This window comes from Bos mutus, chromosome 11 (genome assembly GCF_027580195.1).
Source record: "Bos mutus isolate GX-2022 chromosome 11, NWIPB_WYAK_1.1, whole genome shotgun sequence".
Classification (NCBI taxonomy): Eukaryota; Metazoa; Chordata; class Mammalia; order Artiodactyla; family Bovidae; genus Bos; species Bos mutus.
Window position 1 is genome coordinate 30,781,183 of NC_091627.1, and position 72,089 is coordinate 30,853,271.

At 46.1% G+C, this 72,089-nt stretch overlaps 1 long non-coding RNA gene across 1 annotated transcript; it reads right to left on the reverse strand.

Moving 5' to 3' along the window:
- Positions 1-3,730: 3,730 nt before the first annotated feature.
- LOC138989969 (uncharacterized) lies at positions 3,731-34,679 on the reverse strand. The gene is made up of 3 exons (XR_011466159.1): positions 34,597-34,679; positions 7,796-7,988; positions 3,731-3,846 (listed from the first exon to the last, which is right to left on the reverse strand). It is a non-coding gene; the product is annotated as an uncharacterized lncRNA (long non-coding RNA).
- Positions 34,680-72,089: the final 37,410 nt, after the last annotated feature.

A 72,089-nucleotide genomic window follows, 5' to 3' on the forward strand; every position in this document is an offset into this window, starting at 1 on the left:
AGACCATTCCCATAGAAAAGAAAAGCAAAAAAGCAAAATGGCTGTCTGGGGAGGCCTTACAAATAGCTGAGAAAAGAAGAGAAGCAAAAAGCAAGGGAGAAAAGGAAAGATATAAACATCTGAATGCAGAGTTCCAAAGAATACAAGAAGAGATAAGAAAGCCTTCTTCAGTGATCAATGCAAAGAAATAGAGGAAAACAACAGAATGGGAAAGACTAGAGATCTCTTCAAGAAAATTAGAGATACCAAAGGAATATTTCATGCAAAGATGAGCTCGATTAAGGACAGAAATGGTATGGACCTAACAGAAGCAGAAGATACTAAGAAGAGGTGGCAAGAATACACCGAAGAACTATACAGAAAAGATCTTCACAACCCAGATAATCATAAATGTGTGATCACTGACCTAGAGCCAGACACCCTGGAATGTGAAGTCAAGTGGGCCTTAGGAAGCATCACTACGAACAAAGCTAGTGGAGGTGATGGAATTCCAGTTGAGCTATTCCAAATCCTGAAAGATGATGCTGTGAAAGTGCTGCACTCAATATGCCAGCAACTTTGGAAAACTCAGCAGTGGCCACAGGACTGGAAAAGGTCAGTTTTCATTCCAATCCCAAAGAAAGGTAATGCCAAAGAATGCTCAAGCTACCCCACAATTGCACTCATCTCACACGCTAGTAAATTAATGCTCAAAATTCTCCCAGCCAGGCTTCAGCAATACGTGAACCGTGAACTTCCTGATGTTCAAGCTGGTTTTAGAAAAGACAGAGGAACCAGACATCAAATTGCCAACATCCGATGGATCATTAAAAAAGCAAGAGAGTTCCAGAAAAATATCTATTTCTGCTTTATTGACTATGCCAAAGCCTTTGACTGTGTGGATCACAATAAACTGTGGAAAATTCTTCAAGAGATGGGAATACCAGACCACCTGATCTGCCTCTTGAGAAATTTGTATGCAGGTCAGGAAGCAATAGTTAGAACTGGACATGGAACAACAGACTGGTTCCAAATAGGAAAAGGAGTTCGTCAAGGCTGTATATTGTCACCCTGTTTATTTAACTTATATGCAGAGTACATCATGAGAAACGCTGGACTGGAAGAAACACAAGCGGGAATCAAGATTGCCAGGAGAAATACCAATAACCTCAGATATGCAGATGACACCACCCTTATGGCAGAAAGTGAAGAGAAACTAAAAAGCCTCTTGATGAAAGTGAAAGTGGAGAGTGAAAAAGTTGGCTTAAAGCTCAACATTCAGATAACAAAGATCATGGCATCCGGTCCCACCACTTCATGGGAAATAGATGGGGACACACTGGAAACAGTGTCAGACTTTATTTTTTTGGGCTCCAAAATCACTACATATGGTGACTGTAGCCATGAAATTAAAAGAAACTTACTCCTTGGAAGGAAAGTTATGACCACATTACTTTGCCAACAAAGGTTTGTCTAGTCAAGGCTATGGTTTTTCCTGTGGTCATGTATGGATGTGAGAGTTGGACGGTGAAGAAGGCTGAGTGCCAAAGAATTGATGCTTTTGAACTGTGGTGTTGGAGAAGACTCTTGAGAGTCCCTTGGACTGCAAGGAGATCCAAACCATTCAATTCTGAAGGAGATCAGCCTTGGGTTTTCTTTGGAAGGAATGATGCTAAAGCTGAAACTGAAACTCCAGTACTTTGGCCACCTCCTGCGAAGAGGTGACTCATTGGAAAAGACTCTGATGCTGGAGGGATTGGGGGCAGGAGGAGAAGGGGACGACAGAGGATGAGATGGCTGGATGGCATCACTGACTCGATGAACGTGCCTCTCAGTGAACTCCGGGAGTTGGTGATGGACAGGGAGGCCTGGCGTGCTGTGATTCATGGGGTCGCAAAGAGTCGGACACGACTGAGCAACTGATCTGATCTGATCTGATGCTGGAAAAGAATCTAAAAAAAATGGATATACATACAACAGATTCACTTTGCTGTACATCTGAAACTAATACAACATTGTAAATCAACTATACCCCAACAAAAATTTTTTTAGAAAATAAACAATATATTATTGAAATAATTTTTCATGTTTCTGTTTACTTTCTTTTACCAAGTGTTATATTTCTATTGGGTAGTGCTCTTCTAGACAGTGTAATACGGTAAAAGAAAAGAAAAAATCTTTAGTCACAAGAAATAAGAAGGTGCAATTATTACTGTTTGAGGATTAGATGACTGTGTAGATGAGAAGTTATTAGACATTTTTAAAAATAATTATTTAGAAATTAATGACTACTTTCTATGCCAGCATCAGACAGAGAATAAAATGGGAAAATAAATCTCAAATGTCCGCAAAATATATAATATACTCAAGAATAAATTGCACATAAAATGTAAGACATTTTTATAAACAAATAGTTTAAAGTGGTTTTAGCTTCTCCTTTGACAACCGTTTAGGGAAGAAGCAAAGATGTTCTCAGAGAACACTGGTCTGCACTGGTGCCCAGCTTGTCCCATAACTGAACAATTTACAGGACTCACCAGACTGCTAGTCTGCAGTGGCTGTTGAGGACCCAATGTCCACATCCATCAAGTATGGTAGAGCTCACAGCATACAGGTTCAGCAATGACCTTGCTTCTGGCTCCATCTTAGGTTTCCTATCCTGATGTTTCTTTGCTTAATCATCCAAGCACTGAATTCAGTTCAGAAGTTTAGTCACTCAGTCGTGTCCGACTGCAGCACGCCAGGCCTCCCTGTCCATCACCAACTCCCAGAGTTCACTCAAACTCATCTCCATTGAGTCAGTGATTCCATCCAACCATCTCATCCTCTGGCATCCCCTTCTCCTACTTTCAATCTTTCCCAACATCAGGATCTTTTCCAGTGAGTCAGTTCTTCGCATCAGGTGGCCAAAGGATTGGAGTTTCAGCTTCAACATCAGTCCTTTCAATGAACACCCAGGACTGATCTCATTTAGGATGGACTGGTTGGATCTCCTTGCAGTCCAAGGGACTCCCAAGACTCTTCTCCAACACCACAGTTCAAAAGCATCAATTCTTAGACATTCAGCTTTCTTTACAGTCCCACTCTCACATCCATACATGACCAATGGAAAAACCATAGCCTTGATGAGACGGACCTTTGTTGGCAAAGTAATGTGTCTGCTTTTTAATATGCTGCCTAGGTTGATCATAACTTTCCCTCCAGGAAGTAAGCATCTTTCAATTCCATGGCTGTGGTCACCATCTGCAGTGATTTTGGAGCCCAAAAAAATAAAGTCAGCCACTGTTTCCTCATCTATTTGCCATGGAGTGATGGGACCAGATGCCATGATCTTAGTTTTCTGAATGTTGAGCTTTAAGCCAACTTTTATACTCTCCTCTTTCACTCTCATCAAGAGGCTCTTTAGTTCTTCTTCACTTTCTGCCATAAGGGTGGTGTCATCTGCATATCTGAGGTTATTGATATTTCTCCTGGCAATCTTGATTTCAGCTTGTGCTTCATCCAGCCCAGCGTTTCTCCTGGTGTACTCTGCATACAAGTTAAATAAGCAGGGTGACAATATACAGCCTTGACGTACGGCTTTTCCTATTGGAACCAGTCTGTTGTTCCACGTCCATTTCTAACTGTTGCTTTCTGACCTGCATACAGATTTCTCAAGAGGCAGGTCAGGTGGCATTATAAAATACAATATATGCATCAACTATAATTACACACTGACTTCATGATTTTTTTTTTTCTTCTATTTCTTTACCTTTTTAATGTAGGGCTGGTTCTTCCCCTTCTCTCAGATGACATTTCTCAGTCATCTTGTATCACTCTTGCAGGGACACGCACAGCGTCTGTTTCTGCACCTCTGCCTTTTAGTATCTGAAAAGATAGACCCTTTTCATTAGAAGCATTTGACAATGCAACTGGTAGGACTCTTCATCTTGACAAATATTGCTGAGACAGAGGGACATGTTAACCTATACTTGTCAAGGATGGTGGCATCGACACTGAGACTTTGTAAGGAAGTGAGAATGTTCCCTATCAAATAAACCTTTTGGTAACTTTGGATGTTAACTTTAGTGTCATTTAATATAGGAGGAAATTTATATACAGTTTCTCTGAATTCTTAATAGCTTATAGATTTAATAGACTGGGAAGGCAAGGAAGGGAATCACATATACCTGGCAGAGAATATAGGACTGTGTGGAGCAAACCTGAGAAAAACCCTGAGAGCCTCCAGGACTCAGTACCTTTTCAATTTGTCTGGTTTATTATCCTGGCCTGGAGCTTGGGACTTTTTGCCTTCCAGATGAAAGAATCATTTTGGCCCTGGAGATGGGACAATGCCTCCACCACCCACCCACACCCCTGGAAGCCCAAGGGACAATTTACAAAGGCCCAGAGATTACAGATCCTTGCAGTGTCTCTCCGCCCCAGACATAAAGTTGGAACTCTGATCTGAGGGCCATCCCAAGGGAACTTTTGGGAAGATGTGAGGATCTAAGGTGACGAGGGTGGTGTGCCTTTTCTTAAGGCAAAAAAGCAGTGGCGAAGTAGAAACTTATTTGGAGGATGAAGAGTTGAGTTTGGGACATTTTTATTTTGAAGGGTAACTACCAAGTAAAGATATATGAGCAGGCACTAGGGTCTGGAATTCCAGAAGGACATCAGCTAGAGACACAGATGTTACAACTACCAACCTAAGTCCAGGGGTATTTGTTGTTACTCTCCAGGAAATCACCTAGTTTCTCATTTTCAAGAGCATGCAGAGGTCATGTCTTAGATGACAGACAGGAGATTTCAGAGGAACAGCACTGAATTGCTCTCACAATGCATGTGGCCAGGAAATTCTGAGTGTGCGGTATCCATTTTTAACAACTGCATAACAGATTATCACAAACTTGGCAACTTTAAACAGTACACATTTATTATCTGACTGTTGTTGCAGGTCAAGAGTCTGGGTGTGGTCTAGCTGAGTCATCTGCTCAGGATCTCACAAGGCTGCATTTGCAGTTTTAACCAGGCAGTATTCTCATCCAAAAGCTTGACTGGGGAAGAACCTGACTCCATGCTCACTCAGATTACTAGAATTTATTTCCTGGGGCTGTAGGACTGAGAGCCCCAATTTTTGATGGCTAATGGTTGGAGGCTGCCCTGAGCTCTTAGAAGTCACCCACCATACAGAAAAGCCCATGTGGACTTTCCCAACATGACCATTTACTCGATCAAAACAGTGAATGAATTCACTAGTAAGACGAAGTCTGGTATAATGCAATGTCATCATAGGAATGACATTCATCATTTTTGCCGTATTCAATGGGTTAGAAGCTAGTCTGGTCCCCCCACACTCAGAGGGAAGGTTTTATACAGGACATGAATAGGAGACAGGGACCATGGAGAGTCATTTACCTCAGAATCTGTCTGCCACATGCTGTGTACTTGGGAGAAGCATGGACACAGAGTTGAAAAGCCATCTATCTCCAAGCAGCTAACATACAGCAGAGTGGGGCACATCCACCACATATTCTGCCATGGTAAGCCACAAAAAAAGGTGCAAAAGACCACAAACTTTGGCAGTACAGTGAGGAAAGTAAGTTTACCAGCTGCACATATTAACCACTTATAAAACACATTCATTGGCATAATTCTGTTATGAGGGTCCCTATCCTGTATTTCAGAAGGGTTAAGAGTGAGAGAGGGAGAAGAAAAACAGTGAGGCTGACAATAACCCTCCAAATGCATTACCTGGGATATTCTTGGGACATCTAATCACCAAATGGGCATAGTGATTGGTCAGAGAATATTTTGGTTAATTTATTTCTCCACTTTCCCACCAGGAAGAATGGAGTTGATAAGACTCTACAAAGACGAAATATTTGAAAACTTCCTCAAGTCAGTAATAAAAACCCTTAAGAGGGAGGGGATACATATGTACTTATAACTGATTCACGCTGTTGTACAGCAGAAACTAACACAACACTGCAAAACAATTATACTCTAATTTTTAAAAATTAAAAAAATGATCAAAACCCACATGAAATATCAGATATATGCTAGGCGCCAGAAATCAGATCACAGATAACCAATTTATCCACAACCTGCTGAACGCATGAAGCTCTGGCCTGGGTTGTTCCTCCTGTGCCCTGAGTGACCTCCCACCCCAGCACCTTCTCTGGAAGAGCTGGCAGAGACTTTCCAAAGCTGTCAACGTGAGGGGGTATGCGGTTTTATCTCCATCTTGTCTCCACCAGAAGCATGCCCGTGACACTGCCATCTGCTCAGCAATACGGCATCCCAGGCACCAGGGACCCTGGTTCGGGACATGAAACTGCGTACGGGGCCATTTCCTCTGAACACCTGAGAACGCATCTCCCTTCTGAAACAATATGGACAGACATGCCTGATTTATCAGGGATCCAGAGAGCGTGGCTGCAAATCTCTGTTCTCAGTAATTCTGAGACTTCAAGTGTATTTGGTAGCAACTGAACCTAGTCTGCCTGAGCAACTATTTCTGTGACACCAAACTCCATGGGGTAGTTAATGGCGAGAAGGGACTCTTGCTTCATTGTAAACGAGCATAGGACAGGCCAATTTCTGCTTGCGCCCTCCCAAAAAAAAAAAAAAAAAAAAAAAAAAAAGTGGGAAATACAGCTCACCCAAAAGGGCATACAGGCATCTTCTCACCTGCCCTGCCCCCACCGTTACCCCACCACAGACAAAGAGGACAGAAGCTACAGGAGAAAACATTCAACCAGCCAGGGCAGGGGAGGCGATACATGGAGGAGAGATGGATGAAAATTTCATTTCCAACTTTGACGATGGACCCTTTGGGTGCTCCTTGTCCCTTGGTTTTGTTTGTTTGTGGGGTTGGTTTCTGAATCCACAGGTGTTTGTGGAAGCATGATGCTATTTTTGCAAAAAAAGACAGTATGGGATTTCTGAAAAGACGGCCTAGGTCTAAATGCTAGCTTTTCCACTTACTCTCTGCCCACCTTTCAATAGAACAGTCTAATCCCCTTAAATCTGTTTCCTCATCTTCTTAGAAGGGAACATTTAAAAGGCACTTAATCTCCCTGAGTTATTGCCACGGGAGCGTGTTGGGATCCGGCATCACACAGAAGCATCCTACACTCTGGAAGTGCAGAACTGAAGCCAGCCCAGACCCATCACACCCATATTAAAACTCTACATGCCTGGAAACTAAAGCCCATGGTTCGAAAGGGACTTGACCAAGGTCTCTCTGCCAGAAACATGCCATATGGGGTACTGCCTCCTGCTCAGCCTGCCAGACAGGGGAGATGGAGCTGAAAACTCAACTTCTCTGCCTTCCCTTGGGCGGGCCTGAAGACGGTGGGGCTTAGAGCCAGCGCAGGACTGGCTGGGTGGTGAACCCCCCACCCCAGTCGATGAGAGCTCCAATCTGGCCTGCAGCCACCCTAGGTCTGTCTGTGACTTTAGCTATGCCCCTGCTGCTGGGCATCCACTGTCCGGGTGGTGCATCATCTCAGTCTCTGACTCTGTTCTGAAGGAGAGAGATGGCGACAGAGCTGGCTGAGCGGCAGTTTGAGCAGCTCGCACACAGAATGACAGGTCTGCATCTCTGTTCTGGGACAGGCCCATCTCTCCCAGCCCCGTCTCTCCATGCATCAGGAGGCTCCATGGACATATTTGTTTACTCCATTTGCCGATATGCAGTTTGCATAATATTGAATCTGGAAAGGACACTGCATCCACTGACAGGAGTTTTCCCAGCTGGAAAGAAAAAAAAGAAAGAAAGAAACCAGCTTTACATTTTTTACATTTTGGAGTAAAAATAAAGACACTATACCATGTGCCAGGCTTCCTGATGGTTGGTTCTCAGGGTGGGGAAGGCCACGTCTGTGGTCAGGCCACGCTCCCAGATCCAAACTATTGTTGGATGGTTTTCTTGTAAACACTGTTGGCAGCTCCAGGGACGGCTCTTTTGGTAAAAAGGATGTGCTGGAACGAAACGTGGGCCTCCAGCCAAGACACATTTCTTCCTATAAAACAGAAAACATGCACGTGTCAGGATACAAGAAGCCAAGCCTCTTCAAGAGTGGAGGCCTCCTCCTCCTCTGCATCCCAGGAGGATGGGGAGGACCAGGCTGAGCTAGGCTTTGACCTGAGATGCCTGATAGGGAGCAAAGGGCCGAGGATGTACTCCAGCCCCCTACCCCGCAGCTGGGCTTTCTGTCAGATGCCTTCTGCCAGTTTGCTTATATTCTCAAATTGGTAAATGCCTAGCTCAGATGTGAGGTATAATGAGGCCCATCCAGGGCTTCCCTGGTGGCTCAGAAGGTAAACAATCTGCCCGCAACACAGACCCAGTTTGATTCCCAGGTGGGGAAGATCCCCTTGAGAAGGGAATGGCAACCCACTCCAGTATTCTTGCTGGGAGAATTACATGGACAGAGGAGCCTGGTGGATCAGTCCAGGGTATCACAAAGAGCTGACTGAGCTACTAACACTTGCACTTTTTCCTAATTTGTAAAAGCAAAGATGGAAAGCACAAAGTCAAGGTAAATAGACGGAGGCCCAGGAGGGGTGTTCTTCGCAGGCCCCGGGCAACCATCCTCCGGGACATTTTCTTCTTCCTGAGACAACACTCAGACCCTTCTCATCACAGATTCTTCCAGCCTCCATGGCAGGCTCTAGGGAGCTGCCCAGAAGCACTGCTTGTCCAAATATCACTCCACACATGGCATGACCCATGGGACCCTCCTACTCAGATGGGGTCCTCCGGGCAGCATCAACCTCACCAGGAGGTTAGTTAGAAATGCAGGATCTTGGGGCTTCCCTAGTGGTCAGTGGCAAAGAATCTGCCTGCCAGTGCAGGAGACGTGGGTTCAATCCTTGATCCAGGAGGATCCCATAGCCATGGAACAACTAAACTCATGTGCCACAACTACCGAGCCTGTGCTCCAGAGCCTGGGAGCCACAACTACTGAGCCCACGTGCTGCAACTACTGAAGCCCAAGTACCTAGAGCCTGCTCTCTGCAACAAGAGAAGCCACTGCCATGAGAAGGCCACGCACTGCAAGAGCCCTTGCTCGCCACAGCTAGAGAAAAGCCCACCGACAGCGACGATCCAGCATAGCCAATAAGTAAATAAATAGTTTTTTTTTTAATAAAAAGAAAGAAAGGGAGAGTCTTGAGGCCCAGGTGTTTCATAGGCACATGGAAAGTTTTACAGGCACTGCCTGACAACTTCCTGGAGCATCCTCATAATTGGACACGTGTGTCTTCACGGTCCTACCAGTGGAGAAGGATAGATGGACAGTGAATTACAAAGTGACAAAGGCCCTCTGTCTCATAGCAGTCCCCAGTCATAGCCCAGGTTTGAGTATAAGGCACTTGGACTACAGATCCCACAGCCCCCAGGACTCAAGTTTTGCAGCCACCCAACCTCTATAGTGAGGGAGCATCTTCTCATATTCTTCCTTCACCTTTTTGGAAGAGCAAAATGGTAGAGCTCGATTCCAGGATGATTTAAGACATCGGAGTGAAGTGAAACTCACTCAGTCATATCTGACTCTGCAACCCCACGGATTGTAGACAGGTCAGGCTCCTCTATCCAAGGAATTCTCCAGGCCAGAATACTAGAGTGGGTAGCAGTTCCCTTCTTCAGGGGGTCTTCCCAACGTAGGAATTGAACCCTAGTCTCCTGCATTGCAGGCAGATTCTTTACCATCTGAATCACCAAGGAAGCCCAAGACATCAACTGAGAGTAAATATATAAATCAGATCTGGGTTTTTCATTGTGATTTTTTTCACCCTTTAGCCAGAGTTTGGCTTTACCTGCTATAGGCACAAAGGAGCCAGGTCCCACGCAGCCTGGGTGAAGTTGGAAATCCAGGGTATCTGTGTCCCTTGGGTGGACATCGGCTACACAGGCCACACAGTGGGAGCAAGTGAGGACATTGGCTACATGGGCCACACTGTGGCCCAAGCGAGGAGCCCAGACCCGTCTCAGCACTTGGCTCTTTCAATGCTGTTTGTCTGGTCAGTAATCTGGAGCCCTTATGAGCTCATTCCTGGACAAATCACAAAGCTCTGCAGATGACTCGTCACTAAAGACCCATCAGGAAGAAAGTTGCCATGCACACCAGCCAGGCTCACAAACCTGGATCCTTCTGCAACATCTAATGTGATGGTGGCATAACTACCCAGCCTCCACGATCTCTGAATGTAACTGCAGACCTGCAGTTCTTCTTAGGGAGAATCAGGGACTACCCTTTCCTCCTGGCTTTGTCCCCCAGGACCTGGTCCATAAATATTACAAGTGTCTCACCTTATGTGATGGACTTCCCAGGTAAAGAATCTGCCTGCAATGCAGGAATCATGGTTGGGAAGCCCCTGGGTTGGGAAGATCCTGTAGAGAAGGAAATGGCAACCCACTCCAGAATTCTTACCTGGAAAATCCCATGGACAAAAGAGCTGTGTGGGCTACAGTCCATGGGGTAGCAAAAGCCGGACACAAATTAGCAACTAAACCACCAACCACCTTGTGTAATGTGTGTGGCACCTGGAAATGTTTGTTCTGCCAACATAGCTGGTGCTTAGTGCTTACACCATGTAAGAATGATGGGGACAGAATTAGAGTTCCTATTGACGTGCTACAGATGTGTGCTGCAGAGAGTTTTTGTTTGGCATTGTACACATACATTATCAATTGTAGTTCTGGCCCACCACATACAGTTGTCATTGGTCATGCCTGCAAACTAAAGCCCAGAGTGAGAAGGAGACTTGGCCAAGTTGACTGTCCAAGTTCTGTTTTGTTTACAAGGGCTGCAGCAGTCAAAGGGTTATATAGCCGTTTAAATTTTTTTTCAGGTTAAAATACTACAGCAGATTATACTGTATGAAATCGTGTGGCCTTGGTTACCATTTTCACTGTGTGCTAAGGCGGATCCAAAGTGACTTTCTGAGGAGAATCTTGGTCTTACACACAGGTACAAGCTTTCTATTCAGGCAGGAGTTCTTGTAAGGTGACACGATTTTGACAAGAGTGTGTTCATCTTACTCCCACCTTGGGTGACTATTAAAACATAAGGTTTTACACCTACCCACTTCCCTGCAACAGAGAATATTTGCACTCTTAGTAGTTGTCAGGGAACGTAACCTTGAACTTGGTGTCACTCAAACATTTCAACTCCTCTTGGTGGAGAGGAATTGTGTTTAGAGAGCATTTCCCAAGGAGAACTGTATTAGTTCAAATAATGCTAGCTACTCTAACAGACAAATCCAGACATCCTAGTGCCTTGACACAAGAGGAGTTGGTCCTTGTGCAGATCACAGTCCAGGGAAGGTGTTCTGGTTGGGTGTCTTCCACCAGACCCTCAGTAGCCTGGGCTTCTTCCTTCCTGGGGCTCCATCTTCCTCTGGACCCTTGTAGCCTTCATTTTTCAGCCAGCAGATGAGGAGTATGGAAAGAATGCATTTACTTCCCAACTATTTCAGCTCAGAAGTGATGAATATCACTTCTGCTCAAGCTCAGGGTCAAGACCACGCCTGGCTGCAAAGAAGTCTGGGAAAAGTATTCATGCACCCAGCAGGGAAGGAAACAGTCACTGGTGATCTTTCCCTGCTGTGGAAATGTGTGGCTCTGTCTAATCTCTTAAATGGATCCAGACTAAGCAGTCCATCTGAGAGCCCAGTGTCAGGAGAGCATAAGGTGGGCTCTGCAGAATGGCTTCTCTAGAAAAGCAAGGAGGTGCACCCTTAGTCTAAACAGACAGAAGAGCAACACTCAGATTCAATACCCATGAGTATAAGATGCTACTACTGAGGTTGGAAGCTTGGGCCTGATGAAGCTTGTTTTCAAGAACTCAGGAGGAACATCGCTCTGAGGATGTGATAGGATTTTGGTGTCACAGGTATGGTTTCCACTGTGCTCTGTCCTATGTCCTCACTTCCTTGCCCTACAGTGTGGCTTTGTGCCAACTCAGCTCCTGTTTGTTTTCATTTCCTGTGCTGTGATTCATGTCACTTATTGTGCCTCCCTTTGCCTTGGCTGTTGAACAGCTGAGACTCAGATCAATATAGCCCATCTCTAGCAAATAGGTGGGCCATTCAGAGATGTATATTTTGAACCAACCTCACACCTAGTTCCATTCATCTTTCCTATTCTTCCATCTATTATGCTTCGTTTTTTGTCATTTTTATGTCATCACGCCATAATCCAACTATCTTTGTGAACTGTGTCTAGTCCACTTAAGGAACACAATGGAATACAAGCAAATAGGTAAACAACAGGATTATCAACCCAATACCAGAGGAGCAATGACCCAGAAGCTATTAGAGAAAGTTGGAGAAACTGGCTTTTCCCTTCTCTTCCTGCCAAGGTCTTGGCATTACAGGCGTGGCTGCTTCACCCACAGCATCTACGAACGAGCAGATCTCCCACCTCTGCTCCGTGCAGCTCTGTGTGTGTCAGCCTTCAGGAAGACACCTTTCCAGGTCTCAGAGCATCTGAGCATCCCCAGGAGGAGCACCTTCCAATTTCTCAAGGGGATGGTAATCTCAAGTCACTCTCTTTTGTGAAAAAGGATTCATGCCATGGATGCCTCTGCCTTCCACTGAGCTTCTTCCCGGGTCCTTGCATCACATTGCACCTCTGTCTGGAGCCACTGTTCTAACAGGATGGATAACATCGCCGATTCAATGGACTCAAACTTGGGCAAACTCCGGGAGATAGTGAGAGACAGGGAGGCCTGGTGAGCTGCAGTCCATGGGGTCATGAAGAGTTGGACACAACTTAGCGACCAAACAACAACAACAACATTGCTCTAACAGATCAACCTCTGAGACCCATGGACAGATTAGCCAGGGAGCGGCACACACAGCTCATGGTGAAAAGCTAGTCCCAGGGAAGAGCTCCCCACAGAACAGACAAACAGATTCATAGCTACAGAGGACACGCTGGTGGATGCCAGAATGCAGGTGGGTGATAGGAGAAAATAGGCAAGGGGAATTTAGAGGCACAAACCTCCAGTTATATAAAAAGTAAGTCATGCTCAGTTGCTCGGTGATGTCCAACTCTTTGCGACCCCACAGACTGTGGCCTGCTAGGCTCCTCTGTCCATGGGATTTTCCCAGCAAGAACACTGGAGTTGGTTGCCATTTCCTCCTGCAGGGGATCTTCCCGACCCAGGGATCAAATCCACATCTCCTGCATTGGCAGGTGGATTCTTTACCACTGAGCCACCTGGGAATCCCGTAAGTCACAGGGATGTAATATACATAAGGAATGTGGCCAATGGACTTCCCTGGTGGCTGAGATGGTAAAGAATCTGCCTGCAATGCAGGAGACCTGGGTTCAATCCCTAGGTCGGGAACATCCCCTGAAGAAGGGAATGGCTACCCACTCCAGTATTCTTGCCTGGAGAAATCCATGGACAGAGGAGCCTGGTAGGATACAGTCCATAGGGTCACAAAGAGTCAGACATGACTGAGCAACTAACATTTTTCCTTTTCACTATGTGGTCACTAAAATTGTAATAACTTTGTACAGGGACAGTAGGATTACTAGACTTACTGTGATGGTCATTATGTAATGTATGTAGACATCAAATCATTATGCGGCACACCTGAAACTAACATACTATTGAGTGTCAACTACATTTTATTACAGAGGGAGAAAGAGAGAGAGAGAGAAGCACTATCCAGTGTGGCAGACACTCACTACATGTGACCACAAAACACTTGAAATGAGGCAAATCTCAACTGGGATGTGCTGTCAGTATAAAATGCATACCAAATTTTGAAGACTTTGTACAAAAAAAAAAATACAATATAACTAACATTCATTTTTTTCTGGCTGCGCAGGGGTCTTCGTTGCTGTAAGCGGGTTTTTCTAGTTACAGCGAGCGGGTGCTACCCTCTAGATGCGGTGCACAGGTTTCTCATTGCAGTGGTCTCTCTTGTGGAGCACAGACCAAGTAGTTGTAGCACACCGGTTGCTCTGCGGCGTGTACCTTCCCAGGTCAGGGATCGAACCCCTGTCCCCTGCACTGGCAGTCGATTCTTAACCACTGGACTACCAGGGAAGTCACAATAGTTTTTAATATGCAACAGGGATTCTCATCTATTCTCATCTCTCACCATGAGGTCTCCAGAGGGGCACGTGGTTGGCCTGGTATCTAGAAGAGCCCGGATTCATGTTAAAAGGTAGAGATTGGGATTCTATACCTCTGCCTGCAAGTTTTAGCGCCCTGTCTGATGCATTCAGCTCTGAGACTCAGCCCAGAGAACAAAGACTTCAAGGTATTATTCACCTGTATTGTGTCAGCTTTGTTTTCAAGGACAAAAACTATTAACTTAAGGGGAAAAGTCATTTTGGGATTTTTTTCTTTAGTAAAATTAAACATTACCTGGAGCAACTTATCTTTCTCAAGTACAGAAGTTCAGTAGCCCACCCCAGGTCCTCTGAATAGCAACTAAGACAGATAAAAATATTTTCCTGTTCAGAGATGATTTCAGTTATCATAGCACTGAATAGATGGCAAATGAGAACCAACTTACAAATGTCTGTTCATGAAGCCTGAATCTGGAAGGAGCTGTGGAGGAAGTGAATGACCTGTAGGTGAAAATGATTTAAGTACAGTGATAATGCTGAAACCTGGCTCGTGGAGACCTGATGGACGAGCAGGGCTTCAAACCATGTGATTCGGTGCATCTGAGAGTCCATATGCCTGCAACACAAGTCTAGCGTCCTTTATCCTGATGAGCTTCAGAGAGCCCCTAGTTGCCCACAGCCCAAAGAGGTAGCCTGCCTTGAAGAGCCAAGATGCCCCAGCACCCACTCCCTGTACCCTGTCTAGCCTCACGCTACTTCCCTTTCGCCAGTTTACCCCTTAGGCATCCAGGCTTCCCCCCTGGGAAGCACGTGGCCCTACATCCTTCCTTGGCCATGCACACGTCCACTCTCACCCCTCTGCTCACAGCACAGGCCACCAACCCAGCGATTCTTAACATGCACAAGTCATAGTGATGTTTCCCTTATCATCTCTGTCTTTTCGCTTCTCCAAGTCCTTAGCAACAACCCTCAGTGACACCTGACTCCAAGAAATCGGTCCTTCAGTTCCCCTTCAGAGAGGGACAAAGAACCCCCACAAGCAGAGGAATTTACAGAAGGACTCAGTAGATGTCACCAATGTTTCCATCATTTTCCTAAGAAACCCATTTATTCATCAGCAGAAACTCATCCAGAGGCCCATGGACAGAAGTCAGAAGGTCAATGAACTCAGATGGGGAAAATGTCTGTCTGCTTTTTCACTAGTCTCTAGTTGAACTATAGCATTTCCTTCAGTGACAAAAGTGGGCAATAAACCACAGTTATTTTAGCAATGCTATGATTTGTGAACAGGCTTCCCAGGCGGTGCTAGTGGTAAAAACTCCACCTGCCAATCCAGGAGATGCAAGTGACTCAGGTTTGGTCCCTGGGTCAGGAAGATCCCCTGGGGAAGGAAATGGCACCCCACTCCAGTACTCTTGCCTGGAAAATCCCATGGACAGAGGAGCCTGGCAGACTGTAATCCATGGGGTCACAAAGAGTCAGACTGAGGACACAAACTCATACACATGATTTGTCAATGGTAGAAATCAGTTATTTTAGTATGATTGTTGCAGATTTCTCAAAATATTATTTATTTATGACATGTCAGTTATTCAACCCATAAGTAGATCCTGCTTTTTAATGAGTTAATAGCAAAGAAGCACATATATGACTATACCACATATCTGTTTTATTTGTATTTTGATAACTGTATGTCAATATTATTAGTTTCCTTTGTAATCCTATATATTTTATTTTGTGCATTTAAAAGCACTCTGAGGATGAGTCCTGTCTTAGTCTGGGTTGTTATAACAAAATACCACAGACTGAATGGCTTATACAACAGACACAGATTTCTCACAGTTCTGCAGCCTGGAAGCTCAAGATCAAGGTCAGTGTCTAGTGAAGAAATGCTTGCAGAGAGCTAACTTCCTGTTTTACACTCACATGGCAGAAAGAGATCGCCTCTCTCATATCTCTTCTTTTTAAGGCACTAATTCCATTCGTGAGGGCTCCACCCTTATGAACTAATTACCTCTCAAAGGCCTGTCTGCAAATGCCATTACACTGAGAATTAGGGTTAACGAATTTGGGAGACAAAAACATTAAATTTATAGCAAGTCCATTGGCCTTACTAGATGCTGAAAGAGTGTACAGAAAAAAGGGAAAAGGTGGTTAGCCAACCCCTGCAATGACCCCCATGAAGCATGCCCCCACCATAAAGGTTCCTGTGACAGTATCAGTCACAGAGTCTTCAAATACAGCCCTGCAAGTACTTTACATAGTTCCTCAAGAGGTGATAAATATCCACATTCATGTCAAAATTGGGAAATTGATTTTTTGAATTCTATTCCCATATAGGCCACTACAGAGTATTGAGTAGAGTCCCCTGTGCTATACAGTAAATCCTAATTAGTTATCTAATTATATACAATAATATGTATACATCAATCCCAATCTCCCAATTTATCCCTCCCTCATTCCTTATACCCTGGTAACTGTTAAGTTTGTTTTCTACATTTTAACTCTATTTCTATTTTGTAGATAAGTTCATAAGTAGCCTTTTCAAAATGTTTAAATTTTTTTTAATTGTGATAGAAGTCAATCATATTTGTACAGTTCAGTGGAACTAAGTACATTCAATTATTCTGCAACTCTCACCATCGTCCATCGCCTGAATTTTTCACCTTCCTAAACTGAAACTCTGTCCCCATTAGACACTAACTCTCCATTCCCCCTCTTTTTTAGATTCAACATGTAAATGATATTGTATGATTATTTGTCTTTCTCTGTCTGACTTACTTCACTCAGTTATTGTTTAGTTGCTAAATTATGTCCGACTCTTTGTAACCCCATGGACTGCAGCAGGCCAGCCTTCCCTGTCCTTCACTATCTCCCAGAGTTTGCTCAAACTCAAGTCCATTGAGTCAGTGATGCCATCTCATACTCTGTTATTCCCCTCTCCTCCCGCCTTCAGTCTTTACCAGCATCAACTTTACTCAGGATGAGAATCTAAAAAAGAGTGGATATACTTATATGTATGGGCTTCCCTGGTAGCTCAGCTGGTAAAGAATCCACCTGCAATGCAGGAAACCTGGGTTTGACCCCTGGGTTGGAAAGATCCACTGGAGGAGGGCATGGCAGCCCACTCCAATATCCTTGCCTGGAGAATCCCCATGGACAGAGGAGCCTGCACTCCATGGGGTTGCAAAGATTTGGGCATGACTGATCGACTAAGCACAGCATACAAACATATATGTATAAGTGATTAACTTTGCTGCACACTTGAAACTAACACAACATTGTAAATCAACCCCAAAAAACATTAAAAAAAGAAAAAAAAGCAAGAACTCAGAGTTTAGATGTAGCACATGGGCAGAAGGGTCTCCTCAGGGTCCATTTCTCCAGGAGAAGACCTGACTGGCTGCCTCCTCTGTCTGTGACAGCCCAGCTACGCCATGGTCAAAGGTAGACATCAGGGGGATGCAGCCGTAAGACCCCTCCTCACAGGCGAAACCCAGTCCCACATGTGTCTCCAGCCGTGAGGCACCTGCTGGTACCAGACCAACGGGGTGACTCTCTCAAGTCTCTCGGGAAAGGAAGAGGAAATTCTTTTGCAAACGTAATTCCACACTGGGTGAGGGATATTGTGAGCTGCTCAATTCCCTACCCTGCACACTAATTACACAGCGCTCTGGGTTAATTAATTTGTAGGAGCGGACCATATTGCTGAATGCACATTTTTTCTGGGTTTCAACCGCTCTACTTCTCAAGTTGAAATTACTTTGCAGCAACTTTTCTTTCTTTCTCTCACCTTTAACTCTAAGTCTGTTTGCATGTTTTCCTTTTGCAGTTTGGGGAAAAAAAAATTAAAAGGGAGGAAAAAAAAAAGAAAGGTTATTTGATCCTTTGAAGAGAGAAATCCTACTCATGGATTTTCTGCATTGAATTCATTGGAGAGAAAAAGAGCGATTGAGTGAAGAGAATGGGAAAAAATGGACGAGGAAGGACACAGGCAGCCTTGATCTCATCCAGGTGGAGGCAAGGCAGGAGCCCCCAGTATCCCAGGGCCATCATCCCCTCACCAAGCCCTTGGAGACCCTTCTGCAGCTAGGCCACCATGCCCACCTGATTGGAGAACCCTGGGCTACAGGTTCTTCAAACAGTGCTGAAGAGGGGAGTGCGAGACTGAGCCAGAATGCTTGGGCTCCCCTCCTGGTGCTCACTGCCTCGGGCACTTTGATTAGAGGAAGAAAAGCTGAGAACTAAGAAATCGTTCTGAGCGTGGGCTGAGAGAGGGAGAGCTGATAAACCAGAGAAATACTCTTTGTAACATGAGCTTGTATTTCTTCCCTCATCTCCAGGCACAAGGTGGAGAGGTGGAATACGTGGTCATTGACACTCAGTGATAAATGCTCAGAACTGGGTCAGCTCAAGGGCTTACCCCAGTCTGAGAAAAAAAACTAACACCTAACTCAGGGCAGGCATCAAGTTGAAAACAGACTTACTGCCGCTCCCCACTGTAGCGTCCTCTGGGGTGGGCTGTCACGTGTACAGAGTCAGGTGTACTCCTGACTCTGGGCAGATCCATGATGTCAAGGGATTGTGAGCACCACAGGGCAATCATTAGGACTCAGGTCCATTTAAAGAACAAAATCCTTAGCACTCAATAAGTGCTGGGCAACATGCTAGAAAAATTTGGAGCCAAAAGATGAATGGGAGTTGGGGTGCCCACTGTTTATCACAGTAAACTGATAATAACTAATTGAGAAGTGCTATCAAAACTGCCTTCACAAGATCAAGGATAGAAAAGAAGGAGTGGCGATGATTCATCAGCTAGGACAAGTGATGTCTGGGAAGGCTTCATCACAGAGGTGAGAGGCAAGTTGAGTTTTAAGGAATGAGTTGGAAGAAACCACGGCATGAGAGTGATCTTCTAGACCAGAGAAAGGACTCATGCAAAGACGCAGAAAAGGTATGCTCAGCAGTTAGGGTTGGCTGGGGTCCAGTGTCTGGGGAGTCAGGGAGTCTTGATAGATGTGCCTACAATCAGGTCTCAAAAGACCTATGCCCTACAATGTCTAGCTCTCCAGAGATTTTATCCTGGTGAAGTGGTTTTAAGAAAGTAACAGGATCCAGAAGGATGTGAGTGTGTGAATGCGTGGTGCACATATATCCGGCAGCAGGTGAACCAGGGGGGTGTACAATATAGCAACTTCCCTTTTGCATGTGCTGATTTTAAGGCACCTCCGGAGACACACGCAGAGAGCAGCGGGAGGTGTGTTTCCATTGCTCAGGCAGGGAACCTGGGCTGAAGATGCAGATCTGTGAGCTGTCAGGAGAGAGGTGATAGCTGAAGTCAAGAAGAGGAAGAAACAGATGCAAGGCTGCCGTCTCTGGGCCCTGGTTCTGCCGAGTGGTTCCCTGCTTTAGAAATTCCTAGAACGTCAGACCTGAAGGGGTCATAGAGATGAGCCCTCACCCCTCATTCTGCAGGTGAGGAAGCTGAAGATGGGAGATAGCTATGGCCCTAAGTTCTCTCGTCTCCAGATTCCCACCTCTGCTTCAGCATTGACCAGCTGGCCCACTGTGTCTAAAATGGGCCAGGGGTGGACAGAGAAGAGGGAGATGTGAAGGATTGAGATGGTAAAGGTTAGATTTAGAGGGAATCAATCCATGACCAAGAAGGTGTGGGGGAGACCAGGATATTAACAATAGGATGAGAAAGGGGCTGCAGGTTCCAGCGAGGCGCCTCCCTTCTCCCCACCTGGTGACATTCTCCCAGCTCAAAGGCTGTCTCTTCCATGAAGCATCCCAACAAGCAGAGCCCAGGGTGACCTCTCCCTTCCCTCCTTGCACGGTGCACCCATATTTAGCCTTAAATCAGAACCATCTGTGGGCAGGTCTCATGTTGTTCTGGACTGTGATGGGTGGGTGTGTATCACTGTCTGAACCCCCAGAACTGAGCTGGGGCAGGCCTGCCACACAGTGGGGTCTCCAGAAACAGGGACTGGAAGAATCGAGGCTCACAGGGAGGACACGAGAGCAAGGCCAGCAGAACCAGATGCATGGATGAAAACCCGAGTAGATAGATGAGGAAAAGGAGAGCAGAGCTCAAGAGAAAGCAGAGGGGCTGCCAGCCTTCAGGAGGTCCGCCCAGCCCCCATCCCTCCCTGAGTCACAGGCAGGAGAAAAGCACATGTGATCTGACACGCGTCTGGCAGAGGCAGGACGGGACGATCTAATAGATACTTTGCAGCCTTTGTGCGTATTATCCCCAAACAAAATGACATGTGCTTCCCAGCAGCTCCTCTCTAGTTATGAGCACTATAATTAAGCACAAAGTACACACCCACCTCAGTCTGCTCAGAGAGGGTGGGGAAGCCAACTACAGCCCAGCGCAGCTGCCTGGCTGAGGCAGAGGAGAATCCCAGCCTCGGATGGCTGGCTCTCAGTCTGGACAGTCCTGTGCTGGCCTCCATGAGCTCATAGTTCACTTAAGAGCCCTGGGAGTCAAGGAACAGGCAGTGGGCTGGAAGAGAGTGGCAGAAGTCTATCCCCTGTGCTGCATTAAATGTGGGCCACTTTTCATTTTCAGTCTTCAGTTTTCCATCTAGCCTCCCCATCACCAAAGTCTAGGTCCCACCTTAGGGCTCTCCCAGCCAAGGTGAGTCCGGAGGCCTCAGCAGCTACAACTCAAACAGCAGCCATGGCTCTAACAGGCCTGGGATGTTCCTTTAGTATTCTGGCTGTCCCCAGAGCCCCCATCACAGCCAGCCCAGTTCTGTTCAGTGGTGGCTTTGGTTATACCTGTCTGGATTCCACCAGGGGCATTAAGTAAGCTTGGAATCATAAGCAAGATTCCCCTACCAGACCCAGAGTCTGGTGCAGGCTACAGGCAAAGACTCTTGGGATGGACCACCAAGCACTGGGTTGGGTCTTATACACTCCCAAATTTTAGGGGCCCCTGAAGTATGACAGAGACCCCTAAAATTTGGGGGTAACAGGGCCCCCTAAAATTTGGGGTATACAGGGGCTTCCTTGGTGGCTCAGTGGTAAAGAATCTGCCTGCCAAACAAGAGACACAGTTTCAGTCCCTAGATTGGGAAGATCCCCTGGAGAAGAAAATGGTAACCCACCCAGTATTCTTGCCTGGAGAATCCCATGGACAGGGGAACCTGGCAGGCTATAGTCACACACAATTCTGGCTAGAATCAGACATGACTGAATGACTGAACAATGACAATAAAAAGCCAGACTGCAACACGCCAAGGGACCCAGGCTAGTCAGATCCTTAGAGTGGTCCCTGGTGTCCTAGCCTACCCAAGCTGTACCTGTTGACTGGCAGGGACCCAGGCCTGCCCTGGGGCTTCTTTCCAGCACTGTAGCTAGACCCCACACATAAAAAGCCTCCAAATTTTCTTGGCTGGTTTTCTAGGAATAGATCGCATGCATCTCCTCTAGTCCTGGGCTGACCCCAGATTTTCCTGCCAATGGACCGCCCCCCACCTCCCTGGGTCTGCTGGATCTGAGCTGTCCAAGTCTGAGCCAGACTCAGTGAAGGTGGAAATAGAAGCAGAGATTGGGAGGTGTATATGGCAGTCAGAGAACAAGACTTGACATCTGGAGAATTCCCCTGGGTGCTCAGTTCTCTTCTCCCATCTTGGAGAGTTGCCACCTGCACAGAGCAGTGAAACAGGATCCTGCAGGTCTCGCCAAAACCTAGACAATCAGCCTTGCCTGGAGGAAGCTGGAGCTCAGGGATCAAGTCCTGTGGTCCTTCCTCTCCCTCTGCATCCATCCCCTCTCTCCATCTCACCATCACTGCCCTAGATCGTAGATGACTTCTTGCTCCAACACAACTCTCCTGTACCTGGCAGAAGGACCTTTTTATTTTCGTTTATTTTTTAAAGAAATGTACAAGTGGATATAGGCATCTTCTTTTAAACTTTTTATTTTGTATTGCGGTATAGCCAATTAACAATTTTGTGATAGTTTTAGGCAAACAGCAAAGGGACTCAACCATAATATACATGTATCCATTCTCCCCCAAACTCCCTTCCCATCTAGGCTGCAGAGTTCCCTGTGCTACGCAATAGGTCCATGTTACTTATCCATTTTAAATGCAGCAGTGTGTACATGACTTTCCCAAACTCCCTATTCCTTCCCCTCATTCTTCCTCCTAGCAACCATGTGTTTGTTCTCTAAGTCTGTGAGTCTCTTTCTGTTTTGTAAACTCATTTGTGTAATTTCTTTTTAGATTCCACATATAAAGGATGCCATATGATATTTCTCCTTCTCTGTCTGACTTACTTCACTCAGTTTGACAATCTCTAGGTCCATCCACGTTTTTGCAAATGGCATTATTTCATTCTTTTTAATGGGACAATCTAAGTAGCTCAGACAATAAAGAATATGCTTGCAATGCAGTAGACCCAGGTTTGATCCCTGGGTCAGGAATATCCCCTGGAGAAGGGAATGGCTACCCACTCCAGTATTATTGCCTGAAGAATTCCATGGATAAAGGAACCTGGTGGGCTACAGTCCAAGGAGTCACACAGAGTCCTTCACAACTGATCATTAACAGCAAACTAAAGTAGTTCTTTTTAATGGCTGAGTAATATTCCATTGTATATATGTGCCAACATCTTCTGTATCTCTTCAGAGGGACCTTTTTAAAGGTGGTTTCTTCCTGATATCATCCCCCAGCAGTAAACACAGGGAGCCCTCCATGCCTGGGAGATAAAGCCTGCTTAGTGGGTTCTTCATTGTCCCCCCAACACTGCTTCTCAGCTTCACCTTCTCTCTCATCCCTTTTTCCTCCCTTCCCACGTGCTGCCCCCCAGCCAACCAGGACCATCTTCTTCAGCCTTCCTTCTGCCCTTTCCCCGAGGCCACATCCTCAGTGCCCAGCCCAGCCTCCCCTCTGTGGGGAAGCTCACCCTGACCTCGCCAGCTCACGCCACAGCCCAGGCCTGGCCCCCAGGACCCTGCCTCTTGGGTACCTCTCCATGGTCTTGTGAACTGTGGCCTCCAACTCCATCCTCCTTCTACTTCATGGGGGGGTGGGAGGTGTGGCAGGGGGAGGCTGATGTGAGGGGTTGGCCCAGGGGAATCTTGTCACCGATCTTACAACTGCCCAAGAGTTCCTACCACTCTCTGACCAGAGAGAGCCCACAGAGGGGACCCTGCACCCTCCTGTCTACACTTTCTCCACTGCCCTTACCACTTTCTGACACAGTATTTAATGTGTGCTCAATTTATGTCTCATCCCCCTACCAGAAGAAATATGCACCAGTAATAACTCTGTGAGGGGAGGTTTGTTTTTCTGGTTTTGTTCACAGCTCTATCCTGTGTCCAGAACACTCTCTGGCCCATGGAAGGCACTCTGTAATATGTGTTGAACAAATGAATGACTGGGTGAATGAATGCTGTCATAAGTACCAACCACAGAGCATCCCTCTGTAGGTAGATCCTGGCAATGTGAAGCCCTTGGAGAAGTCTGAGCTGAGGTGGAGGGATCCCCAGACTGGGGCATAGGTCCTGCAAGACCTAGTGGGAGCAACTTTCCTGTCCACGACCTCGGTTTTCTCATGTGTAAAATGACAGGGCCGAGTGGTGCCCGCGGCCCAATCTGTCGCCTGGCACCTGCTGCCCGCATGCTGAGATCCCTCAGACCTTTCTCAAAAACTGCCTGCAGGCCTTGCCTGGAGCCCCACGGGCTCTAATTAAGAGCTGGTCTTATCATTTTTATCATTTAATTCTCTCTGGACAACACCACTTTAATGACGAGCCTCTCAGTCTACCTTATGAAGGGAGAAGGCAACGGCTGATGAGACAGGGGCTCGGTGCCCGAGGGCTGAGGGGTGTTCTGTACTCAGTGTGGCCAGGGCACCACAGGGAAGTCCTGCCTCTCTAGGGACACAGCAGAGCACCCCCCTCCAACCCTGACCCGTCTCCTGCCCTGGCCCTGACCCCCCGCAACACTCCTCCCCACGGCTCTCCCTTCTCGCCCGGAACAGAGTGCTGGCCCTTTCTTTTCTGCCCTGTTGAAGGGACTTTAAGTGATGCCTAGGCCCCAGAGGGGCCACCTGACCTGCCTCCTGAGAAACCTGTATGCAGGTCAGGAAGCAACAGTTAGAACTGGATATGGAACAACATACTGGTTCCAAATCGGGAAAGGAGTATGTCAAGGCTATTTATTGTCACCCTGCTTATTTAACTTAAATGCAGAGTACATCAGAAGAAACACTGGTCTGGATGAAGCACAAGCTAGAATCAAGATTGCCGGGAGAAATATCAATAACCTCAGATATGCAGATGACACCACACTTATAGCAGAAAGCAAAGAAGAACTAAAGAACCTCTTGATGAAAGTGAAAGAGGAGAGTGAAAAAGTTGGCTTAAAGCTCAACATTCAGAAAACTAAGATCATGGCATCTGGTCCCATCTCTTCATGGCAAATAGATGGGGGAATAGTGGAAACAGTGTCAGACTTTATTTTTGGGGGGGCTCCAAAATCACTGCAGATGGTGATTGCAGCCATGAAATTAAAAGACGCTTGCTCCTTGGAAGAAAAGTTATGACCAGCCTAGACAACATATTAAAAAGCAGAGACATTACTTTGCCAACAAAGGTCCGTCTAGTCAAAGCTATGGTTTTTCCAGGAGTTATGTATGGATGTGAGAGTTGAACTATAAAGAAAGCTGAGCACTGAAGAATTGATGCTTTTGAACTGCAGTGTTGGAGAAGACTCTTGAGAGTCCCTTGGACAGCAAAGAGATCCAAGCAGTCCATCCTAAAGGAAATCAGTCCTGAATATTCATTGGAAGGACTGATGCTGAATCTGAAACTCCAATACTTTGGCCACCTGATGTGAAGAACTGACTCATTTGAAAAGACCCCAATGCTGGGAAAGATTGAAGGTGGGAGGAGAAGGGAATGACAGAGGATGAGATGATTGGATGGCATCACTGATTCAATGGACATGAGTTTGAGTAAACTCCAGGAGTTGGCAATGGACAGGCAAGTCTGATGTGCTGCAGTCCATGGGGTCGCAAAGAGTCAGACACGACTGAGTGACTGAACTGAACTGAGGCTCCAGATGTGGGTTTGCCCTCACAAGGCTGCAGGAAGGAGTCAAGACGGGCCCTCAAAAGTTGGTGTCTCTCCAGGTCTTCTCAGGGGACATGGACATCCTGCCCACTTGTGGGACTGGAATCATTTTTTCATCTAGACTTGAGGTTTATGTTGCGATGAGTACTGTGAATTCAGAGTCCTCTCCAGATCAAACTGAATCTTATTCCCAAAGAGCACCATCCTAGGAGGAGGTAGTCTTCCTCTCACTATCTTGGTGAGTCCGGGGGACAGGAGCTGAGCCTCCATGGCCAGGAGGCAGGATCTGACTTGGTAAGAAGAGAGAGGTTGGAGGGCACTTGGGTAGGATGAAAGGTTTGAACAAGGCACTGGGGAAACACCTTACAGAGTTGGAAGATCCTTGACACTGAGCTGTAGCAGCCTCCTAGAATGTCTGTACTTCTATATAAAGGACTGTGGGAAGCAGGCGTGGGGCTGGACTGCACTTTAGGCTGGAGAAAAGGACACAGCGTCAAGGCCCAGAGGCAGCTTAGGGACAGTGTCAGCACGAGCGTGTGTGTATGCCTGCATGCTCAGATGTGTCCAACTCTTTGGGACCCCATGGACTATCGCCCACCAGGCTCCTCTGTCCATGGGATTTCCCAGGCAAGAATACTGGAGTTGGCTGCCATTTCCTTCTCCAGAGGATCTTCCCAACTCAGGGATTGAACCCACATCTCTTATGTCCCCTGCGTTAGCAGGCAGATTCTTCACCACTCAGATCATCAATTTCCTCTCCCAGACCAATCACCATCTCCCTCTTTGCCACATCTTCCTCCTTTGCAGAAACTGAGGTTAGAGCTCACTCAGAGCACCAGCAGTCTGTCCAGACCAATCACCATCTCCCTCTTTGCCACATCTTCCTCCTTTTCAGAAACTGAGGTTAGAGCTCACTCAGAGCACCAGCAGTCTGTCCAGACCAATCAAGAATATGCCTCTTCTAGGGAAGACCGAATCCCCATCTCCAACCTCTAGTTCAGACAATGATTTCCACTGCCAAAAAAAAAAAAAAATTCATGTAAATCGGGCCAAATTGAAAATCTGTTCATCACTTCTTCTGGTGTCTAGGGTCTCTCGTTGGGGAATTTTTAAATGGCTCAGCTCATCTGAAGCCAAAGAAGAGAGAGGAGACAGATGGAGTCATGCATTTTTACGGAGATTCTTAAGACTTGTCCTTGTGGAAACCCCCCCTGCCCATCCACACTGCAGTGGGGAAGTCTCGTTCCGTGACCTACTCTTACTAAAGACATTTCTCCCCGCACCTGACAGCGTAGGCATGTTTTTGCAGGGACTCACTTGCACAGTGGCCTTCAGGAGGGCTGTCTCTCACACAGCTAGCTCAGAAAAATCCAAGGCCTGCTTGCCAAAAAAAAAAAAAAAAGTAATCTTTTTGCTGCACGACAGAATGCAAGTGTCGGTTTTAACAAGAAAACATCCACTGGTAGTAGGACTTTTTGTCAATTAAAACCAAGTCCATGCAAGAAGGGAAAAAACTGGGCGTGAGCCAGGCTCCACCCAGAATCCTTGTCACATTTCTGCATGGAAGCTCCTATTTAGAGTCCTTGGGATTCCCTTTGTGTGAGGTCCTCTGGGCAGAGTCTCGTGGCCATGGAACCTGGTTGCAGAATCTGACTCAGTATCTAGTCCTCAAATACATGGCGAATGGAGCCTGGCTCTCCAAAACTGCCCTTGGACTACAATCACTCCGGCAAGCCTGGCTCTGATCCGGGTGGTAGCCAGGGTGCTACAGAGAAACAAAAGGATCTAAGTGGATATACGGAGGGAAAGATTTATTTTAAGCAACTGGCTCATGGGACTGTGGGGAGGGCAGTTGGCAAGTCTGAAATTTGTAAGGCAGCCTGGTAGGCTGGTAATTAAGAGTGGGTGCTTCAGTCTTGAGTCTGAATTCTGCAGGGCAGCAGGCTGGAAACACTGATAGGCTGTCAGTGTGATGGTCTTGAGGAGAATCCCTTCTTCTGAAAACTTTGGTCTTTACGCTTAAAGCCTCAGTTGATTGGGTGAGGGTCACCCACTTTATGGACCATAATCTGCTTTACCCAAAATTTACTGATTAAAATAGTATCTAAAAAAATACCTTGACAGCAGCATCTCCAGTAGTGTTTGACCAAATAATTGGGCACCATAGCTTAGCCAGGATGACACACAAATGAACCATCATACTCAGCATACTCTGCTCTCCGACCATCACATTTAAGCCTGCCTACCTATACCTCTGACAGTGCCTGCTCCTTCTCCTTGGTCTTACTTACTCACCATCAGCTCTGTGCTTTATCAAGCTACCCATCACCAGTGCTCTTCAAAGCATCCCTACCCCAGCTCTCTTCAAATCCTTCCTTCCTTCTTCAAGACCCAATTCCAGTCCCACTTCCTTGATAAAAGTCTTCCTGGCCTTTCTAGGCCACATGTGTCTCCCTCAGGACTCTTGAATCCCCAGGTGTCCATAGCACAAACTCAGCCTTGATCACATACTTCCTGAACTCCTCTTTTTCCTAGCCTCATTTTTGAGTTACGAGACCTCCACCTCCCACATAGCTGAGGGCTGGGAAAATTGCAATGGATACAAATAGCCATCTGTTGGGGATTTTCTCTACAAAGAATGTAGAGCAATGGTAAAGCATTGGATTAAAACACAAAGCTAAAACAAAACAGAAAAAGCAGAGAAAACGTGGAAGTCTCTCTCTTTGAAGTGAGTCAAAACCAAAAATTGAAGGGGGATGGGTAGGTTGAAGAAGGTGATGTCATTGTAGATAAACAAACCCTCTGGCTCTGGCCCCAGGCAACCTGTGAAAACTCAGGATATTCTGGCCCTGCCATGGAGCTGCTCCTGAGCTGCAGATGGGGTCTCTGGCAGGCATCTGGACCGCATTAAAGGAGGACTGAGTGATTCACTCTACAGGGACCTCTCCAAACAGACAAGTTCAAAGTTCTGCTTTTAATCGATTCAGTGTGTGATATCACTGGGCAGCATTTCCTCCCAAGATAAGGGCAGCATCGATTATCAGATACGAAGTACAGCAGCCTTGAACAGCCAGGAGCCCCCTGCCAGAGCAAAAGGGCCGAAACCAGCTTCAGGAGGGGGCTGCAGGCTCCTACTTTGCCTAGATGAGTACAACTCCCAGCTCAGCTCCAAGCCTGGTGGTCGGAGGGGCCCAGAGCCTCCCCACTGTGAGTCAGGCCCCAGCTGTGAGAAGGAGAGAAGAGGAAGGGGGCATAGAGAACTGACTCTGCTGGTCACCCCCAGTAGTTTTAACTGGGCATTTCTGAAAGGCAAAGTGTGGCAAATCTCAATGTCTTCTCCATCTCACTTAATGTATTAATATCAGTTCAGTTCAGTTCAATTCAGTCGCTAAATCTGACTCTTTGCGACTCCATGGCCTGCAGCATGCCAGGCTTCCCTGTCCTTCGCTATCTCCTGGAACTTGCTTAAACTCATGTCCACTGAGTCGGTGATGCCATCCAACCATCTCATCCTCTGTCATCCCTTCTCCTCCTGCCTTCAATCTTTCCCAGCATCAGGGTCTTTTCCAATGAGTCAGATCTTTATATCAGGTGCCCAAAGTATTAAATTTATCACACCCTATGCTGAGTGCTATGGATGTAACTGACAGCCCTGAGCTTTGCCTGTAGGGGGTGCCCATTCCAGCAGGGAAGAAAGATGACAGTCACTAAGAGAAATTAGGCTGATCAATTTTTAAAGGGCTGAGTGACATCATGGGAGTGGAAGGTTTTTCTGGTTGGCCAGAGTTAGCGGAGTGTGAAGATTTTACCTCTAATTGCTCAGCTATAAACAGAAGGCTTCCAACACTGCCTTTACTCCTTAGCCTGTCCTGTCCTGGTCAGCTTCTGGAGGCTTGGCTCAGCCTGAGGAGGGCCAATACCCAGATCTTAGACTGGATTAGAAGCCCTTCCTATATGCTCATCCTATGATCAGTGATACCTAGACATTGTATTAAAAAGCAGAGACATCCCTTTGCCTACAAAAGTCCGTATAGTCAAAGCTATGGTTTTTTCAGTGGTCATGTACGGATGTAAGAGTTGTACCATAAAGAATTGATGCTTTTGAATTGCGGTGTTGGAGAAGACTCTTAAGAGTCCCTTGGACTGCAAGGAGATCAAACCCATCAATCCTAAAGGAAATCAATCCTGAATATTCATTGGAAGGACTGATGCTGAAGCTGAAGCTCCAATACTTTGGCCACCTGATGTGAAGAGCCAACTATTGGAAAAGACCCCAATACTGGGAAAGACTGTGGGCATGAGAATAAGGGAACGACAAAGGACGAGATGGTTGGATGGCATCACTGAGTCAATGGACATGAGTTTGAGCAAGCTCCGGAGATGGTGAAGGACAGGGAGGCCTGGCGTCTATGGTGTCACAAAGCATCCATGGTGTCTATGTCGCAAAGCAGACATGACTGAGCGACTGAACAACAATGATCAGTGACAACCACCACCACCCATATTACTTCTCATGCTGTATTTTAATTGTCTGTTTCACTTCCAGCCTTATCTGCTGAACACTAAGTTTCTTGCTTTCATTGGAATATTCATTGGAAGCACTGAGGCTGAAGCTGAAACTCCAATACTTTGGCCACCTGACACAAAGAACTGACTCATTTGAAAAGACCCTGATACTGGGAAAGATTGAAGGGGAGAGGAGAAGGGGACAACAGAGAATGAGATGGTTGGATGGCATCACTGATTCAATGGACGTGTGTCTGAGTAAACTCCAGAAGTTGGTGATGGACAGGGAGGTCTGGCGTGCTGTGGTCCATGGGGTCACAAAGAGTTGGAAATGATTGAGCAACTGAACTGAACTGAACTGAAGTTCCTTGCAGGCAGGGGTATCTCATTTCACTCACCATTTTACTCTTAGAGCCTACAGTTAACAGGGCACATTGGCTACAGCTATAAGTACCCCCTGCTTAACGAGCATTTATGAAAACTTTGCTAATAATCATAGCTGGCATTGTTTGAACAAGCATTATGTGTCAGACGCTGCTAAGCACTTGGCAAATATGGGCTCATTTAGTCCTTGCAATAGTCTTTTGAGTGTGGCATTATTATCCCCCTCATGCAAATAAGGGGCCCAAAACCCAGAGAAACTAAGTAATCTGCCCAAGGTCACACAGCTTGGCTAGATTCAAACTCAGAACTGTCTCTGGTCCCCACAGGTGCTGGCCTGAGTTCCCCTGGAGTGGAAGTGTGTTCTCCTCTAAGTGTATAAGGAGCAGTAAGTGCTTCTATCCAGATGTGGAAAAGATCCACAGAGCTTTGAGTGCTTGACAGACACATCCATGAGAAAGACAGAAGGATCTGCAGTTGTCAGGATCTAAAGCTCCAGGGATAGTGCTCCTAAGCCCACAGCATCTTCAGTAAGGAGGTGAAAGCAGGTACCAGACTGTACGAGGTTTCTCCCAGAAGAAGATAGAAGCCTAAGGCAGGTCCTAGGAAAGTGATGGGAGTGTCAAGCATCATTGCCCCCCGAGGTTCTTGGCATCTCTCTCAGGCTCATCTGGACTTCTCCCTGAAACTTGGGGTCTGATGCATGCAGGAAGCCTCAGAGCCAGTCTCAGACTGAGCTGGATCTGGGGCAAGAAGCAGAGGGATACAAAGAAAGCTTGTTGTCACTGTGAGGGTCAGGGCACCAACTAACACAGACAAGAAGCACAGGTGCAACCGTGCCAAGTGATTCACCTGCTGTCACAGCACAAGCCTTAAGTGGGATGTGCTGAAACATCATAAACCGATCTGCCTGCGGAGGTGTGCTTCTCCCCCAAGAGCTCCTTCCGCCTGCCGCTACTCCCTTGTGGAAAATTAAGAGAGGAGCTTGTCATCACCGAAGGAAAGAAAAGTAGCCTGCTCGTTTCATCACAAAACTCCTGCAAGCCTGTAGCAAATGGCCTCTATTCTTTCCTTCCACCTGATTTATACGGAAGCCATTGTTCACCCTGATGGTGCTCAATATATAACCAGAATGAACACTGTGCATCTCGGTATTTCACCCTCCAAAGCCTCATAGAAAAATGGATGCTAATGAAGAGACCCTCCATGTTTTCCTAAGAAGGCCATCACCTCTGATAATACAGAGGACTTCGGCAGTTCAATGAAGGCAATAAATCAACACAATTTATTAAATACAACAAGCACTTTCCCAGGCAAGTGCTCAGAAAGAGTCCAGAACAGCATGTCACCAGCCCTCAGAATGGAAAAAGGTTCTGGTAGCTACTTAGTATGAACAAAGTTTCAACAAATGCCTCAAGAGAGAGTTCAAACCAGGAACAGTGACGCTCATAATCACCCCATCCCAATCTCTAGCAGAGCTCTCCCTGTGGGATCCTCATCTGTGCTCTTTAGACAGAATCCAATTTACCATCCTTTCTACAGAAACACCCAGATCAGCTCCTGGGACAGAGCTAGAAAATGTTCAAGTGAACAAGGGCAAATTCTGCTGTGCAAACGAAAGTGTGAGTGAAGCGAGATCAAATGCAACGGGTCTCAAGGACACAGGAACCAATTCTTGAATCTGCCCATTGTCTTCCTAGATATAGAGCAGAGAATGGTCCCCCATCCGTGGCATGAAAGGCACCCCAGAGGAGCGCCCATATCCCAAGTCTGGATATGTAGACAGAGCTGGTATAACAACCCATCAGAGCAGGCAGACCACAAGTGTCTGCTTCCTCTGTGAGCAAGAGTTCCTAAAAGAGCCCCTGCGTTGGTAAAGATGTGATCACACTGCTGCTGCTAAGTCACGTCAGTCGTGTCCGATTCTGTGCGACCCCATAGACGGCAGCCCACCAGGCTCCCCCGCCCCTGGGATTCTCCAGGCAAGAACACCATTTCCTTCTCCAATGCATGAAAGTGAAAAGTGAAAGTGAAGTCACTCAGTCATGTCTGACTCCTAGAGACCCCATGGACTGCAGTCCACCAGGCTCCTCCGTCCATTGGATTTTCCAGACAAGAGTACTAGAGTGGGTCGCCAGTACACTTCTCCCCAGCAAAGGCAAGGCTGGGACTGCCACATCCTGACCTCAGCTCCAGTTCTGTTCTTACCTTTTCCCTTGAAGCCCATTGAGGAGAGAAGGGCCATGGCAGGGCTGTTGTGGGGTGACGGCAGGGACTGGCCTGAGAATGGACTCCTCCCTGGGCAGGGAGATTTTGTGAAAACACTGACTCTCGACATCATCCATCTTTCCATTCACCCATTCACCCATCTACCAACTCATTCATCCACGTATTCATCTATCCATCCATCTATTCATTTACGCCCAAATGTTTGCTGAGGGCCTCACTGCACTCAGGACTCTGTGGAAATACAGTGGGTCTCTCGAGGATTCAGGGCATATAAGAGACGATAAAATAGCCTGCTGATCAGTGACATGATAGAAACAATATGAGCTCTGCAAGCACTACACCTGGTCCTCATGTCAGCTGTGTCTTTGGGTAAATTTTGACACCTCTCTGCCTCCAATGCCAAACCTAGAACACAGGGGTTACCATGGTACCTACCTAATAGATTCTTTGTGAGGACTAAATGAAATAATCGATGTTTCCTAAAGAATGATAAGGCATACCATCAGGAGTAGAGAAAATTATTTTAGTTGGAGCAGGGGCAAACTTTGATCTAGTATACATATATCTTTCAGTAAAAAATAATATCAAATTCAATTTCACACAGATACTTAAGATAAACCTAACATTTAAGTCTACACAGATCATGAAAGGTATTTGTAATACATGTTACTGACAAAGGGACAAATGAGCTTGTATACAGAATATATAAAGAATTTCTACAAATCAATAAAAGATTACAAAACAGATGAAATGGCACAACCATTGGAAGGCCGATTTGACACTATCTCCTGCAACTGAATGTCACAGTGCATAACCCAGCAATTATACTCCTAAATATATCTTCAGCATACAAGTGTTTTAATAAGTATGTACAAAGATGTTAATACTACCATTATTTGCAATAGAAACTGGAAACAACACAAAAAATGTTCACAAACAGCAGAATAAATAAGTAAATAATAACAGCAGAATAAATACATAACGGTGCTATAATCATGCAATGGGATCCTACACAGTAAGGAAAATGAAAGATCCCCAGTTGTACGCAATCAGAGCCATGCTCTCAAACACCACATTGAATTAGAGGAATCAGACACACACAGGGCTTCCCCAGTGGTCCACTGGTTGAGAGTATGCTTGCCAATGCAGGGGACACAGGTTTGATCCCTGGTCCAGGAAGATTCCACATGCTTCGAGGCAACTAAGCCCGTGAGCCACAGCTACTGAGCCGTAGGTCTAGAGCCCATGCTCTGCAACCAGGGAAGCTGCTGTGACGAGAAGCCCACGCACCGCAACTAGAGTGGCACCTGCTTGCTGCAATTAGAAAAAGCCCATAACAATGAAGACTTAGCACAGCCAAAAAATTAATTAATAAAAGAAATCAGACATACTCAAACACATGCACACTCTCTGATTCCATATGTGTAATGAGCAAACCAAACAAAAGAGTGAGAGGCAGGACAGAGGCACCTCTGGCGAAGCAGTCAGGGAGCATGAGGAGAGTGTCCAAGGCCCTTGCCCTGTTCTGCTTCTTGACATTTCGTGATGATGTCTTGATTTATGCTTTTTGTACTTTTCAATACATTATATTCATAATTTTTAAAAAACTTACATGGTCTTTGAATATCAAGTGAATACATGGGTGTATGACTCTAGCAAAATTGTGAAGCTAATGACGCCTAAAGGTGGGGACGTCCTGAGGTGACAAAACTCACTAACCTTCACAAGATACAGATCCTATTCTGTATGCTTCACATAAATCGTGTCACTTAGTTGTCACAGCAATCCCAGGAGGGAGGCAATACTATTAGCCCCCATTTTACAGATGCAGGATAAGGCACAGGAAAGGTAAGCGACTTGCTTAAGGTCAGCCTACTAAGTTAGCCGCAAAGCTAAGCTTCAAAGCCAGGCCATCAAGCACCAAATTATGATGGTCGTGCTCTCCGCTGTCTCCCCGCGCTGCCCTCATACAAAGGACCCGCACAGCAACTAACACACCGTCATGCTCATTCTGTATTGACTCATATTATTGCAAACGACAGTCTTTCCTTTTGATTCCCTGCCGTCTACCCAGGGAACCTTCCCATCATCCATCATCCCTCTCCCAATTTATTCTGTGTTAAGTTCTGATACTCTCCCCCATTCCCCAAATTTTGTGTCCATATTTCAAGCAGCCTAGTGAAACACTGCCTATGTGGAGCCTAGGGGATATCAAAGGCATAACAAAGTAGCCTTCTGAAACATAAAAGCAAATAGCCAGGTGGGGGTATCCAGGATATAATATGTTCACCACAAGCACACAAAATGGGATTTAGCCTCACCTGATGATGGCTGGCTGGTGAGACCACCAAAAGTGGTCCAGTGTAAGGGCTGAGGTGTCCACATGGGCTCTTCCTCGGGACCCTGTAGGCGTGTGGGCACTGATGGTGGCCAATCACAGGGAAATTCTACTGTGAACAGCAGGCCTCTTTACCTCCTAGAAAGAAGTCAGAGATGGATGATGCAAATGCATGCAGAAAGAAGCAGGGGGTGGGGAAATGGCTCACAAATATTAGAAAAAGTAAGGAGATGCTCCCAGGGTCCCAGGGCTTGAGGATGTTGTCTGAAATAGACTCAAGATCCAGCTGTTCTCAGGAAGCATCGCCTTTTGAGAATGTGAGGTCATCCATCCAGGAGGAGACACCCCTCCCCTGAGCCCCCTCCAGAGCTGGAAAACCTGGTGGATTTGTTGTCTGAAGGCCACCATTCTGGCTCTGAATATCCACACAGTCCTTTTGGTGCTAAATTTATTTGTCATCACTGCAGCAGCCTGTTTAATTATAACTAATGGGTGCACTCATACTAAGTGACATGCCATTGGAAATCCCCCTCCTCCAACTGGAAATATCTATGAAGATGCCGGGCCAGGAAGCAACGACGCTTAGGGACAGCAAGCTCTTATGGTTGAGGCCCCACTCGGATGGAGAAATTTCACCCAAGAAATGTCCCCCCAGGACACCTGTGTGGACAGCCCCAGACCTTCAGGCAGTGGAGACGGGATGTCCTATTTGTGAGCTCCATTTCTGAAAGCTTGATGACAGGGGCAGAGTCTCCCCCTCTCCTGGCCTCCTGGAGAGATGTGATTTCTCATGCACATTATTAATGAGCTTCATCCTCAAGTTATTCTGGCTGCATGTGGAGTTTAGAGGACTTGGGAGCACAGCTTGGCAGGCAAGAGAGGCTTTAAAATGCAGTACTTCCCCAGCCTGTTTTTAAAATAACGCAATATCAAAGAGGAAATCAGAGTATGGTGGGGTGGCAGTAGCAAAAATGGGTTGAAAAGAGTAAAATGAGGAAAAAAACTAAAGAAGTTTTTAAAAGAAATATGTATATATATTTGTATACATATATATCAGCTCCCTTTCTGTTCTTCCCTGTTCCTCCCAGCCTTGAGGTCAGTCCTCTCTGGCCAGGAAAGCCCTCCCCTCTTCTCTGTCTGCTCATCCCCTGCAGGTCTTGCAGGGCTACCCAATCACCAAACATTCTCTGTTGATTTTCCCAGATCTCAGAGCACTTTTCCTCCTGGAAATTCCTTCCTAGTAGCCATTTGGCACTTCTTTCATTTAATCATTCATCAAAACAGGTATGGATGCCTTGCTGTGAAGTAATTGTGGCAGACGCGAATCCTAGGTCTTAGATAAGGCAGTTTTCCCTGTGGGTATCCTGTCTTGTTAGAGAGGCTGCGAACCTCAAAGTAGGAAGCATGGTGGGTTCATGACCATGGAGCCCAGCGCCTGGCACATGTTGGCCCCTCAGGGAATGCCTGCTGGATAGCCAGTTGAACTCAGCATGATGGAGAGTGGCTTTGCTTGCTGTTTTCCAGAGACCCCCGAGAGGATGCTGTCAATAGCATCTTGGCCCATCTTCCCAGATGGCAGCTGGGAGCAAGCACCCGGTCCCTCAAGAGGAAGGTTCTTGGATGTTAACTCAGCTTTGGCTTGTGGAAAGATAGAACCTCGGAAACCCCGACATCATCCCACCCCCTCAAGTCTCCTGTCCAAAGACTCTGCATGCAAAAAACAGAGACAGTCATAGTGATGGGAGGGGAGGGGAGGAGCTATGCATGCATGTGAGCTAAGTTGCTTCAGTTGTGTTCAACTCTGTGCAACCCTATGGACTGTAACCTGCTAGGCTCCTCTGTCCGTGGAATTCTCCAGGCAAGAATACTACAGTGGGTTGCCGTGCCCTCCTCCAGGGGATCTTCCCGACCCAGAGATCAAACCCTGATGTCTTATGTCTCCTGCATTGGAAGGGGCTTTCTTTACCACTAGTGCCACCCAGGAAGTCCCTGATGGCCAAAGAAAGAAGGTGGCTTTCAGAAAGGAATAGACACTTACCAGTGAAAAAGTAAGGACCACAAAGGCCCTGATGAATGGGGAGCAGCTATATGGGAAGACGGGAGGGAGGCAGAGGCAGAAACCTGGGCTCTGTCTTGTCCTCAGAAAGAAAACACATGGGAAGCAGAGCAATGGAAGAGAAATCAATTTCCTGGCTTCTTTAGAAATGACATAATTTCCCCAACTCAGATTCAGGGAAGAATTCTGAAACCCCAGTTCCCACTTGTTCCCCAAGGAGCCTGGTCTCACACAGTCATGGTCCACCCCAGTTCCCCTCCACATGCAAAAGCATTTTCAACTAAGCCCCGTCTTGGGTTATAGACACAAGAAAAAGGAAATCCTGTCACTTTTAAAGGTTCACACACCATGATTGTGATGCTTCACTTACTAAAAGATCTCACATTAGTACATATAAAATCAATTTTCCAAGATCAGAATATTTTCCAGAAGTTTCCAGGATGCATCAGTTATTCTCCAAGCTGCAAGGAGAGGCAGGCTGAATCAGCAGTCGCTGAATTTAGGATGCTGACCCAGGCTCGCCAGGTGCTCTAACAACAGAGGCCTTGGCCTCTGCTGCTCTTGAGACAATCTGAGTTCCCGGCGTGTCTCCCGGCAGAAGAGCAAGTCAGGAGATCTCCTTGACCAGAGTCAAGGCAACACCATTGGCAATTTAATCACAAAGGAATGAAGTAAAATACAGATACAGCCTAAATGTCTCACCACCTCAAGGAACAGGCCAGGCTTTGAGATTCTGCATGATGAGAAATATTCTTTCCTATAAGCTCCCTGCTGTACCCAGATTTCCACAGTACTCACTTCCCCACCTCGGGAGGGAGGGGCCAGCTGGCCATGTTCCTATGGCAAGATGTGCAAAACAGCAGTTTTCCGGCACCAACTGGGAGACCTCAGGCCATGGTCCTCACTCCCTCCTCAATCACTGTATGGATCTGCGAGGGACGCTTCCCCCATTGGAAGATACCTTGTTCCCGACACCTTGTTCCCAACCCCAAGACGAAGTGACTTTCTCCAAGAGAAAACTTTGCCACACACATCACTGCATCAGGAAGTGCATCGAAATGCGAGTCACCCCAGGGTTCATCTGTCTTGAGTCAGGATCTCCTAACTACACTCAACAAAAAACTTCTCTACATTTCCCCCTGAGTTGGCTTAGGTCTAGATTCTTACATCCAGCAAAAAGTACCAATCTCCCTTTTTTTGATGAAAATCTTGATGTGTGCCCAGTACCACATTGTGTGATGGAGAGGCTTGCCATTCTCTCCTGTTCTTTCCCTACATGGAGAGATAGTACAATGGCTCAGATCTGCCAACTGGTCCTCTTTTTTTCCTGGAAAGGTTCCAGTCAAGGTTAAATAACAAGTGATTATAAAGCAGCTTTCTCATTGAAATGAGAATTAATATTAATGCAATTATGCATTGATGGCTTCGGTGTTCTGTTGACACGGATCAACATTTAAACACTGTCACTTAACAAAAGTAAAACCATCCTACAAGGACTTCAACAGTAAAGTAAAGAGGCAGGAATGCTCAAAGGACTCTACTGGGTACCATTTTTGCAGGACTTTTCTAAGAATTAGAGTAGAGGGGGGAAAAAAAACACAATTTTCCCACTTGAAAATGTTTGTTCCCATAAAAGGTAAAAGTTGATTTATTTTTATGAAATACTACCAATACGCTCTTAAAGTCAGTGCATTCCTCAGCTGCCTCACCCCAAATCATCCCTTTATGGGGCTTTTAGGGCCTTCAAAATACAGCACTGTAGCTAATAAACAGGATGTTAGAGGAAGAAAGGATTCTTTCAGAACCATGGAAAACTGCTGTCCATTTCCTGAAACCCGGATGGTGTGATCTGAGGGTAACCAAACAGCATAAGCCCCTCTGCTCAGAAACCCCTTCCCCCCCCACCACTATCTGAGCCTCACATTTAGAATCTCTGCCAGTTCACCATGAAAACTAATGGGCCACTCAAACCACAGAACTCTAGAGTAGAAGGGACCTCCATGGCCATTCAGGTCAAAACACCCATGTAACGGTGGGGAAAATACAGGTCCAGAAACTCAGGCAGCATCATAAAACTGGTCATCAGTAGAACTTAGACCCAAGCCTCCACCCTCAGATGGCCAGCCTGGTGAAGTGGAAAAAGTGAAAGTGTTAGTTGCTCAGTCCCATCTGACTCTTGTGACCCCATGGACTGTAGCCCACCAGGCTCCGTGGTTCATGGGATTCTCCAGGCATGAATATTGGAGCGAGTTGCCATTCTCTTCTGCAGGGGATCTTCCTGACCCAGGGATCAAACCCTTATCTCCTGTGTCGGCAAGCAGATTCTTTATCACTGAGCCAGGTATGTGGGTTTTATTTCATAATTTAGGTAACTCTAAACCTTGACTTCTTTAAAAGTGAAAAGGCACAATTCCTCTGAAAGAAACTTTTATAAATGCTAGCCTCTAAAAGGCACAACCTTGGTCAAAACCCAAGGCTAGGTCAAAAACCCTGAAAGTGAAAGTGAAAGTTGCTCAGTCATGTCCGACTCTTTGCCACCCCATGGACTTTACAGTCCATGGAATTCTCCAGGCCAGAATACTGGAGTGGGTAGCCTTTCCCTTTTCCAGGGATCTTCCCAACCCAGGAATCGAACCCAGGTCTCCCACATTGCAGGTGGATTCTTTACCAGCTGACCCACAAGGGAAGCCCAAGAATACTGGAATAGGTAGGCTATGCCTTATCCGGTGGATCTTCCTGACCCAGGAATTGAACTAGGGTCTCCTGCATTGCAGGTGGATTCTTTACCAACTGAGCTATTAGGGAAGCCCTAACTAGATATGATGAGTAACTCCATTTTGGATGAAAGCCCTCAGAGAAGTTGCAAAAACTGCCAAAAAAGGAAAAAAACCAACCAATGAGTAAGCAGCAGAGTAGATGTCAAACCCAACCTGTTTAGTTCCAGAGCACAAGTTCCTGAGTAGTACACAGTACAGAAGGTAATGAGTATTCCATCACCAGAAGTGCTCAAGCAGAAGTGGAGGGCCACCAGGGACAGACACTTTCTAAGGAACCCCTTCCCTTGAAGAAGAGTGAAGGTGAAGTGAACCTTAACCTTTTTTAAAGTGAAGGTGAATACCTTTTCTAAGGTTCCACCAGCCTTGAGCTGCCCTGATTACAATCCTATAGTTAACTGGTGGTTTGAGGATTCAAGAGAAATTTCAAAGAGGAATGAAGATAAGAATGTGAATCAGGATTAGTATAGTCAGAAAGGGAATTTAAGGATGGGAGTGGAAGACTTCAGTAAACAGGGGAGATTAGGAGGAACAGCAAGGGAGGCGTTAACGAGATGCATGTTCTAGGGCTTTCCTAGTTAGAATCTGCCCAGGGCTCCAGCCTCACTGATTTTTATGCTGCGTGTGGGATCACCAAAGCCTCTCAGTTGAGCCTCCATCCTGTGTGCAGCTGATTAGACTGAAGCGAACCCTTGCATCTTTAAAAGTCTCACAGTATTAAAAATGGATATACAGCTGATGTTCTGAGCTCTTCATTTACCATTATTTGCAGCCCAAAGTTAAACACATACACACGCATAATGCTTCCACCAAGCTATGAGTTAAATTCTGCTGGTGTCCAAGCGCCCACGTATCTTATATTATCCTTAATGTCAGCCACCTGCACCTGCAGTGGAAAGAGAGCTGGTCCTGGACCCCTCAGTTCCCAGGGCAGCTCCCAAAATTTATGCAGAGTCGGAATCACAGGCCTTTGAAGGATGGCTTTCTCTCTCTGCCAGAGTTCAGGCAGCAGACGCGGGCTTCTGATGCAGCCATCGCAGAACATAAAACTTGCTCATTTTCAAGCTAAGTTTTTATTTTCTCTGGTTTCAACAGGTTGCTGTGCAGAAGATCCACTCAGTAGGTGACATTTTCTCAGCTTGCTTCAGAAGAGGAAAGGCAGACTCTCAAAACCCTCAGAAAGGTTTTTCTAGGTCAGTGGGAGAGAAGAGTGGTCCAGAAGCCTGGGGCTGGCTCCCTGGAGGGGCTGGTAAGGGAGCCACTTAGAGACGGGAGAGGAGCGTCTATCTTCAGGCTGTGAGGCATCAGTTAGGAAAGCTGGACCAGAAGAGTCTCCAAGCTCACGTGCAGTGAGGGTGCCCCAGAGCCAGGGGCTCAGCACCTCCAGAAAGAAGGCACATGCTTTATATCCATCCCTACAGAGAGGAGACCCTGCTTACTTCTCCCACCTTCTAGAAAATGCTCAACGCAGACTTTAGTACTATGAACCTTCATCAGTTTGTGAGACAGAGCTGTTCATTTCTGCCAAAGGAGAGAGGACTCTATGAGAGCAAAAATAAAGCCACAAGTAGAGTAACTTCAGTATCTTGCATCTTTATATAAGTGTTGTTGGTGATTGGTATTTTTAAATGCTCCCTGCACCTCTTATGTAGGTGCCAGCAAACACCCACTCCCTAATCATGACAGGCTCCTTCTGAGCATTGGATGGGGCTTTCCTTCTTTCAGGCATCCAGGCAGCTCAAAACTCTCCTTTGGTACTTCCCTGAAAAAGCTATTTTCATCCTAGGTTTCTGGTGTATTTTTCACCCCATCACCGCCACCTATCAAATGACATTTGATCATTAATTGCCTTTTAATGACTCCATCTTGACCACATCTCATATTGTAAGCTGACTCAAATCCTCTTTGGAAATAGCTGGTTATAAATAATAAGCACCATCACAAAGTATTTAAGATAAAATGGGCGGAAGGACTCAGACTTCAAGGAAAACACTTCCAGTGTTTTATAGCAAAAAGAGAATGTCTGGCTCAATGTCTCATTCCTCCGGCAGGAACACTGAGGTCAAGAAAAGGAATGAGACTTGCTCAAAGTCACACAGCTCATCAGCGGACAAATGGACTGAAACAGAGGCGCCTGATGATGACTCAGTGCTACCTCCCTCACAGTCACTGATCAGGACACATTTGGACACTTGGGGCTCTGGCCACACCCACTGTGTCCAGCAAGACTAAGCAAGAGGAGTTTCTTTTTCCCCCTTTATTCTCTTTGTTTTCCTGCAGCCCTTGGTTAGACTGCAATGGCGTCTACTTTGTTTCTGAGAGTTACTGTCTAGGGAGGGGGTATAGCATCCTCAGAGTTAGCTGGAGTTGTGCAGCCTCGGACTTGCTGTGACCTCAACATTTTCCATGAAAACACGCAGGATGTAATTAAGCAAGAAGAGGATGCCCATATGCCCTGCAGCAACATGCGGAATACACTATTTGTCCCCAAAGTCCCAAATATCTTGATGTCAAGTTTCTTTCCTCCCACTCTGCAGCAACACTTTGGGCAAAGCACAGATTTCCCTTGAGAATTTGTTGTTCTGCTTGTTCTCGGCTTGAAGTGACAATTCCTTGAGTGAAAAGCCTGCAGCTGCCGTGGAAATAAGGAGACAGAGCGTGTGCACCTGCCGACAGGGAACAAGGGCAATGAACCTTCGATGAACCATGGCATGTCCCCACCTGATACCCTGCAAGACTTGCCATCCCCACCCCCCCAAAGGGTCAAGTTCAAACACCTTGCCTGGTCCATAAGGGTTTCCCTGGTCTGCCACTGCCCAGCTCTCCAGCCTCAGCCCATCATGTTACTGCCTCCCCTTCATTCCACACCCCAGAAACACTCAGCTGGTTGTAGCAGCCCAAACACAAAAGTCTGGACTTAACCCCAGAACTGTGCTCATGTAGCCCCTCCTCTGTTCCTCCATCCTCTGATTTCTCCCTGATCCCCACCCTGGGCCCCAAGGGGCCACTTCCTCTCTTACCCACATGGCTTGATTTTTTTTTTTTTTTCTTCTTGCAGTAGAATATTATCCCAACTATTAGGACGATCCATTTCACCCTAGACCCTTCATGTTCCCCTCAAAGTTCAGGGGGTCCCAGAAACCATCCAAAAGGTTGACCCTTCCCTGTAGGTCATGTACTCTAAGGTCATCTCTGGTTTCCAAAGTCATGTCCTTTGTGGACCACAAAGGGAAGCTATTTAAACCCTCCTTCAGCCTCAGGGGTGTGAGCCACTGGTCCTCTTTTTCTGCAACCACAGTGAGCAGTAAAACACTTTACTTCTCTGGTGCTTGGGAAATATCCCATTTTCATCAGTGCATACATCTTTCTCCTCCATCCTAGGAACTTTGGAGCCTCTTAAGGCCCTGAGGGGTCAGCTGGTCACAGCAAAGCTAGAATGTGGATAAGAGGCAGAACTCAGGAGCCCCAAGAGTTCCTCCAAGAGTTAAGATGAACAAACATAAGTAGGAGGACATGACCTAGACATCTCCATGGACTGAGTCAAAATTCAAGAGTTACACTTGGCTCAGATGATCTTCACATGAATCATCTGAGAAGTATTTATTTAAAAATGCTGTGGCATAACTCTTTATATAATTATAGAATCACTGCTGTTGATTGCTGCTAGGATTTACACAAGATCTTCAATCTGCCCACCTTTTTCAGATGGGGTGACCAGGGCCAAGAGGGGAAAATTAAGGAATTCAAGTTTCTTTGCTGGGGCCAAGCCCCTTGTCCTCCAGCCCTACCTAGAGTTGCCTCATCCAGGGACCTCATTCATAGGTCTGTCAATTGCACACAGGGAAGGAATCTCTGGCCCTGCCACATGCTCTGAGAGCAGCTTCACATCTCCCAACTGTGGCTGCTACAGTGTATGCAGTTATGAGCAAGTCTGCCTGACAACATCAACAGGAAGTCTCCCTCTCTCCCCGAGGGACTAAGTGACTGCACACAGGTGTCACATTGTCTGTAAGGCTCTTGTCCCCATTCTTTCTTTGTCTTTGAGCCCATCTCCTGAAGCCAGACAAGAAGAGAGGGTCCTAGGGATCCTTCTTCTACTGTTTCCTGGTGGACACTGTCTTACAAATAGAATCTCCTTTGGGATTAAAAGTCCATTGTGTGTACACTACCGTACATCAAACAGACAGCTAGTGGGAACCTGCAGTATAGCACAGGGAGCTCAGCTAGGTGCTGTGATGACCTAGAGGGTGGGATGGGGGTCCAAAAGGGAGGGGATATATGTATACATAGAGCTGATTCACTTCATTATAGAGCAGAAACCAACACAGCATTGTAAAGTAACTATACCCCTATTTAAAAAAAAAAAATCCATCACATACAGCGATTTGGAAGTTTTCATAGTTCTACACAAGTTCCAGATTTGCTTCCCTTCATGTGTAGTTATCTCCCAACCTTGGATTGCTGAGACTCACTATGACTTCCCAGGGACCCAGAACATTTTTCCAAGATTTTTTTAAGAGTAGTTTTAGGTTCAGAGCAAAATTGACAGGAAGGTACAGAGACTTCCCATGTCCCACCATCCCCATACATGCACAGACCCTCCATTACTAACATCCCCACCAGAGTGGTATATTTGTTACAGTCAATGAACCTACACGATATATCATCATCTAAAATTTAAGCCCCGGTATTTTGATCATCTGATGCGAACAGACTCATTGGAAAAGTCCCTGATGCTGGGAGAGACTGAGGGCAGGAGAAGAAGGCGTCAGAACGAGATGGCTTGATGGCATCACCAATGCAATGAACACAAACTTGGGCAAACTCCACGAGATGGTGAGGGACAGGGAGGTCTGGCATGCTTCAGTCCGTGGGGTTGCAAACAGTCAGACACGACTGGGCAACTGAACAACAACAACAAAATTCACATTAGGGTTCACTCATGGTGTTGTACATTCTGCAGACTTGAACACATGTGTAAGGACATGTGTCCACTATTACAGTATCACACAGAGTCTTCACTATCCTAAAAATCTTCTGGGCTCTGCCTATTCATCCCTTTCCCCACCCACTCCTGGCAACCACTGATCTTTTTACCCTCTTCATAGTTTTACCTTTCCCGGAATGTCATATAATTGGAATCATATAGCATGCAGTCTTTTTACACTGGCTTCTTTGACTTACTAATATGTATTTTAGATTTTCCCATATCTTTTTGTGACTTGACAGCTCATTTATTTTTAGTGCTGAATAATATTCAATTATCTGAATGTCCCAGTTTATTTATGCACTCATCTACAGAAGGACATGGTGATTGCTTCCAAGTTTTTGGCAATTGTGAACAAAGCTGCTATAAACATTCGTGTGCAGGTTTCCGTAGGACAGAAGTTTTCAACTTCTTTGGGTAAAGGACAAGGAATGTAACTGCTAGATTCTATGATAAGAGTGTGTTAAAGTCTTCCAAAGAAGCCCTGCTGTTTTGCATTCCCATCAACAATGAATGAAAGCTACTGTTGCTCTGCATTCTCTACAGTATTTGGGATGGTCAGTGTTCTGGATTTTGGCCATTCTAATAGGTATGTAGTGGTATCTCATTGTTTTGATGCTGCTAGGATTTGTTGTTGGTTTATTTTCTTTTTTTGGTCTGTGAGGCATGCTGGATTCTAGTTTCCTGACCAGGGACTGAACCCGTGCCCTCTGCAGTGGAAGCTCGGAGTCTTAACCATTGGACCACCATGGAAGTCCCCTCATTGCTGTTTTAATTTGCATTTCCCTCATGGCCTATTATATAGCATCTTTTCTTATGTTTATTTGCCATCTATACATCTTCTTTGGTAAAGTGTCTGTTAAAGCCTTTGGCCCATTCTTAAATTGGGCTGGTAGTTTTCTTATTGCTGAATTGTAAGAGTTCTTTGTATATTTTGGGTGACAGTCATTTATCAGGTGTGTCTTTTGTGACCCAGAACTTTTAACTCTGTAATTCAGAGACAATTAAGACCCCTGTGATAGACTGGAGCTTTAGGATTCAGATTCCCAAAGAGATGGGTCTGAACAAAGCAGAACCCCAGAGAGGACTCTAGTAAGAGGAGTTTGATGGGTGGCTCTATTCCTATTGAGAAAAGGCAGTTCATTCTTAGGAGGCAACACCAGTGAGACTTTAGGAGTCAGACATGTACAGTCCCCAGATGTCCACAGGGCACCCACTCTGTTCTAGGTACTAAATCTAACCATAGGCACAGGCATCACTGGAAGGAACAACAGCAATATCTAATATCTTTGAGTGCCAACCAGTGCTTTCTGTGATTATTTTATCTTCAAAATAATCTAATGAGGTAGTATGGTTGTGTGACTGAATAATACCTCAAATGTCCACAACATAAACCCTGGAATCTATGAATATGCTACCATTTATGGCAAAAGGGACTTGGCAGATGTGATAAAGTTAAAGATCTTGGAATGAGGAGATAATTCTGGATTATCTGGATGGGCCTAACATCATACAAGGATTATTAAAGGAGGGAGGCAGGAGGGTCAGAGTCAGAGGAGATGAGATGATAGAAACAGATGTCAGAGTGGTGCAGAAGATGGAAGATAATAAAGATGAGAGGGGATCATGAACCAAGGAATGCAGGTAACCCCAGCAGCCAGAGACAGCCAGGAAACAGACTCTCCTAAAGCCTCCAGAAGGAATGTGGCCCTGCCACAATAGATGTTAGCCTAGTGAGACCCATTTCAGACTCCTGATCTCCAGAACTCTAAGATGACACATGTGTGCAATGTTAAGCCACAAAGAATGTGGTAATTGCCACAGCGACAACATGAAACCAATACAACTATCATCACTCCCATTTTACAAATGAAAAAGACAAAGATACAGAGAGGTGAAATCACTTGTCCTAAATTATGCATCTATTAAATAACAACTGGCAGATACAGGACTTGAACCCTGGCAGTTTGATTCTGGAGCCAGGATTCTTAGTACTAAACTATAATGCGAACTACTAATTGAATCCATGAGTTAACAAATAAATAATGAAGATACATCCTTGAGGTGATAGAGCTTAGAATTAAGTTAAAAGATGATGTAGAGACAAAAATAGAGAACCCAGAAGGCATCTAACACAGATAAAACATACCAAAATTTCCTTTGTAGAAGAGTTCCTATGAGACAAAACAATCAAGTTTTGCTGGTGGGAATGCAAAACAGTTCAACTGTTGGGGGAAAATAATTTACTGGTTCCTCAAAAAGCTAAACATAAAACTGTACAACCCAGGAGTTCTACTCCTACACTTACACCCAAAAGAAGATTAAAAAAAAATTTACTGAAACAAATATTTGAGCAGATGTGTTCATGGCAGCACTGTTAACAATAGTCAAAAGTGAGAAATAATCCAAATGCCCCAGTAGATAAATGAATTGCAGTATGTACATATAATGGAAGGTTATTCAACTATAAAAAAGGAATAAAGTACCAATACATGTAACATATATGAACTAAGAAAATATCATGCTAATTGAAAGATCATGGCATCCGATTCCATCACTTCATGGCAAATAGATGGGGAAACAATTGAAACAGTGACAGACTTTATTTTTTGGGTTCCAAAATCATTGCAGATGGTGACTGTAACCATGAAATTAAAAGATGATTGCTCCTTGGAAGAAAAGTTACGATCAACCTGCTAAGTCACTTCAGTCATGTCCGACTCTGTGCGACCCCATAGATACAGCCTGCCAGGCTCCCCTGTCCCTGGGATTCTCCAGGCAAGAACACTGGAGTGGGTTGCCGTTTCCTTTTCCAATGCATGAAAGTGAAAAGTGAAAGTGAGGTCGATGAGTCGTGTCTGACTCTTCGAGACCCCATAGACTGCAGCCTACCAGGCTCCTCCGTCCATGGGATTTGCCAAGCAAGAGTACTGGAGTGGACTGCCATTGCCTTCTCCAATGATCAATCTAGACAGCATATTAAAAAGCAGAAACGTTACTTTGCCAACAAAGGTTGATCTAATCAAAGCTATGGTTTTTCCAGCAGTCATGTATGGATGTGAAGTTGGACTATAAAGAAAGCTGAGCGCCAAAGAATTGATGCTTTTGAACTGTGGTGTTGGAGAAGACTCTTGAGAGTCCCCTGGACTGCAAGGAGATCCAGCCAGTCAATCCTAAAGGAAATCAGTCCTGAATATTCATTGGAAGGACTGATGCTGAAGCTGAAGCTCCAATACTTTGGCCACCTAATGCAAAGAGCTGACTCATTAGGAAAAAAGCCCTGATGGTGGGAAAGATTGAAGGCAGGAGGAAAAGGGGGTGACAGAGGACAAGATGGTTGGATGGCATCACTGACTCAATGGACATGAATTTGAGTAAGCTCTGGAAGTTGGTGAAGAACAGGGAAGCCTGGCATGCTGCAGTCCATGGGGTTGCAAAGAGTCCGACATGACTGAGCAATTGAAGGGAACTGAATTGAAAGAAGCCAGGCACATACATTGCATGACTCTACTGATATGAAATAGCCAGAATAGGTAAATCCATAGAGAGAGAAAGCAGATTGGTGGTTGCCAGACTGAGAGGGGCGAGTATGTGTGTTAAGTCACTTCAGTCGTGTCTGACTCATTATGACCCTAGGGACTGTAGCCTTCCGAGTTCCTCTGTCCATGGGATTCTCCAAGAATACTGAAGTGGGTTGCCATGCCCTCCTCCAGGGGCTCTTCCCAACCCAGGGATCGAACTCGTGTCTCTTAGGCTCCTGCATTGGCAGTGCTAACTGGGAAGCCCCAGACTGAGAGGTAGTGGAAAATAACTGCTGAAAGAATACAGAGCTTCATCTGGGGGAGGGGTGATAGAAATGTTTTGAAACTAAATAGAGGTGGCACTTGCACGACGCTGTGAACCTATTAAATACCAATAATGTTTAATTTTACATTAAATAAATTTTGCCCCAATAAAAAATAAAAGAACACAGCCAGAAAAGAAAAAAAAAATTCAAGGAAGGCTTTCTAGAAGATGCAGAACTTAATCCAGGCCTTGAGAGACGACTGGGATTAAGCAAACTAGGAGAAGATGGAATAGTAAACGGAGGGTGAGGGGTGGGGTTGGGAGTGTGGGGGTGGAGAACAATTTCCCATTAATTCCACACAGTAGACATTCTTGCAAATCTGCAAGTTCCTGCTCAGTCTTCCCCAGACTTAGCTCACTTAAAGCTTTCAAAGACTCCACCCAGCACATGGAGATTCTGCAGGAATTACCAAGGGCACTCCACACATTTGCCGACGGTTTTATACAAATTGTGTGAAAAAGAAGCCTTACTGGAGAGCAATGTGCTAATGTCAGATAGATAAACCAGGGTGAATTCCAAGTGATGTAGAAAGCCACAGAGCACCCTAGATTAGTCCAAAGGCGTGTGGCCAGGTCTGAGCGACTGTGCATCACGTGACCCACCCTTCAACCCCCAAACGCACCAGCAGCTCTATCAGGCAGCCCACCAGCCGTGACCTACTTGGCCCTTCCCCACCATTACCTGCCCCCTCCCAGGATTCCTGCCAAGGGCACAGGTCAGGTGTCCCCAGAAATCTGCAGAATAAAAAGAAGCCCAGCTTTTCTCAGTCATCAGTCACACAGCCTAAGGGCAAAGAAAATGCCTATGGCCTTCCTGAAGGCAGAAGGCTGGATCCACCTTTCTTAGGAAGCAGAGCAGTTCAAGGACCCACACAAAGGAGGCTTGCTTTCACTGCCTGTCTCTCTAGGGGAGGATTTGAGGAGCTGCTTTGAGGAACTCCAGGAAGAACCCACATCCACACCCTGTGTTCTAACTCTGAGCTCTTAGTCACTTCTGTGGGAGTTTCCCAATGCTGTCTTTGGTCACACCATGGTCCTGTGGTTTCTCCCCTTACGCCCAGCTGTTGGTTGCAGCAGGATGGGAGGCTGGTGAGGAGGAGAAATGAGATACATTCAGTTCCAAGTGCAAATGGCTTCAGCCTTAGAAAGAGAGAGGTGCGTCTAAATATGAAGTGTTACTGCCATGCAAGGAGGATGTGTGACTAATTGTTGCTGTTCAGTTGCTAAGTCGTTTCCTACTCTTTGTGATCCCATGGACTGCAGCACACCAGGCTTCCCTGTCCTTCACTATCTCCCAAAGTTTGCTCAAATTCACGTCCATTGAGTTGCTGATGCTATCTAACCACCTCATCCTCTGCTGTCCACTTTGCCTTTTGTCTTCAATCTTTCCCACCATCAGGGTCTTTTCTAATGAGTTAGCCATTTGCATCAGGTGGCCAAAGTATTGGAGCTTCAGCTTCAGCATCAGTCCTTCCAATGAATATTCAGAGTTGATTTCCTTTAGGATAGACTGGTTTGATCTTACAGTCCAAGGGACTCTCAAGAGTCTTCTCCAACACCACAATTCGAAAGCATCAATTCTTTGGCATTCAGCCTTCTTTATGGTCCAATGCTCACATATGTACATGAGTACTGGAAAAACCATAGCTTTGAATAGATGGCCCTTTGTTGGCAAAGTGTGACTGATAGCTTTGCCTGACACCTACTGAAGCTCAAGGCAAAGCCACTGTTTCTGCCTGAGACCCCAATTCCTCATGCGGAAACAGAGATGCTCGCCACAGAGACTCTCATCTCCAGGCAAACACATCATCCTATCCAAGCCCAGAGATCTCTCCTCTGAACTCCTTCAATTCTCCCTATGCGCACACTCGCTGGGTATGGTATGTCATAGACAGCCTCATTCGTTATCTTTTCATAGGTATCCCTTTCATCTAGTGCCAGCCTGGCAGTTCACCCAGGGGTAGTCTTCCTCCTGAACTCACTGAATGTGTCCTGGTGCCTGTGCATATATATGCTGGCTGACCAAATGTCGTGCATTTACATTCCTGCTTCTCTGTCACCTATACTGCAGACCTTTACGATCTCAAGATTTATGCAGACAGTAGTAAAATTGTTAACATTTATCCCATGCCTATTGTGGGCTAAGCACGATGGTGTGTGCTTTATACACACCCTCTCTCCAAACCCTGTAACTACCTGCAAATATTCTATCCTCAGGGGACAGTTAAGGGCAACGCTATCTCAACATCCTCAACTCTCTTTCTCCCTGAGCCACGCCAACTAGTGTCCACTCCTAGCTTCCTGCCAATCCACCAAAACTGCCTTTTCAGATGTTGCCTATGATCCCCATGTTGCCATACCCGATGGCTACTCTTTGGAGCTCATCTTGTGGACCCAAGCAGCATACATCCAGGCTGACCACTCCACCTGGAAACATTCTGCTCTTAGTTTCTAGGCATCGTGCTGCTCGTTTTCCTTCTATTTCCTGATACCTCTGACTACTCTGTCTCAGGCTCCATGTGGGTTAAGGGAAAAGTTCTGATGCCAGATTGCTGGGTTCCTCCCTAAACTCTTCCAATGACTAACTTTGACCTTGGACATCTCAGTCAACTTCACAGGGTTACGGTGGAAATAAAGAAATAAATCCACGCAGCATGTTTAGAACAATGCCTAGCCCACTGTAAGCCCTCCATGAATGCTAGGGCTTTGTAGGATCACTATGATAATCCATTATTACACTATCTCTAAATTTTGAAGTTCACAGAGCCATTCTGGGTCCCTGTCTCATCTCACTCTTGCCTAAGGCAGCCTCATTCATCTCTGTGATTTCTGATGACATCTGTATGCTGGCATCTCCAAATTCATATCTCCGACCCAGATCTCACTCAAGCTCCAGACTCATTTATCCAATCACGTACTTGACACATCCATTTGGACGTTGTGTAGTCAGCTCAATTGACATGTTGAAAATTGTACATTCCTCTTCCATTTGGCCTTCCTTTTATCATCATCATGCACCAATGATGACTTAAGTCAGAGGCCACAGGATCATCCCTGCCACTTCTCTTTCTCTCCCACATCCAATTCATTGTTGCAAGCTTCCAATTTCACCTTCAAATATCTCAACTCCCTTGTTTCCGTTTCAATTGCCATCACCCTCCTCCAAAGTGCAAATCTCCGTTTTCTCTCTACCAACCCAATATTCCTTTGCTCACTTGCAACAGTGAGGACGTTGGTGGTGGTGGTGGTATCCTCATAATGTTTTAATGTAAGTCAAATCATGAAGTTGATCTATGTTTAAAACTTTCCAGTTGGTTCCCATTGTCCATGAGAGAAAAGCAAATGCTTCAGTGTGACCCTCAAGGCCCTTTGATCTTGGCATCTTGCCATCATCTTCTTGGCTGACTCCACTCCTGCTACTCTGGTGGTGCCTCCCTTCCCTTCCCATCTCAGAGCTTCAGCAGGCTGTTCCCGCTGCATTCAGCTCTCTTAACCCTTTCATGCTCTCGACTGCTTTGGCAGCCTGGGGAAGCCTCTGGGCCCCAGCTTGGGATGTTTGTTGATGTATAAAATAAAACACAAAGAAGTACCAAGGGAGCCAACTATATCAACATATATTGATATATTATTTTAAAAACTCATAAAATAATATTTTGAAATATAAAAACTCATTTGTGACATACCACTCTGGTGAGTGATTTTGATAGTGGGGGAAGCTGTGGGTATAAGGAGGAGGGGCAGAAGGTTTATGAAAAATCTAGCTTCTGCTCAGTTTTGCTGTCAACTTAAAGCTGTTTAAAAAAAAAAAAAAACTCTAAAAAATTCACTTGTGATGTAGCAGTAATACATATTCTTCTTTATCAAGGCATTAACTAACAAGATCCAGCAATGGGTCTAGTAACTGCCATCATTTCAACATGATAAAACAGCTGCAATTTTCACTGGAGACAAAGTCACACACAGTTACCACTAACACTGCTGGGAAATAAGGCCAAATTCCCCTGCGGTTAAGAGCCTTATTCTTCGACTGAGTAACCCTTACTCATCTTTCAGCCCCAGAATTCCCTTCCTTGAACCCCATCAAACTGAGAACCCTCTTATGTCACCTTCTCTCTATACCCTATTTTTCATTTCAAAATTATAATTGTATCTTAAATTATAATTGCATATACATTTGCTTTCATGCTTACTACCCGTGTTGCTAGATTGATAGCCCTGTGAGGACTGTATGATGCCTCCTCTGGTCAGTGATGGAGACACAGGAGGGAATGAATCAATGAAGGAATGAATGAATGAGTTACTCCTAACTGGTAGACAGTGGAGCAAGGATATAATAACTCTGAAGGTTTTCTTCTTTTCTTGTGCCATATTAAAACATGCTAAGAGATGCTTTCTGATTCACACACATGTACCTTTTTTTATCATCTTCCACTGATCTCTCTGCTCAACAGAACAGTTTCCCATGTCAGCCTTCAGAGAGGTTCTCTTTACCGAAAATATTTGTATTTCCAATGGTAGTTTTTGCGGAGAAGACCGCCAAAAATGGGTTTGTGATTTTAAGTTATTTTTGTGAAAATGTAAATGATTTCAGATCTATTCAGTTACTGAGAAATAGAATTGTGGTGATGATAATAATGAACATCTACTGACTGTTCTAGGCACTTTTCATATATCTCCTGTGTGTTCAGTCGTGTCTGACTCTTCGCAACCCCATGGACTGTAGCCCACCACGCGCCTCTATCCATGGGATTTTCCAGGCAACAATACTGGAGTGTGTTGCCATTTCCTACTCCAGGGGATCTTCCTGACCTAAGGATCGAACCTGTGTCTTCTATGTCTCTTGCATTGCCAGACAGATTCTTTACCACTGAGCCACCTGAGAAGTCCTTTCGTGTATTAGCTCACTTAATCTTTACTGTATCCCTACTTCAAGTTTAGAGAAGGGAGACAAAGAGACATGATGAGCCCAAGCCAAAAACTACACCTTGTTCCCCCTCCACCACCACGTTTAAAATTTTTCTCTCCACCCTGAAAGCCTGAGGCTTCATAACAGATTCTTAATGCAAATAGAGTTTGGAAGGGGTGGTACCTTAACCTAATGATCTCAAGTAACACACTATCCAGGACTAGTCTATCATCAATCAAGTCAGCAAGTTTTTCACCTTGGGAATCAAAAAGCAATGACATGAGTTCAAAATTCAAGGCTCGAAACCCTGCCTGGAGGATAGAGATCATCATATGAGGAATGCCCAGAGCAATAGATGTGTGAATGGAAGGGTAAGTGGGGGAAGGATGCATAGGAAAACAGAATATGACACCCCAAAATAACCACTCTGACATAGGATTATTTTGAGCTGAAAGCGAGAAAAAGTGGACACAAGATGAGCTCTCTACCATACCTGTGTCTACCTGAAATTACATCCTAACATCCCCCTGGGAAGGTGTTCTCCCCAATCTACTTCCCATACCAGGAAAGGAAGAACAGTCTTACCACCAGTGATGTGATGGCACGAAAAACAGTCTACAAGTCTGCCCACATCTTACTAATCTGTCCTTAACTACCATCTTTTGATTTTCAGTCACTCAGTGGTATCTGACTCTTTTTGACCCCATGGACTACAGCACACCATGCTTCCCTATCCTTCACCATATCTGGAGCTTGCTCAAACTATGTCCATTGAGTCAGTAATGCCATCCAACCATTTTGTCCTCTGTCATCCCCTTTTTCTCCTGCCCTCAATCTTTCCCAGCATCAGGGTCTTTTCCAGTGAGTCAGCTCTTCACATCAGGTGGCCAAAGTATTGGAGCTTCAGCTTCAGCATCAGTCCTTCCAGTGAATATTCAGGGTTGATTTCCTTTAGGATTGACTGGTTTGATCTCCTTGCAGTTCAAGGGACTCTAGAGAGTCTTCTCCAACACCACAGGTCAAGCATCAATTCACTGGCACTCAGCCTTCTTTATGGTCCAACTCTCACATCCATACATGATGACTGGAAAAACCATAGCTTTGACTACATGGACCAGTGTCCCCATATATTTTCCTGCCTACAATTTGCTGACCCTCAAATCTCAAAATCCCCTTCCTTTGTCTTATCACTTCTCTTTAAATTTATCCTCTTTTCCCTGAATGGTTTTAAAGCCTTCGAGCCTAGCTTTTTCTTTGGGACTTTTCTTTCTATGAAGCCCTCCTATGCAACATAAAACTTTTAACATCAAATACATTTGCACAGCTTTTCTCCTGCTAATCTGCCTGTTGCCATGTTTTTTGTTTTTGTTTTTGTTTTTTCTCACAGACGTAGCCAGAAAATAGAAGAGGGTAGAGGAAAATTTTTCTCCTCTACAAGTGACAGATGAAAGTACCAAATTCCAGCTCAGAAGAGCCAGACCTTACAACCATTTTCTCACTGCGTTAGATTTTAAATTAGTATTTGAACCTACAGTGGCAAGATTTAGTTATAGGCAATGTCTAGACCAAGGTAAGGGTTGATGTGAAAACGAGAGTGTTAGTCGCTCAATCCTGTCTGACTCTTTTGACCCCATGGACGCTAGCCTGTTAGGCTCCCCTGTCCATGAAATTCTCCAGGCAAGAACACTGGAGTGGGTAGCCATGCCCTTCTCCAGGTGATCTTCTTGACCCAGGGACTGAACCTGGGCTTCCTGCATTGCAGGTGGATTCTTTACTGTCTGAGCCAGCAGGTAAGGGTTAGGATCAGTCTGTATGTTAGGAGGAGAACTTTGCTTCAAGTGAAGTTAGGTTCAGGCAAGGCAGAGCTTTGACCTAGACTTTAGTGTTAGATAATGTAGTAGAAGTTGTTGAGATCTGGTTTGGGGTCAGTGTTAACAGTTTATTGTCAGAGTCCAAATCTCCACTAGGAAAAGAGCTTGGAGTTAGTAGTTAGGTCTGAATTCTGATCTTCAAGCATATTATCCTTCAGGTTGCTGATAATGCCCAGAGAAAGGATGTGCAGCCAGCCCATGTTTTGGGTAGAGATATGAGACCAGTTTTTGCGTGTTGGCAAGTGCAGATGACAGTCTGGAACTGCATCTGGTGTAGACACTTCCACAATCTAGAAAGCGTATGTTAGACATTACCACTGCCCACAGCAGCTTTGCCCCAGGTCCCTGGTGTTGCTGTCCCCGTGAACAAGAATCCTAGGGTTCCATACCTCTCCCCACCGAGAGCCACTGCCAAACTAGCCCTCCGACCCTGTCTTACTCACACTTCCTACCCTCAAAACAGCAGCCCACATTCCTCAGGGAAAGTGTGGGATGCCTGAAGCCCCACAGCACAGCCTCAGTCCCAAACAGCCCTGATCATCCCTCATTCAAGCCTCTTCTCTCAGGCCACTGAACTTGGAGCTGAACAAGTCAACCTGAAGGAAATGTGGGGGACAGTAAACAGCACTGAGTCCCCAACAAAAGCAACGAGCACATCAGATTCATGGAAAATTCTCAAGACAGAGCTAGCCTCACCCAAGTATAACAACTGTCTCCAATCCAACGGTTATGGGTGGGCTTCATCCAGTGGAGAGACCATGGGAGCCTCATAAGTAGAACCAAACTGTGGAGTTTGAGTCTGATCATCCAGCTGCTAATAACCACCAGGGATTCGTTTCAGTCATCAGTGTAATAACAACAAGGACACACGGCCCCCATTAGGAAAGGACACGAAAAACAGCTACGATATGCAACACAGCTATGATACACAATACAGCAAAGAGCACAGGGAAACTCAGATCCTTTCAGGAGACCTCAAGCTTGCAGAGGCTCTTTTCACTCCTTCCTGGGACACTAGGATCAGACTTGCACACCAATACCCACACTCTTTACAAAGCTATCCTGGGAACCATTTGAAAAAGCAATCAGAAAAGAAATCACCTTTTTCCACTGGGAAAACATTATAATTGGAGGTATGTTCCTCCCTCGAAGCCAGTACAAGATAAGAAGGAGGGTGAGCGGACCTGGGTTCTAACCTCGAAAATGCCACTCACTGGGCCACATTGTGAGACTGGCTCCTTGAGGACTTGGGCTGGCATCTGTAAAATGGGAGTTGCTCTGTGACCTCACCTCTTGGGGTACGGTGGCTACATTGGAAAGGAACAACACTCACTGAAAAAGCCAGAGAGCTCAAGCAAACACATCTGTTACCTTCCGAGACTGCACGTGTGAAATGCTCAAAGAGCAATGACCTGGGGAAATAGCAGAGTGCAAACAAATCTGCAGCATGCCCTGGTCCTGCAGGAACAGCTCTGGGGGGTGGGCCTCCTCCGAGGGGGGCTCCTTCCACTAATTGAGCCCCCGGTCACCAAGTGCTCTCACCACGCGGACTGCATGTGTCCTTCCCTAATTTGGGGCCATTTCTCCTTGTTGTTCCTACACTGATGACTGAAATTAATCCCTGGCATTTCCCAACAGCTAAATCATCATAATCAAACTCTGCAGCTGCCAGATCCGCTGACTCAAACCCCCTATGTATTCATATGATATTTGCCGGGTAATTACAGAATAGAGGTAATTATATTCATGACTCCATTACTTTCATAATTTCACAGACCCAGAAATCACTAAAAAAAAATATTCTCATAGGACCCAGAAAAGAAATTCCTTCAATAACTACCCCAATCCAGCACTTATCCTGTTTGTCTCCTCACAGAATTCCTTCTATAAAACCTTTCCACTCAACCACGATACCTCCTGAGCTCCTCAACAAAGAGAGGAACCAGGGAGATCACTGCAGACCAGGACAGGCTGGCCCAGGCTTGGTTAAACCAAAAAGACTTAAGAGTTGACAAGACCAACGTGCATTAGCTCTAGTAATGTTAGCTATTACACTAGTTAAATTCTCAAGAGTTCTCACAGGTTAACACAATGAAAATGTACTTCCTCTTCATGACACAGTCCAATTCCAGTGCTTCTTGTCAAGCACCTCAGTGACCCAGGCTCCATCTATATTGTGGCTCTGCCCACTCTAAGTCCTTCAAAGGTTTCTCCAAGTAGCTGACAAGTGGGGAGAGACTTTTGGACTTCCTTGGTCCAGACATGACACGCAATAACTCCGCTGACATTCCTATTGGCAACAGCTCATCACTTCACCATCAAACACAAGGATGGTGAGTGTCGCCCTCGCAGCTCCTCCCAGTAACAGCTCTGTGCCATATCCTTGGTGATCAGTTGACCACTTCTGCCAGTGATGATCTTAACAGGGCACAGGTGAGAGAGGCCAAGGTACTTGTGAAATGATGGACCTCTGCACACTGCCATGAGATGCAAATTAAAATCATGAAACAAATACCCTAAAGAGATAGCAAAGAAAATTCACTGTCTTCTCTTGTTAATGTAACTTCTGAAAATGATCCTTTGGCGATTGTTTCCAAATGGGACCCTGCAGTCCTTTCTGGGCAGGGGATTTAGTGTCCCCTCTCCCTGGCGGTTCAGATGATAAAGAATCCACCTGCAGTGCAGGAGATGCAGGTTCGAGCCCTGGGTCGGAAGATCCCTGGAGAAGGAAATGGCAACTGCTCCAGTATTCTTGCCTGGAGGATTCCATGGACAGAATTCTCTGGCAGGCCATAGTCCATGCGATCACAAAGAATGGGACAGAACTGAACAATATTCACTTTCACTTTCTCATGTCTCACTTCCCACCCTGCCTATCTTGTGTACTGTCACAGATGGCTTGATGGTGCAGCACCTCAACCAAGGATTCTGGAAACTGCTCTAGGAGCAGGCAGGATGACCCATGGAGCGTAATGAAACTGGAGAAGGAGGCAGGTTGTGAAGGCGAAACTCAGGAGTCAGGATGCAGTTTTGTCTCAAAGAGGCACCCCAAGGCTGTCCCTGGGAACATGTGGCCCAAGTTTGATGGCAGCACAAGAGACCCAGGAGCAGAGCAGGCTGACTAGGCCCTGGGCCCTGGAAAGCCACAGGAGGGGCCCTGCAGCTGCTCACAGACTCCAAAGAGATTCCCCCAGAACTGAGCCCATGTGGGCAGGAGCAGTGAACTTGCCTGTGAGCAGCTTGGGGTGGGGCCAGGGGGTGCTGAAATGAAGTCAGGACTGGCAACGAGGCCAAACAAAAGAGAAGTTCATGGAAAGAGTCCATGAGAAGCCTATCACTCATGTCAGAACAGCCTGTGAGACCTGAGTCTGTTGCCCAACAGATGGTTGGTCCCCCGCCCTCTGCGCAAGCACACGGGACACTCACAGGAATTCTTTCTCCTGCTTGAAGCTCCGACCTAATGACTACCCTGTATTTCCCATCCTGAATTTTCCACTTCAGCAGTTTTCTTTTTGTTTGTTCCAGAAAAACGATAGAATTAAGTTTACTGGGCTTTTTACACTTGAAAACCTCTACTACAAAATATAGCTTTTCCCCAGAATTGCTCTTGTGACTGGTCAGAGAAACCCATCGACTGGGGCACCCAGGCAGCTTTCCAACCTGACAGCATCAAGCCCCGGCTCCAAGAGTCAAGGGTGAGCCCCTCTCCTCCACACAGTCCTTCTCTGGGGGCAACAACAACTAGAGCAAGAATAAGAATCTTCCAAATAATAAGCCATCCTCCAAGGCCGTGAGTTGCCCTCGACAACTTTCTCACCTGGGATTTCCAAAACACTAGTGGGAAACATATTGTGTGGGGTATGTATCACAATTTTTTTTTTAAGATGTCACATGTAGAAGCATATATTAATCAGCAATCACAAAGAATTAGGTGAGTTTCTTTGTGTTTTTTTAATCCTCCCCAAGTAGAAGGAGATGGACTGTCCACCACTCTCTTTTCTCTGGAGTTCCACCCTGTGTGGACCACCTGTTTCTGCACTTACGTTATGTGTCTTCATCCCGAACTCAAGTGTCCTACGACCGCAGCCATTTGGAGCACAGCTGAGAAGAGAAAGGCGTTAAAAGGGCAGCTAAGCGCCCAGGTGAGAGGCTCCACTATCCATGCAGACACACGTGGGAGCCCTTCAGCCTCCTTGTCACACCTACGTTTTAGTAGCTCCGTGAGTTTTGTTTGTAGCCCGTGGCACACACAGCAGCTAAACAGGACGGGAACAGTAATTACCACAAAGGAGGTGGGAGTACTGGGAGCATGGAGGTGAACAGCCTAAAAGCAGGTGGCAAAAGCCCTAAAAGCACAGGCAGCTGGGTCGCTGATGCCTGAGCAAACAACACAAGCCTTGGCAGGAGCTGCAAGGTCCTGGAGGAGGGAGTCCTGCCTGAAGGGACAGAGGCAAGCAATCCAGTCTGGCAAAAAAAAAAGTGGAAGGAGCAGGTACTTGTGTTAGGAGAAAAGGCAGAGGGAAAAGGCAAGGTGAGCAGCACACCTGGAAGGCAATGCATGGAGTTCAGGCCCCACTGGCCCCGTGTGGTCTGAACGGGGAGCCATCAGACCAAGCGGTGTATATAGAAGATGCGTGTGGGCCTGGGCCCGGGAATGGAGGTAGGGATGGGGGGACATACCATATGGGCCACGAGGAGAGCTTCTGGGAGATGGGAGGTGTGGGCATCCCACAAGGACCAGGGAGCAGCCTGGGTTCTTCTGAGAAGGTACATCAAAGAGAGATACCAGGTTGGCCCAGGGAGTCCAGAGTGTCAGATCCATCATAACAGCACAGCAGAGCCAGGGACGGGTGCGGAGCCTGACACATCATCAGATTTCCATCCCTGCTCTGCGGGCTCTGACTCTGAGACCCGGAGAGGTAACTGGTCCACGCTTTGACAATAGACCAGTGGGACACCTGGGGCTGGTCTGAGACCCCTGCCTCTCTGCCAGGAATCCACCTCTGCCCCCCCAGGTGGCCCAGAGCTCCCTCCAGGCCCCCATCGAAGCAGGGCTCCTAGTGTCTGTCCCTGTCCTGCGTTGGGGTCAGCAGGATCTCCCATTACCCTGAGCTCACCCAGAGAGTTGGCCTCAACCATTTAGCCTTGACAGAAGCTGGCGGTGGGGCGTCTGCCCGGCTGGGGAGTTGGGAAGCTTCCTTAATCATGCTTTCAGAGCACTTTGCGATGCAGAGATGAAAGACGTCTGAACAGAGCAAAGTACAGCCATTACCATCTCCATCTTTCTAATTGAGGAAAATGAGGTTATTTCCAAGCCCTTGGTGATGCGATGGGAAAAGTGCTCGATAGGCCCCGCTCTGCCAGCCTCCCCGCCACAGCTCCTAGAGGCCCAGAGCACCCAGCCACCCCACTCCAAGTGAGGGCCCCACTGCGTGGATGCACCCCAGCTGCCCAGAACTGCTCCTGATGCATCAGCCCAGGGAAGGGCAGCCTCTACACAACATCAAAGTCAGCGCCTTTGTGCGGCGTCAAGTCCTCCTCCTCTGCACTGAGTAATTGGAACAAAACGACCCAGGTAGTCTTGCTGTAACATCAAAGCTGCGTATAATAACCTCACAGATGAATTCAAGAGTGAATACATTCACAGCCACTGCTCAAGTTTGAAGTATGCTGTGATTTTTTTTTTTTTTCAGCTTCAAAACTGAGCAAGAGGGAAAGGAAAAATCACCAGCCTAGCTTTCTTTGTGAACCGGCTGCCTCCCCTTGCAGGGTGTGGTGACAGGTATGGGCTTACAGCCTTTAAGGAGTGAAGAGTCAGCCCAGGAACACCGATAAGGATGGGGAGACCAAGAAGAGGACTGGAGGTCAGGGGAGAGATCCGAGGTGGTACACAAATGCAATCCCTGGCCCACAGCAAGGCCCCCCGGTCCACGGAGCGATGAGCGAGGTCAGAGGGGCACTGATCCAACACCTGCGATGACTTGACCATTAAGGTCACGATGGAGGGGCCAGACATCCTATTGCCTCCAAGGAGTCATTTCCTTTCTTTAGGCTAGTAGACTAAAGATGTTTGTTTATAAATAATAGAGCAACAAAGAAAGGAACCCACGCTTAGTAAACAGAGCTAAAACAGGAAGCCTCAGAGGCTGAGCAGCTGAAGTCCTGGCACTTTCCAGAAGAAAGGCACATACCGTCCCCCCATTCTGGGAGGGATCTCAGAGATCACAGCCAATGTGACCCAAGGACAGGGCGGTGGCATGCACCACAGCTGTAAAATAGTATGTGCAACATAATAGAAGATATATATTGGTCTCTGCCCCCAGTTCCTGGCACAGAGCTCCTGAAACCCTTGACATTTCCCAAGAAATAACGTCAGGAGCATCTCTTGTTCTAATACAGGTTATTGACCTCTTTTCCCAGCACAGGGCTCCTAAAACCCTTGTAACTGCATAACTGACCTATGTTTCCAACATGGGGCTCCTAAAACCCTTGTAACTGAGTAATAGGAGCATCTTTTATTCTAATGAGGGAATGCTGGGCAGGCTCTTAGATGAGGACTGGTCACCAGAAACAACCAGCCATGATTAGAAGTTTGTGATTTTTAACTGCAACCTCTATTCTCTTGAGAAAGGAGAAAGAATGAAAATGGAGTGAATGATAAATCATGCCTACATGATGAAGCCTCCACAGTGTCAGAGTTGAGTTGAACTGTAGGACACCCAGCCGGTGTCAGAGATTTGTTTGGTGTGGAGAAAAAACCCACACACCAGAACTAGTCGGCATCAGAATCCAGCATCATATGTTGTTTGGTTGCTGTCGTGTCCAACCCTTTGCAACCCCATGAACTGCAGTACACCAGGCATCATCTGGAATACAGCTGAAGGCAAGCGTATCTCCTGACTTCCTTCTGCTGCTCTCTGCCCAGCCTGAACCCCTCTATTCTGTGCCACCTCCCTTTCCTCACAGCCTAACCAAATCCCCTGAGGCTTCTATGCCTTGTTGATCTTAACTCCCCGCCCCTCGTTCCAGACATGGCCTGAGGCCAACATGCGCATTGCCATCCTTTTCATAACTGCCATGCGGCAGGATTACAAGACCCACTGAATGCACTATTTATTCAACCCATTTCACAGCTGAGCAAACAAGGGGACTAAGAATAGAACCACCCTCTTCAGAGAGGAAACATATGGGTGGCACATAATTGCCGTAACAACTGACAAGGGCATGATCTCCAAATATCGAGGGGTCTTTAGACCCTTTATCATCCTTACACCAACTTGGTGATGCAGCATCTGGAAATTCTGATTTTACAACTAAGGACAAGCCCTGAATGACCCATCCAGCCCACATGCTACAGGGTTGCCCTCTAGCCCATTCCTAAAACTCATATCATCCCCAGATTTAGGGTTGACCAAAAAGTTCATTTGGGTTTTATTGTTATAACCATTGGCAAAACCCAAACAAACTTATTGGCCAACACAATACCTTATAGTCTAGGGGGCACCCTTGTCCCCTACTATGGGTTGACTTCTGTCTTCTCAGAAAGATGCTTAAGTTCTAAACCCCAGTACCTGTGAATGTGACCTTCTTGGGAACGAATCTTTGCAGATGATCAAGTCAAGATGAGGTCACTAGGGTGGGCCTATTCCAATATGACTGCATCCTATGAAAAGGAGAAATGTGGACACAGGGACAAATGTTGTGCACCCTGGGGGAACAGCAAGTGAAGAGTCAGAGATCTGGGTGATGCAGCTACAAGCCCAGGAACAACCAAGATAACAGCATACTAGGAAATGCTGGGGATACTCAAGTAGTAGACTCTCCCTCACAGCCTGTGAAAGGAGCTAGCCCTGCCAACACCTTAATCTTGGACTTGTAGCCTCCAGAATTAGGAGGCAACATGTTTCTGCTGTTTTAATTGTACAGTTTGTTGTTCTTTGTTAGGACAGCTCTAGGAGATAAATACAACCCAGTTACACCCATTTCAACCTTTGTGTTCTTATCACAGATGTGAATGCAACAGGCCTTCCTGAGCACAGGGCAGAATCAGGAGGAAAATGATAGCCTCCCTTATACTGAAAACGGGTGACAAGTGGTCAGGTTTCCAGGACTCTCACATATGCCCTCTTATTCCAAGTCCTGCCCATCCTCCCCTGCCACCCGCCACACACACAGCAGCCTCCCCAGGCACACAGCAGAATCGAAGGGCCTAGGCCAACCTCAGCACATTGGGCAGAAGGTGGAAAGAGCAAGGGGGTGGGGGGGCCACTGCTACTTGAAGCCTCCACCTCCCCTCTGCTGCTGAGCTCAGCAGCCTCCAGGACAGGGCTGGCTCACAATCCTCAATCCCCTTATCTGCCCATCAAGGTGATGAACTGCTCCTGCCTGCCAAGGCTGACCATGGCCCCAGAGCCATTGTATTGAGAGCACAGTGCTAGCTGACCCCAGAGAGCACTGACCTCCTGGTCCTCCTAGTCTTCGGAGGACCCACTGACCATTTCCTGACTCCTGGCTCCTCCCCTGGAAACTCACTACTTCCCATGCCAGTGTTTTACAGAAGCTCATGGTTACTTTTAACCACAATTTTGCCTTCTCTGTACCCCAGACTTGGAGGATGCATGGGAACACCTGAGTCTCCCTCTATTCCGACCCCTCCTCTTTGCCAAGCAACACTGTGATGTCCTGACAGCTCCCAACCAGGCCCTCAGGGCATCAAGTGAAGAAGCGGTCAGGATGGGGGTGGGAGTTTTCACTGGCACAGCTCAGGACGGCTTATCAGACTAACTCTGGTGACTCCCACACCAGGGCTGCCTCCCCTGGGTCCAGGCTTCCTGAACACCCTCTTCAGGGTCTTCTAGGCTCTGCGCAGAGACAGGGGTGGAGGCTGGTAAATTTAAACAATGGAAAATCACCTTTGACATAAAGTTACGACTCAGGAAACAATCAGGCAGAACGATTTCTACAAAAGTCCCTGACTCACCATGATTTTGGCCTAGATGTTCAATTTTGGGATTTCCCTCTTGGTTCAAATTTTGTAACTTATTGTGAATAGCATAGCCTTATTGATATGATTTTATGTCACTATTATTTTCCCCATAAGGGGTGATAAATGTTTTTTAAACGTTTGCCAGTTAGGTAGGCTGATGTTCTACATAAACCATAGTTACCTTTTATTTTTCCTCTGCTAATCCATATCTGATCTTATAGCACACTTAGTAGAAATTCCTGCATAGCTTACTCATCTTTCTGCGAAGTGAGGATTGGGGTTTTATTCGCATTGTGTTCCGTCAGTTCCTGCCCCCTGCACATGCATGTCAACATGCACATACACAGGAATTAAGTGAATTAAATGCAGGGGCGGATGACAGAAAAGCTCCTTCGCTAGATGAAGTATTTGGAGATTTATCAGCATCTCCAGGGCACTCTGAGCCTCTCCGGGTTACCTCTGAAATGCACAGGATTTGAGAGGGATTAGGAGAAACTTGAAAATCTCTAAGAATGCAAGAAAACAATTAACAACTTGGAAAATAGGACTCCTTAAGGTAGGTTAGGAATGTGGGCATGCAGTTTGAACAAGAGCTGATTGAAGAGATAGGAATGGTTTAAGGAGCCTTTGAATCCAACAAGAAATCACCCACATCTAATCTACTTTTTCATTCTTTTATTATTAAAGTAAAGCAACTACTTCTTTCCCTTTGGCCTCCTCTTCCTTGATCTCTACTCAATGACCCCCATCCCTACCTTTGTCTACTTAGTACTTATCAGCTCTGAAAGACATGTTTTCGGTAGCTTCTCAGTGGCTCTTTGGCTTATTTATCATAGCAAAGTACAAGTGGGAGGAGAAAGAGTTCAGCGTTCAGCCCACCACTTGGGCTTCCCTCGTAGCTCAGTCAGTAAAGAATCTGCCTGCAATGCAGGAAACTCAGGTTCAATTCCTGGGTCGGGAAGATCCCCTGGAGAAGGAACTGGCAACCCACTCCAATATGCTTGCCTGAGAAATCCCATGGACAGAGGAGCCTGGCAGGCTACAGTCCATGGAGTCGCAAGACTCGGACATGACTTAGCGACTAAACCACCACCACCGCTCCCCACCACTCACCCACATTTCCACCCAGTGCCTCCAAAGTGTCATGTTCTATCATGCAGTGTCTCCAACACCCTCCCCGTTGCAAACCCTGCAGTCAGGCCTCATGTATCACTGCTCTTTCGCCACTCACCATAATATATATTGCATCTGCCCCCGAGGCATTACCTCTCCCAAGGCCCCACCCCTATAAACATCCCTGTCCCATAAGGCTTGGCTCAAGTCCCTGCTCACCATGGATCCAGCCTCTTTCCAGCACAAGTGGAACAAACCTTCCTTTAAGAGCCTGCCCAGATAGGCAACACACTGGTGGCAAAGCATTTAGATGTATGTAGGAACTCGTATTTTCACATGGACATACTTTATCCTCACAACTCGACTGTAGGCTTCCCAGAAGCCCAGTCTAGTTAACTTTCAATAAGAGTTATGGCCAAGGTGGAGATTTAGCCGCTAAGTGGGGTATGACTCTCTGTGACCCCATGGACTGTAGCCTGCCAGGCTCCTCTGTCCATGGGATTTCTTAGGCAAGCATATTGGAGTGGGTTGCCATTTCCTTCTCCAGGGGATCTTCCCAACCCAGGGATCGAATCCAGGTCTCCTGCATTGCAGGAGAAGTCATTAGGGTGGGCTCTGATCCAATACGACTGGTGGTCTTACAAGAAGAGGGAATTTGGACACAGACACACACAGAGGGAAGAGCACGTAAAGCCATAGGGAGAAGATGGCCATGGGTGAGCCCAGGAGCGAGGTCTCAGAAGAGACCAGGCCTGACGATGCCTGGGTCTTGGACTTCTAGCCTCCATAACTGTGAGGAAATTCTGTTGCTAACACTGCTTTCTTATGGCAGCCCCTGTCCATGAATACAAGTCCCTTTTAAGAGTCTGAGACCGCAAAAAGACTTACACTGAGTTAATGACAAGACTTCAAGGTAGATCCTGACTACAGGAAATTGTGGAGACTTTTTTCCAGACCTAAGAGCACACAGGTATCTCTTTTCCTATCAGGAACACATTAGTTGGAGTCTCACTAGAAGGAGAAAAAAAAATTGTTTCTAAGAGCCCCCAGGTCACGTACATCCCCAGGGGCCTAAGAATACTAACTCTGTCCCCAAAGGGCCTTCCAGTTCCCTCCGAAGGCCCGAGCTGTCCCTGGAGCTTGATCTGCGTTCCCTGCCTGTCAGAGCCATCCCTCTCACTCTCGGAGCCGGTTTCCCATTCAGATTGTATTCTGAAGCTCCCTGTGTGGGGCGGGAAGTGCATGAATGCTCTCAAAGGAGAGTCTTTATCCCAGAGCCTGAAGCTGTGACAAAGAGGGCATCTTCACCTGCGAATTAGCTTGATTTTTCCAGCTGCCGCTGCTGACTCCTCCATCAGAGGACCCGTCCTCTATACCAATGACATCTCTGAAACCTGGAGCAACGTTTTCTAGCTAATAGCAGGCTTCATTTTTTTTTTTTAAACCCAGCCAGGAAATGTCCTTTTTTAGCAAGCAGCTTGATAAATACTCTTCTAAAGAACTGAGTTGTCAGTATAAACGTCTAAATGAACCTTTATTAGAACTATAAAAAAAGGCTGCTTAACATGTAATTGGACCATTCTTCATGCTTAAACACATTGTTAAAATCATGTCAATAGCTGAGTTAGAAACCCACAGTAAAAGGCAAACGTTTTATCTGCAAGCTCCATTTTATAGCCTGGTAAGATGACATCAAATCCACCTCTGTGCCTTTCAAGATGATAGAAAATTTGCCCAGTTACCTCTATGCCATTCAATCTTTTCTCTCCGATTTACTGAAATTAGCTAATGGAAAAGTCACTCAAACAAGCTCATTCCACCAAGGCTGCTCCAAGCTGGATGGAGAGACAAACTCAAGTCCCCCACACACCAGTGTGGTTCCATTTCCATTTCCTTCCCTAATCCTAATGTTCATAGGGTTGTTTATTATCAACCATTTTATAGATATCTAGTTAATATTTGCTCAGGGCTTATGTTGATTTCTCAATACATGCAATTTTCTGGTTTCATCTTTATCTTTAAGGATTAGATTGGATCGAGCCGCCTTGTAGTAATTTAGTTTTTATCTTATGCCTTACAGTTTTATGTTCTTGTAATAGCACTTGCTTCTCCTTTTTATTTAATTAAATATATCTTCTTTCATAACTACAGCATTTTTGTTTTGAGTTTATTTATTTAACAGCTGGCAGGGTGCTGGTGTTTTGTAGAGGGAACCACTCTGGGTATTTTTAGAAATTCAGAAGTTGGGGAATGCACCAGCTGAGAAGATGGAAGGAAAATCTGAACTTGGGAGATGAATGCTTAGAGATTAAACTTGGATTGCTTTGGTTGCATGATGGAGCACCATAGATTAAGTCCTTAAAACAAAAACATAAACAAAAACAAACAACAACAGAAATGGATTTAAAAGTTCGCTCAAGAAAAACACTCCAAGACTCTCGCCTTGTCCTTCGAGAGAACAGCTGGCTCCGTTCATCAGCTCAGCTGGTACAGAAGACAGACACTGCTACCACCTGAGGGCCGCCTCCCCCAACCAGAGAGGGTAATGGAGATTTGCAAGGCTTTCCAGCCAGATTTGTCTTCACTGACCAGCTCCATGCAAGTCCAGTGGACAGAAAATTTGGGTCCATACAAGACTGGGGTCAAGCAAGGTTGTACAACCCTGAGTCATACCACCTTTAATTTCGTGTTCTCCAGGAATAATATCCACGTGCTCAGTAACCACAGTGTTCTGTTGAAAGCATGCCCACAGCGGTGTTCAGAATCCTGAGAATGAGTTAACCATGAAAGAATAGTGAACAAGGCTGGAGTGGAAGAGGAATTACCATATGTTGAGAGCATGCCACCAGCCAACCCTACAACGTCTCATTGAATACTCACCAAAAACCAAAACCAAACAAACAAAACACAAAACAAAAAAAACAACCTATGAAGGACTGATGAAAGCTGGGAGACCAGTGTGTCCAGGCCCAGACACACTGGGGTAGAAAGAGAGGTAGGAACAGGTATAAGAAGATGAAAAGTGAAGGGAAAAAACCCATGCTTGCTCATACTATTTTGTTGTTATCGTTTAGTCACTAAGTTATGTCCCACTCTTTTGCGACCCCAAGAAATGTAGCCCACCAGGCTCCTCTGCCCATGGGATTTCCCAGGCAAGAATACTGGAGTGGGTTGCCATTTCTTTCTCTAGAAGATTTTCCTGACCAAGAGATAGAACCCGAGTCTCCTGCATTGCAGGCAGGTTCTTCACCACTGAGCCATCAGGGAAGCTCTTACTCATACTAAGCCCAGCCCAAAGGCCAATGTCTTCCTTCAGTGCCTTTCTAGGACACAAGCATCCAACAGCCAGTTAGGGCTCATCCTATAAATGCCTCATGCATTTCCTTTCCTTGCTGACTGTTGCTGAAACAAGAAAGCCAAGGAACCCTTGTCTTTGGCCCTTGATTTGAAGACCCTGATGCACCATTTGTGCTGAGTCGGGAAAAGCAGAACTAGCCTCAGAAAGAACTCAGAAAGAACTCATTAGGGCTGGTGGGATGTTGGGAGCATTGATGCTGGGAGCCCAGGTTCCCCAGCCACAGTTCTGCCCCTCATTCATCCTGTGACTTTACTTGAGGCAAAGTCCTACCTCAGGTACTGCTAGACCTAGGGACTAGTTTCTGTTTTGCTGAGTTTGCATGTAACCAGGTCACTGAATTAGCCTCTAAGGGCCCAAATGACGCTAGTGTCAGTGTCCAGCATACTAGTCAGGCAAATCCCCCCTGCCTCCAGGCATAATGAAGTGGTCAGCTGAAGATGCAGTAGCTACAGAAAAGCTGCCATTAAACCAACTTTCATATCCCAAGCCCGGCCAGGTGCCACCATCTGCTGCCAGAGTCTCTGCTGGAGCCTGGCATGAACCCTGCATCTTGGGTCAGCATGAAGAGGGGGCTGCTTTTGGATTTTTTTGTTCTCATCATCTGAGGCTTTCAAGGGTATTTTGCCTTCCAGATTTATTTCAGCAAGTTGCTGTTAATTGTGTTTTCAATTAGTTATGCTTAAAACATCTTGAGGTTTGGGCAACTGAAATTGCAGTGCATTAATAATTATTAAACAGAGGTTCTAATCCATTATTTATTGAATAAATTTTTAATACTAATGCAGAATCCATTGTCACTGCCACCATGAGTTTGGCCATTAAGGAAAAAGCTGATGGAAGAAAACTGAAGCTCCAGGATCCTTAAACAAAGGCCCGTGGAGCAGAGCTTCCTGGAGTAAAGATTGGCAGCTGTTTCTCTTTCATGTCTGTTTAATCAAGACTTTGTTGCCTAGAGAGAGAGCGAGTTTCCACGTAGTAGGTACTTAGTAAATGTTTGTGCAAGGAGCGAATGAATGAACGAGTAAATAAATGAATTTAAGAGGAATTAAACTAGGAGAGACTCTTTAAGATCTTTTTCTATTTTAACCATTAACAAACACTTAGAGCATTCAGCTAGGCAATGAAGTGTCCATGATGGATAAGACAGTAATCCCTTCCCTCTCAGTCTGACAGATCATCATAATACAAATTTAAATACAGTGATAATAAAATGTAGTAACCCCACGTGGCACAAAAACCCACGTGGGGGATGACCCTTGCTGGAGCAGTTAAAGAAGGCTTCAGTAAAGAGAGGGTGTGAGGCCCAGATGCTGACTTTTCCAGGTGTAGAAATGAGGAAAAGATACCATAGCTAGCATACTTATGGGTACATGCCAAGACATGGATGTGGGTGAAGTCAAGATCATGAGGAGTTTTTGAGGAGCATGGAAAGTGAGACTGGGGAGGATGGAGGGGGGAATAAACCACACTGGGAAGTTGGTTTTCACTTGCAGACAAACCCGCAGGTGGGTGTCAAGCAATGGACTGCCTGGTCACATTTGTATTTCGGGGTAATTCGTGCTCTGCTGAATAATCTAAGCTCCATGCAGAGAGATTGTGGCTAAAACTGCAGGGATAGATGAGAAGAAGGGATGGGATGAAGAGTGATCTAGCAGCCACAAGTGTAGAACCAAGACACATCTCGTAGAAAGGGTGAGGGGGTAAGAGATGAACCCAGTGTTTTGGCTGTAGAGGTTTTGAGGAAGAAGGTCTAGGTTGAGCATGTGTTCAGCGGGGGGCTGATAAATACAACAGAAAGCTTCAGAAATGCTAACTCTGAAGTCTCTACATGATATCCAGGTGGAAATCCAGCAAGTGAGTAGATACAGAGGTCTGGAAATCAGCAAAAGGTGTGAGTTGAACTCTAGATGGAGATTCGCATATACAAGGTGGCAGTTTCAAGCATTTGTTCAGAATATACTACATCCAGCACTTGGCGAGATAAACCATTTGCTGAGGAGAGTCATTAAGAAGGATTATCTCTAGAATGCTTTAGTAAAATTAATGAAACATAAGGAGAGTCTAACGTCTCTGTGTAGGGCAAAGAAAAGAAATACAGTAAGAAAGCAAAGCAGTGGAATGAAAAGAAATATTTTTCAGAATTCACACCAGTCTTAGACTCAACTGAAAACTGAACGGATCCATCAGTTAATATTACAAAGCACCACCTCTTATCTTAACCTTTAGGAATCCAGCAATACAAAGATGACATCATGCAGTCCCCTCCCACCCTCACCAAAATCCCTCAGACACTTTGAGCCTCAACTTCACCTGTCTGCCCCACCTGCTTTCCAGAATCTTCTCTGACCACTGAAGACTAGAGAGCTTCAACATCTGAGCACCTTTAGCCTTGTCAACCTCTGATCCTCTTGAGGCTCTGAGCACACACTGAACCTGTACACCTAAGGCTCCTGCGAGATCACAACCCACCTCACCCCTACCCACAGATTCCAAGACCCAGCACAGGGCTTAACATGTAACATTTTGTCCTGGTAATTTTTGGTTCCCCAACAACACTGCCAGCCCTACAAGGTCTCTACTCTCCCACCCCTGCCCCATCTCTATGGTGGTTCCATTTGATCAACCACAGAGATGAGCTCCCATTAAACACCTCACATTAGATGTTTAGGGAGAACTTGGGTGTAATGACCCATTGGATCTGGGCCCTCACACCTCCTCAGGCAATTTCCAGCACCAGCGGAACTCTGAGCCCCTGGCTCATGCAACCTCACCAGCTGGAGGGAAGGGAGATGGAGACAGAGGGAAGTGAAATGGGTTAGATCCAGTCACCCTCTGTCCTCCTTCTCACTGAAATTCCTTCCTGGAAATACTTCAGAAGCCCTCAAGGCATGTATGGTGCTCAGTCACTTCAGTTGATTCCAGCTCTTTGTGACTCTATGGACCATAGCCCTCCAGGCTCCTCTGTCTATGGGATTCTCCAGGCAAGAATACTGGAGTGGGTTGCCATGCCCTCCTCCAGGAGATCTTCCCAACCCAGGGTTTGAACCTGGGTTTCCTGTCCTGCAAGCAGGTTCTTTGCCACTGAGCCCCTGGGGAAGCCCAGAATTCCTCAGTACCGATATCCAAAGGATATAAGACACAATTTTTGTGACAGGGGAAAGTGCAAATGAGAGGTACAACATCAGAATGTAAGAGTGGCCAAGCCTACCTTCAGATGACATGAGCAGAGGCCAGCAACCTCGGAAATGAGGTCTGTAAGTACTGCCAGAACCAGAGGTGTGGAAACACAGCCCACACAGAATGTGGAGCAGTGAGAAGTGAGCCAAGCCCAGAAGCCATCCCCCTCCTTCCAGGCTAAACCCCTGACTCCTTCCTTCATCTTCTCACATTTTCCTATCTGTCTCTCTACTCATTTTCCTACCCCCATCCTAGATATGAGCTCCTTGAGACCGGGAATGTGAATTTCTCACTTTTGTATTCTCTACAATGTCTAGCAATGACTTGGCACATTGTAAACCCTCAAAAAATGGTTTATGCCTACAGGAATAAGTGAGCCCTATTTTTAAGAAAGTTTATTTA